Source organism: Chinchilla lanigera, unplaced genomic scaffold, assembly GCF_000276665.1.
Source record: "Chinchilla lanigera isolate Chin_1 unplaced genomic scaffold, ChiLan1.0 scaffold00009, whole genome shotgun sequence".
NCBI classification, from domain to species: domain Eukaryota; kingdom Metazoa; phylum Chordata; class Mammalia; order Rodentia; family Chinchillidae; genus Chinchilla; species Chinchilla lanigera.
The window spans coordinates 8,293,250-8,363,673 of NW_004955410.1; the positions used below are offsets into that span (position 1 = coordinate 8,293,250).

The window sequence follows — 70,424 nt, forward strand, 5'->3', positions numbered from 1 at the left end:
GACAGCAGCGACATGCCCTGAAGTGGACTTTTTTCCTGCTTCTCTGCCTTTCTTTGCTTTTTAAATTTTTAATTTTTTTATTAGTTTTAACTTTTTCTTCTCTTTTTCTTGATTGTTTCTTCTTGTTTTTATGAGTATGAACATTGTTTCTAGTTTTGTTGTTGTTTTGTTTGGTTCTTGTTTCTGTTTCTTCTTTTCTTCATTCCCTCCTGTCTTCTTCACCAGTTTGCAAAGCTTGTGTAATCTTGCTTTGTCCTCCAGCCTTGCTTCCAATCCCTTTCTTTTCTTCTATTTCTCTGTTTTCTCCCCTAACTTTTCTCCCTTGGGGGCAAAATCACCATATTGAGAGAATATTTACTGTACACAATTTTCTGGTTTGTTTTAGATTTTGTTATATTACTGCAAATCTTGTTCATATGGTTAAATGTGGCAAATTAATAGTTACCACAGTTTGTCGTTTTCCAGGATATGTTTGACGCTACTGTTATTGCTGATTGTACTACTTTAGTCAAAGTGACATAACTGTTCTAATCAGTTGTTCTTTCTCGTATGCCAGGACTGAGATTGCCTGTGGGTCATAACAGACCAGTGCTGAAGAAACAGGACTAGACCAAATGGGCAGTGATTCCTCTTCTGCAATACATTGAAGTTGTAGGATATTTCAATGGACTCAAAACCCAAAAGCCAGCTACATATGGAAGACTTCTCTGAGAAGTAGTCATTTCTTAACAGTTCTTGATACTAGTAATACAGATACCAACCATAAAAAATTTACAAGCATTAATACAGGAATTAAGCTTAAAAAAATAGAAAATGAGGAGACACAGAGGCAGGTGCAACTCCAGACTTCCAACTTACCAAAGGTAAACCCAAGGGGCAATGAGGTGGAACAATCTGAAAGCCACCCATCTGGACTCTGTGAAGGGATAACAGCATAAGTAATAAAACAAATGAATGATGCTCTAGAAAAAAAATCACTTCAAATTCTCCTTGACCTAAAGGTTTGTGTTGAGAAGTCTAGTGTAATTCTGATATGCTTTCCTTTATAGGTGATTTGTTTCTTTTCTCTATCAGGTTTTAATATTCTGTTCTTGGGTTGAATTTTGAAATCTTGAATATTATATACTTTGGTGTAGATCTTTTTATCATGGTTATTTGGAGTTCTATATGCCTGACTTTTCTATATGCCTGACTTACCTATATGCCAAATTCTTTTTCCATGCTTGGGAAGTTTTCTGCCTTTACTTCTATAAACAGATTTTTCTTACTTTTGCTATCTCATACATTTTCATGGACTCCAGTCAATCTTATGTTATTCTTCCTTGCATCATCTAGCACCTGGTGGATTGATTTTTTTTGTGGTCCTTTGCTATTTTTAAGATATCTTTCTTTTCAAGTTTGCTAATTACAATTCTGTCTTCTAGATCTGATAGTCTGTCCTCACATTGGTTCATTCTGTTGCATTGAGAAATAATTTCTCAGATAACCTCAGAGATGATGACCATAATGAAGGACATTATTAGTGAGTCTAGAGAAGATACAGATAACAAAATAGAGGAGCTTGGGAAAATGATAGGAATCATCAATGCCCAATATAGGAAAGAAATGGAATCTATGAATCAGTCTGAAATCCAGGAGATTAAAAGTTCTACCGAAAGTATATGCAATAGAATGAAACAAATTAAATAATACATTCTTGAACAACCAATGGGTCACGGATGAAATTAAAGAAGAAATTAGACAGTTTTTATGACTAAACAATAGTGACAGTACAACATACCAGAGCTTATGGGACACAACGACAGCAGTCCTAACAGTGGAAATTCATAGTGGTAAGTTCCCACATCAGAAAAACAGAATGAGTTCAAAAATTAACCTAATGTTGAATCTCAAGCTTCTAGAACAAGAAAAGCAAGTCAAGTCCAAAGCTCACATGAGGGAGGAAATTATAAAGACTAAAGGAGAAATTAATGCAATTGACTCTAAGAAAACAATACAAAGAATCCATGAATTGAAGAGTTGTTTCTTTAAAAGACTAAATAAAATTGTCAAGCCTTTATCCAAACCTCTCAAAAAAAGGAAACAAAAGATTCACATCCATGCAATTAGGAATGAAAAGGGTAAAATCCTAACAGATCCTGCAGAAATCCAGAAGATCATTAATTCCCTCTTCAAGAAACTGTATTCTAATAAGATGGAAAACACAGAAGAAATAGATAGATTCCTAAGCATATGAATTACTAAAGTGGAATCAGAAAGATATAAAGACTTAAAATAAGGCAATATCAGTCAGTAAAATTAAAGATGTAATTAATAACCTATGAACAGAGAAAATCCCAGGTCCTGATACTGATGAATTCCACAAGAAATTTAAAGAAGACCTAACACCACTATTTCTCAAACACTTTAATGAAATTAAAAGGGAAGTAATACTCCCAAACTCATTCCTGGAGCAAGCATTACCCTGGTACCAAAACCAGAGAAGGATCCAAGCAAAAAAGAGAGACACAGACCTGTCTCCGTAAAGAACATAGATACAAAAATCCTCAATAAGATACTGGCAAACAAAGAACAAAAGATACTGACAAACAGAATGCAGCATATCATCAAGAAAGCAAGGCATGGTGGCGCACGCCTGTAATTCCAGAACCTGGGAGGCTGAGGCAGGAGGATCATTGCAAGTTCAACACCAGCCTGGGCTACAAAGTGAGCTCAAGGTCAGCCTGAACTGCATAGTGAGACCCTGTCTCAAAAGGACAAAAACAAAATGAAGCATATCATCAAGAAGATTATATACCACAGTCAAGTAGGATTCAGGCCAGGGACACAAGGATGGTTCAACATATGCAAATCAATAAGTATAATACACCATATTAAAAGAACCAAGGACAAAAACCATATGCTCATATCAATATATGCAGAAAAACCATTTGACAAAGGTCAACACTCATTCATGATAAAAACAACCCTACAGAAAATTGGAATAGATGGTCTTTACCTCAATCTGATAAAAGCCATCTATGACAAACAAATAGCCAACAGCTTACTAAATGGTCAAAACTGAAAGCTTTCACTCTAAAATCAGGAACAAGCAAGGATGTCCACTATCACCACTCCTATTAAACATAGTTTTGAAGCCGGGCATGGTGGTGCACGCCTGTAATCCCAGCACTTGGGAGGCTGAGGCAGGAGGATCATTGCAAGTTCGAGACCAGCTGGGGCTACAAAGTGAGCTAGGGCCAGCCTGAACTGCATAGTGAGACCCTGTCTCAATAAGACAAAACAAAACAAAACAAAACAAAACAACAACAACAACAAAAAACAAAAAACAAAAAAAAAACACCATAGTTTTGGAAATAATAGCCAGAGTAATTAGATAAGAGAAAGAAACAAAAGGAATAAGGGTAGGAAAGGAAGAAGTTAAAGTATCATTATTTGCAGATGACATGATACTGTACACAGAAGACCCCAAAAACTCTATCAAAAGACTTCTAGATTTAATAACCGAATTCAGTAGCATAGCTGGATATAAAGTCAACTCTCAACAATCAATATAATTGCTGTACACAGGTAACAAACTCACTGAGAGAGAAATTAGGGAAACAACACCTTTTACAATAGCATACAAAAATGAAATACTTAGGAATCAACCTAATGATAGAAATAAAAGATCTACACAGTGAAAATTACAGTACTCTGAAAAAGGAAATTGACAGGATATCAGAAAATGGAAAGGTATTCGGTGTTCTCGGGTCAAAAGAACCAATACAGTGAAAATGGCCATTCTCCCAAAATTGTTACGCAGATGTAATTCAATCCTGATCAGAATACCAATAGCATATGTCACAGAATTAGAGAAAACAATCCTAAAATTCATTTGGAACCAGAAGAAACTTAGAATAGAAAAAGCAATTCTGGGCAACAAAGGCAGGCAGGGAGCATCACAATCTCAGACTTGAAATTATACTACAAAGTTACTGTGATAAAAACAGCATGGTACTGGTAAAAAAAAAAAACAGACCTGAGGATCAAAGGAACAGACTAGAAGTTGGAGAAACAATTCTAGACATACTCAGTCATCTTACATCCCACAAAGGGGCCAAACACTTTTACTGGAAGCCTCTTTAATAAATAGTGCTGGAAAAACTGGCTTTCCACATGCCAAAGACTAAAACTAGACATATATCTCTCCATGCACTGAACTAAAATTGAAATAGATCAAAGATCTAAATATTAAAACAGAAACACTAAATCTGCTGGAAAATAAAAAAGGTAGAACTCTTGAAGACATTGGTGTAGGCAAAGACTTTATGAATAAAATCCCTATCACACAGGAAATATCAAAAAGAATTAACAACTGGGATCTCATCTAAGCTTTTGCACAGCAAAATAAACCACCAACAGAGTGAAGAGACAACCCACAGAGTGGGGAAAATTTTTTTCCAGTTGTTCCTCACACAAAGGACTAATATCTAGAATATATAAAGAATTTAAAAAAATCAGACCCCCTCTTCAGTTTAAAGACTCAATCCAAAAACGGGCATCTGAAATGAATAGACACTTCTCAGATGAAGAAGTAGAAATGGCAAGTAAATATATGAAAAAATATTCAACATCAATGGTCATTCAAGAGATGCAAAGTGAAATAACACCGAGATTTCATCTCACTCCAGTAAGAATGGCTGTCAGCAAGAAACCAACAATACTAAAGGCTGGCGGAACTGTGGGGAGGAAGGAACACTTCCCCACTTTTGGTGGAAATGTAGACTGATGCAACCACTGTGGAAATCACTGTGGAGATTCCCCTCGAAAAAAAACTCTAAAACTAGACATTCCACCTTACCCAGCTCTTCCTCTTCCTCTTCCTCTTCCTCTTCATTTCCTTCTCCTTCTCCTTCTCCTTCTCCTTCTCCTTCTCCTTCTTCTTCTTTTTCTCTTTTTGAGATAGGGTCTACAGTTCAGGCTGGCCTTGAGCTTACTCTGTAGCCTAGGCAGGTCTCAAACTCACAACAATCCTCTTGTCTCAGCCTCCCAAGTGCTGGGATTACAGATGAGCACCACCACGCCTGGCTTATTCCTCTACTTAGTATCTTCCTGAAAGAATTAAAAGCATCAAACCACCACTGTGGTTTTATATTATATTTATATATTTATATTTATAGTGGTAGTTTGTTATAGCTAAATCTTGGAAACAGCCCAAATGTCCATCAACCAATGTATGGATAAAGAAGATGTGAGGGTTTTTTTCATAGAATGGAATAAAAAAAGGATTAACTTGAGACATTTCTAAGTTATAGAATGTCTATATAGATGCAACTTGAGATAGTACTCAAGTGAAATACATCGGAGACACATATGGTTAAATATCACATTGTTTCTCTTGTGTGAGAAATTGAAATCATGAATAAGTACCAAAATGGATGACAGATACTGAGACACAGGAGAAAAATGCTCAAGTGGGAAGGGAAATAAGGGAGGGGGAGGCGGAAGGGAAGAAATGAAGAGGAAATAAAGAATAGAAGAAGAAATGGAAATAAAATTTTGTAAACAAGGAGAGGAGGAGGGGTTGAAGGGTGGAGAGGAGATTGGGAAAGAAGAAGAATCAAGATATATCATGTACAGGCACAAACTCTGTAGGATGACTGTTACCAATATATATCTCTAAAATGTACCATTAAAATTAATTTTTAGAAAGAATAAAGAAATTAGAGAGAATGACAGAAGATGTACTCAAAGAGAATTTCCTTAAATGAAGAATGCCATCTTTTAATCTAGGATTGAAAAAATATATTGTGTTTAAGGAACCATTGATAAAAACCACTTGCCAGAAAAATTGCTCAGCACTAATATATACCCTAGTTAAGTAGTTGAACTTCAAGAGTAAAATAAAGAAATACTTTTTCAGATATCCAGACAGAGAAAATAAGCTGTATTTAAAGACAGTAAAAATCTGGCTAGCCTCAAACTTCTCCAAAACAACATTTAATTAAAAAACTTAGGTGGCAATGTCTACAAAATTCTGAACAAATGAAAGTGTGACACAGCGATACTAGAATTAGACAATATGTCATTAAGTACAGAGCCAAAACAGATTTTTTTTTTGTCTTTTTTGAGACAGGATTTCGCTATGCAGTTCAGGCTGGCCTTGAGCTCACTTTGTAGCTCAGGCTGGTCTCAAACTCACCACAGTCCTCCTGCCTCAGCCTCCTGAGTGCTGGGATTACAGGCATGCACCACCATACCAGGCCAAAATGGACATTTTTAAGCAGGAAGAATTAAAAGAATATAACATCCATGATGAGATGTTCAAAACAACAAAAATAGCAACAAGTATTTAAAGAATTTAGGAATAAAAAAGCCACATAAAAAGATTGATGATAAACAATGATCCATTTAAATATTATTATCAATACCAAAAAAATTGTGAAAAGGATGGTTACAGAAGGACTATGAATGGGATAAATTTGAGTATGGCAAATAATAATAATATAATTAACAAAATGCCAAAGCTGGAGATTTGAATTCCAAGCAAGTCTAAGATCTCAAATGCCCTTATTTCTCAAAGGTGAGAATTTAGATCTACTGTTCAAACTGAAATACATATCTTAAAATCCCTAATTTAAGAGAGGGTTTCAAAAAATACATATTTCAGAGTCCTGCGTTCCCTCTAGTAATGGTGAGTCCTGCAATTTCTCCGCATCCTTGTCAATACTTAATACTTGTTGTTTGTCTCTTTTTCACCATAGTGGCGTGAGACACTATTACAGCTGCATTTCCTTGATGGCTACCACTGTTATACTGTATACCTTTTCTTGCTTCCCCCCTTTTTTTTTTGCTATTTGAGTATAGTTTGGAGAAATGTCTATTAAAATCCTATGTCAAATGGGGATTAATAATTTTATTGAGATGTGATTTACTTATAATATAATTCACTATTAAACAGCTCAATATATTCATAGTTATGGAACCATTCTCTCTAATTCCAGAATATTTTCATACTTCAAAAAAGAAACTCATATCCTTGAGTTGCCAACTCCCAATCCTCTCCTTTTTCCCAACCACGGGCCATTACCACTGTACTGTCTTTCTGGGAATTTCATATAAATGAAATCATAGAATATGCAGGCTTTTTTGACTGGGTTCCTTCATTTAACTTAATGTTTTCAAGGTTTATCCATGTTGTAGCCTGTATCAGTCTTTTGTGTGTGTGTGTGTCTTTTTGAGACAGGGTCTCGCTATGCAGTTCAGGCTGGCCTTGAGCTCACTTTGTAGCCCAGGCTGGTCTTGAACTCACAACGATCCTCCTGCCTCAGCCTCCTGAGTGTTGGGATTACGGGCATGCACCACTGCACCAGGCGCCTGTATCAGTCTTTTACCAATTTTATTGCTGAAAAATATTCCATTCTCTCAATGTGTCAAATTGACTTATCCATCAGCTGATGGACATATAGGTTGTTTTTTCCTTTTGGCTATTTTTAATTATGCTGCTATGAACATTAGTGTACAAGTGGACATATAGCCTGATTTCTTGTGGGTATATACCTAAGAGTGGAATCTGAGTCAAATAGCATCTCTACAATTAACTTTTTCTGGAAATACTAGACTGTTTCCAAAGTGGTCATACAGGGCTGGGGATATAGCTCAGTGGCATAAGTGCCTGCCTTGCAAGCACGAGGTTGTGAGTTTGATTCCCAGTACCAAAAAAAAATTAAAAATAAAAGGCAAATGACCAAAGTGGTCATACTATTTATAATTTCCACCAGCAGTGAATAATGGCTCCAATTTCTCTATTTCCTGACTAGTTATTATCTTTCTTTTGTTAATTAAAGCCATAGGTTTGAAGTGGTATTTACTCTGCGTGTGTGTGTGTGTGTGTGTGTGTGTGTGTGTGTGTGTGTATTACCCAGGGCCTTAATTTAATGGCATCTTTTGTATACTCCACTCCTCAAACTGACATGAGATTTAGGCTGTCCTATTGTGTTGGTTTGGGACTTATTTTTGCAAGGAAACACAATATAATACAGGACACATATTTTATAAGATTATTTATAATAGTCACCCAAAAATCATATACAAGAAAGTGCAGGAAATCTGCCCATACACCAAGACGAAGGAAACTAGCTGAGAGCCTGGATCCCATGATAATGTCCTATATGAGTCCAGCTGAAGACCTAGGGCTCATAACAATGCCTCCCACGAATCCAACTGGAGGTTCAGAGCCCATAACAATATCTCATGTAGGCCTGTTTCACGGATCTGCTGTGAAAGCCCAAAAGTCAGTGATGGAATCTAGGAAGTCTGTAGGCCTGTTTCACAGATCTGCTGTGAAGGCCCAAAAGTCAGTGGCGGAATCTAGGAAGTCTGTGCCAGCAGGAGGAAGGATCTGTGCTAGCAGGCTGAGGGATCTGCACTGGAGCCAGGAAGTGACACTCAGAAGAACCGGAGCTCCCCTGAAAGGTACCACAGCCATCCTCAGCAACAGTGAGGTCCCGAGCTCCTCTGATGATCAAGATGGCTGAGTTCCTATCAGGGAAGCCAACACAGCAAGCTTCTCCAGGAAACTGGCAGTGGACCATCCTCCCCGCTGGAGTCTGGAAGCGATGCTCAAAGTGAGGACCAGAGCTCCCCCAAAGTGAACTGAAGCTATTCTCAGTGCCAACAAGGTCCCGAGCTCCTTGGAGGATGAAAACAGCCAAGTTCATCAGGAAAACCAGCATGATGAGTTCCTCCAAAACAACTGACAGCTCCTTACAGCTTCTACCAGCTCCAACATCCATTCTCTGCTCCCAACAGCCTCTTTAATTTCAAAAGCCTTTTTGCTTCTTCTCCAGGTCTGCCTCTTATGCTGCTGGCGACAGTTCCCAGGTGGGCCTCCCACACCCAGCACCACCCTTACTCAGTTCAGCTGGGGGTCATAAAGTGACCACCAGTTGTCAATCTACCACACCTATCAAAACTCTGCTTATCTTGGGCCAGAAAAATTAAACATAGCATTCTCTGATTGGGTCCAGGTTCGGGTCCCTGGAAACTTTTTCTGGGCTGTGTCCTGGACCTCGGTGACTGACAGGTCTCACCCACTTGCCCAGCCCTTTTGTCACACTCTAATCTCCTGCCTCGCTATCTGTCCTGTTTTTGAGACAGGGTCTTGCTGTGCAGTTCAGGCTGGCCTTGAGCTCGCTTTACAGTCCAGGCTGGCTTCAAACTCTTAACTCAAGGTGATCCTCCTGCCTCAGCGTCTGGAGGGCTGGGATTACAGGCGTGCACCACCACGCCCAGCTTCACTACCATTCTTGATTTCCTAAAGTAACCTCTCAGTTTAATGTGTACATGTGTAATTTTGTGTTTAGTTAATTCTATCCACCGTGCTACCTATGAGGCGAGCAATAGTCTTAAGAAAGTCCTTTGAAGAAAAAATGGTTGTTACGGCAGATGTCCGTAGAAACGGTTGGACTCCCAGCACTTTCTTGGCCCCGCTGCGGTACACGGTCACAGCGGACACTCTGCTGTTGCCTGTTTCCTGCGCTCCCAGCACCACCTCCAATTTTACTTTTTTGCTTTACAGGAAGAGAAAACCACATCAAAGTATTTTAAAAGTACATTAAGTACCAGACTTTATCCAAGTATGTGAGGGTCCAATAGTAGTGGGTATTATTGGGGCTTTAGGGACACTTCGGTAGCAGTCAAACACGTTCACTTCTTAACTCCACTCCGAACGCTCAATTTCTGCTGATTTTATGTCCTCATATACTGAGTGTAAACAGCCACTAACAAATTAATAAAATTGATTATACTAAAAGTTAAAGACAAATCCTTGTTAACATCTCACAGGGGCTCCCGGTGATGGTATGTAAATATTTTTGTACATATGTATGTTTTTATTTCCTTGTTTTTAATACACACTTGCCTGAGAAACACGAGGAAATAACCTTGCGCGTCCCTTAGTACATAACAGATCTCGGGGGCTGAAGCTGAATCACAGCGGCGAGGGCAGATAAAGAGGTTGATCCCGAAAGACCCGCCAAGGGCTTTGCCTGGTGTGAGGGGCGCCTTCTCTGTCCTTCTAGAGGGCAGTTACTGGGGGGCTCACAGCGGGCCTGTGACGCTCGGAGCTGCGTCCTAACAAGATTGGGGTGGCGGTGCGGAAGTCAGTGACAGCAGCTGCAGCAGAGGACAGGACGACGGGGTGCAGCAACCGGGCGGCGGAGGGGGAAAGGGAGGAGCTGAGGGTAACCCAGCCTCGGGTTTGCGCGGCTGGGTGCAGGGCGTTATGACACCGGGGAAGGGTTGGGGGCAGGACAGACATTCCCTTTTGGACAAGCCGATGCGGAGGTGCCAAGGGATGCTGGGGCGCGGCCGTCGGCGGTCGGTGGCCGGCGGGCGTGGATCGGGGTCCTCGGGCGCGGGAGCCGGGGGAGAGCGCGCGGTGCAGGGCCCCAGAACTCCGGACACCCGTTTTCTGGGGAAAATGAGGTCGCGTTCCCCGAGCATCCGAGATGCTACTGATAACAAAGCTCGTCCTTGGGGCAAGAGAGCTTCTGGTTAGCGTCAGAACCTCAGGCACCTCATTTTACCTCGATTTCCACACCTGTAAACTAAGCAAATAAGCATAATAGTAGCATCTGCCTCATAGAAAAGTGCTTGCTGTCTTTAGTTTCTTTAAGGGACCTGTGACTAAAGAGGAACCCAAGCAGGCGAGGCCGATCTGCGGACGTAACTGACGATCGAGCTAATTCGCCTGGCTTCCGGGTTCCGAGTCCCTGCACGACCGTGTAATTCCCAGGACGGCCACCAGGTGGGCCCGCCTCCTGTTCCGGGGCGAAGGTCACGACCCCGGAAGCACTTCCGTCGGCTTCTCCTCAGCGGCGATGGCGGCGGCGGCGGCTCGAGCGGTGCTGCTGCCCGCGGCGAGGCGGCCCCTGTGGGGTTTCGCCGAGAGGCTCGTGGGCCCCGGCGCGGCCAGGCGGGTGAGCTCCCCCGCGGCCTCACGGCCTCGGCGCGACGGGGACCGGGCGGGTGGCCGGGCGGGGGGCGGGGTGCGGGGACCCTGGTCGCTGGCCGGCTCTCCAGGGCTGGGACCCCGAAACCCTGCTTGCAAGTTAGGGGGCCTTTTGTTTTTCTGTACTGGGGTTGAACCCGAGATCTCCGCTCTGAGCTACGTCCCAGCTCTTGTTTCACTTTTTGAGGCAGGAGTCTCGCGAAGTCACTAAATCACCCAGGTTGGGTTCCAGTTTGCGATCCTCCTGCCTCAGCCTCCCAGGAGTGCTGGGATTGCTGGAGTGTGTTTTGGGGGAAACTAGAGAAACTGTTGTCTCTGTTTCTGCCTAAAACAGCTTCTTCCTCAGCTGGGCTTCTCACGAATCTCAGACAGCTCAAGTACAACTTGGTATTTTCATTTTTCTCACTAGAGCTTCTAGCTTTCTGTAACGACATAGAATATATATACGTATATATTACATATATACATATATGTATTGTACATGTATAATATATACATATGTGTTATGCGTATATAATATATATGCATACACTATATATTATATACATATGTGTATTATACATATATAGTATATATTATACACACACACACACATATATAACATATATAATCTATATAACCCAAAGCTCATTTCTGTCTTGGCCTTTCCCCTGCTTGTTCTGAGCGTCACGAATGTGAACCATATCTGGATAAGCATTGAAATCAAGCCCGCTTCTCTGTGGGCAGTGGTTACCGTCCACGCTGTTGGCTTCCTTAGCCCGGGAAGGGCGTGCTCGCCATCGTTGCTGGGATGGGAAAGTGGTTGGCCAAGGGCGGTATCTGGGCGGGTCAGAGGTGGAACCAGAGTGAAGGGAAAAGATTTTATTTATTTGTTGCGGTGCGCAAGGTTGTGCCCTACCACCGAGCTGTGCAAGAAAGAGTAGAGTCCAGGTAGCTTTGGTTTTGCGATTGCTGTTCCGTACCGGAAGAGTAACGTGGCCTTACATCCCCTCCTCCGCCTCCCGCAAGCAGCCGCTGTGTTTGGGAGGGAGCAGACTGAGAAGCGCCCAGGCCGCTGCGCAGGTTGTTCTGAACGTGCCTGAAACCCGGGTGACGTGTTTGGAAAACGGACTCAGAGTGGCCTCTGAGGACTCGGGGCTGTCCACGTGCACAGTAAGTGACCCAGACTGCCCCCCAGTGCTGCCTCCTTGGGCAGGGGGCAAACTGTGGGTTCTTGTGCAGTGCTGGGGGTGGTTCCCAGGGCCTGTGCCTGCTAGGCAAGCGCTCTCCCACAGAGCCACCCCGCCAAACGCTGGGTGTGAACCTTTACCTCTGTAGTTGGTCGGTGGGTGTTTTGCCTTGACAAGTTTGTCTGAGTTGTGAACCTCTCTTCCAGTTCCGCCTCCATCCTGGACCCTGGGTGCATTGTTTCGCTGTGCACATCTGTTTCTTAGAGAACATCGTATTGTTTATTGTTAGTAGTATCGATGGAGAGGTGTTTTTTTTTTTTTTTTTTGTACTTGAAATCGAACTCAGGACCCTGCGCTTGCCAGGCAGGTGCTGTGCCTCTGAGCTGTATCCCAGGCCCAAGGTGTGTTTCTTGAGCTACTCTGTGACTTGTGTTTTACATACATTTTCTTGCTTATTTGATTTTTAAAGTCCTTGTGGTAGGCATCGTCCACATTTCATAGTTGGGAAGCAGCCTCAGGGAAGTTGACTGGTTTTGTCCAAGGTCGCAGCTGATACATGACTTGAACCGGAGCTTTCTGATGGTCCCTGTGTTCTTTCCACCAGTTATTAACTGGCTGTAGAAATGAGTTAGGCTAAGATTCCGGGTCCTTAGTGAAGCCCCTAGATAGTATTAGTAGCATCTAGCAGTAGCTTGATGGTCAGAAATTTAAACCCTGGTTCAGAAGCATGAATCATCAGTTCACTCAGGTTAAGAAGACTTTAGTGTTTTGTTTCTTTTTTTTTTTTTTTTTTTTTTGGTACTGGGACTTGAACTCATAACTTCACGCCTGCCAGGCAGGCACTGTGCTGCTGAGCTACATCCCCAGCCCGAGAGTGTTCCACTGTAAAATTCGTGTCGGAAAAGGAAGGAATTGTTTAACTGAACTGCTCTTTGACTGCATCCAGGTTGGGCTCTGGATTGACGCTGGAAGTCGGTATGAGAATGAGAAGAATAACGGCACAGCTCACTTTCTGGAGCATATGGCGTTCAAGGCAAGTTGTGAGACTGACTGCACAGGAGTGAGTTCTCTTGATTACGTAGCTTTTCCCCTGTGCTTATGTGGCACCCAGGGCCTCGAGCCAAGCAAGCAGTCAACCACAGGGCTCCATCCCCAGCACTGCACTGTGTGTAAAAGCCAGTGAGTGCAGAACCTCAGTACTTTAAAGCTGAGAACTGCAACAGTATGGTGTGTTTTTAGTTTTACTTCTCCGGGGCAGTGTCTAAGATGATTACTGATACTTGATTTGTAAAATTGAAACAAGGACTTGCTCCTGGAATGCAAGGGTTATGTGAACGTGTATCATTTTGAAGCTGAATGTATTTTATTTTATTTTTTTGGTACTGGGAATTGCCAGGCAGGCGCTTGTGCCACTGAACTATATCCCTGGCCTGCCGAATGTATTTTAGAAACCAAATTTGTCCTTGTATAAAACTGGCCTTGGCTTTTGTCCTCTATTTCATTATCTGAAGTGTTTCGGGAGATGAAGGATAAAGAAAGGAATCACAGTTTGTTTTCCTCCCCCGCCAGGGCACCAAAAAGAGATCCCAGTTAGACCTGGAACTGGAGATTGAAAACATGGGCGCCCATCTCAACGCCTACACCTCCAGAGAGCAGACTGTGTATTATGCCAAAGCGTTCTCTGAGGATTTGCCAAGAGGTATCGCTGTTATTTGTACTGGAAGATAATGTAATTTTCACAAGAGTACAGAAATAATTTGGTCTGTCTTTATATCTGTTATGAAAGTGACCCGCAGAAATGTGAAAAAAAATGAACCAAACTCTGGGTGAAGGGCAGCTGTTCTTACTTTTTTCTCCAAATCTGACAAATGATATCAAGTGTTTACCAGTTGAAGACGTGTGCAAACAGGCCCTTAGCACTTGCTTTGAACCCACTCCTTTCAGAGTCGTATATGAGTGGTATTCTCACTCACTTTCATTCCTTGTTTGATACAAAAACTATTGGTTTTGCACAAAGTAAGCAAATGCTCACTCAGAAGATTATTGTTTATAAGGCAGTAGAATAGAGGTAACTTTGACTTTGTAGAAGTAGAATAATTTTGACAGCATAGCACAGCTGTTTGTGTAGAGTGTTTTGAAAATCTTCAAGCAGTGTTATTACACAAAATATTTTTGCAGTGGAAGAATTAACAACAGAACTTTGCATTTTAGAACTAATTTGTGGTTATCAAAGGTCCCTACATAACGTGATTTTATTACTTTAAAGTTTGGGGTTTCTAAGGGAGTCTTTTTAATAAGTGTGAGCGGCACTTTGCCCAGGTGCTTGTGTGTAAAATGTCCACTTGATGCACGTAGTACCTGGACGGTGTCACTGCTTTGTTCCTGTGGACACTGAGGCCGAGACTGGCTTGAGAGACAGTGGGGCAGGCTCCAGTTGTTTCTTTTGACTCAGATTCATTTGCTGTGTCAAGACAACAACAAAGCAAAACAGAAAGCTCATCACCAGTACATACACAAAAAAATCAGCGCAGTGCCAAGGCCACAAGCATAACGGCAGCAGGGGAGGGTGTGTTGGTTTGAGTGGCAGAGGCCATCCTGATTCAGGAGGCCTTGGTGCAGGCTGACGGGGGACTGAATGAACGGCCGGCCGTGTTCTTTGGAGAGTTGTTCTTTGTAAACCACCCCTCCTTTTTTTTTCCAGTCAGGAATTTCTAAGGTCATTTTATTTATTGATTACTGAGGCTTTGCTTGTGATTTTTATCCCCTCAGCTGGGTGAAGCTGATGAGGTAATAATTAAATGTTTAGATTAGAGATCAACAAATGTTTATGATCACTTGTTATTTTTTTCTTTTTGTGGTACTAGGGATTGAATCCAGGGCCTTCACACTGAGCCATATCCTCAACCTTTTCTTTTTAAAATTGTATTTTGGAACAGGGTCTCACTAAGTCACCAGCTTGGTCAGACTTGGCTCGATTTTGCAATCCTCCTGCCTCAGCCTCCCAGGTTCTTTTTGTTGGGATTATAAGGGTGCACACCATTCCTGGCTGGGTCACCCATTCTTATCAGTAAGGAACTTGATCCCACAGTGGCAGGATGTTAAGTACTTGGACTACTCACCAAACAGCCGGTTCTGATTAAAACAGTACCAGGAAATAGGGCCTATCCCCTTGGACTGCTGGCCCGCGGACTCCATGCTGCCCTCTCCCTCCACCTCTTCACCGTCCTCTCTCTAAGATGGCAGTTTCCTCATCTGAATAGACGGCTTTTGTTTGGTGTTATCAACAGTTTTTAAAAAGAAAATAATTTTACTGATAAATTCCTGCTTTTGGTCATGCTCTGAATCTCGGTTTGCTCTTAGCAGTCTGTTTTGTCTTGTTCTTGGTGTTTGAACATAGTTCACGTTCAGAGCCAAGGTGCCTTGGAGCGAATGTAAAGCAGCAAACACGAGTTTACAGTACTTCAAAACCATGATTTAAGACTATTAAATTGTGCTGGGCTTGGTGGTACACGCCTGTAATCCCAGCACTTGGGAGGCTGAGGCAGGAGGATCCTCACGAGCTCGAGACCAGCCTGAGCTACAAAGTGAGCCCAAGGCCAGCCTGAACTGCATAGCGAGACCCTGCCTCAAAAAGACAAAAAAAAAACCAACTATTAAGTTTATTTTATATTTAAGAACATTTAGATTTTGATTTCAAGAAGGAATTGGAGCATTCTGTTTTTAGTGGGGTATATAATTTTTCTCATAAAATTCGCTTCACTTTTAGATTTTTGTTCAGTCAAGTCTGAGAGGGGCACAGCTCCATCAGGTGCGGTGGGGGCGCGTTGTGGGTTGCAATGCTTCTCCGCCTCTGTGGATAGCAGCCTCGCTGCTGGGACAACTTGGGTAGAAATGTAGATAATTTTCTGCTTCTTAATTTTCATACAAAACAATCTATATTAATTAATTTATTTATTTTTGTGTTTTAAGACAGGGTCTTGCTATGCAGTTCAGGCTGGCCTTGAGCTCCATTTTGTAGCCCAGGCTGGTCTTGAACTTGCAATGATCCTCCTACCTCAGCCTCCCAAGTGCTGGGATTACAGGCTTGCACTACCACACCCGGCAAAACAATCTATGTTAATTAGGAGATTTCTGTGGCATTTTTGAAGTAGGTAGGGTCATTAAAAGGATAGCAGATTTATGATTTTTCCCCCAAATGCCTCTGTACTCACAGGAGTTTGTATTTTGCATTTTTTATTTTTAACATTGTCCTTTTAGATATATTGAATATATGGAAGAATTTTCTCAGGTTAATCACTTCAGTCATTATTGGTGAGTGTCATGGTTTCTGATGTTGGTTTAAGAGATTTTAATATCAAAAATTAAGATTCTTGGTGTTTGTGTTTTAACTTCAACTAGCTGTAGAAATTCTTGCTGACATAATACAGAACAGCACGTTGGGAGAAGCAGAGATTGAGCGTGAGCGTGGCGTGATCCTTCGAGAGATGCAGGAAGTTGAGACCAACTTGCAGGAAGTAGTTTTCGATTATCTTCATGCCACAGCTTATCAAAACACAGCACTTGGACGGACAATTTTGGGACCAACTGAAAATATTAAGTAGGTATAAAAATTTATGATATTTACAAACTTCCAAGAAGTGTGTTTCAAAAGGTCATTTCCCCTTTGTAATCTGAGTAGGACTGTAGTTAGCTACCCTTTAAGTTCACAGAATTCCCAGGTGTTCGGGTTCATAGTAAGCAACTGATGGTGTCAGATTGCCTTCCTTGACATAGAAAAGTTGAAGGTCTGTGATAATTTTTGTCTGTGTCCCATTTCTTTTTTTTTTTTTTTTTTTGGTACTGTGAATCGAACTCAGGACCTTGCACTTGCTAGGCAGGCACTTATGCCACTGAGCTATATCCCCAGCCCCTGTGTCCCATTTCTGACTCTTTGTAACTCTTATAGTACTGTTAAGGTTCCATTTGATTTCAGGTATGTTACCTGGAGATCTGTCCCTTTTATTTCCTTTTAAAATTGTTTTACTCCATTGACAGGTCTATAAATCGTAAGGACTTAGTGGATTACATAACCACACATTATAAGGGGCCAAGAATAGTGCTTGCTGCTGCTGGAGGTGAGTCCATTGCAATTTCTGTAAATATTTTATGCAGTTGTTAGAGTGGTGTTTTCATCAGCTTCATCCTGTTGGGAGCTATCCTAAGAGTTTTTACTCACAAAACAAATTGTTGGAAGTGTGTTACGTCAGAGGAACGGGGAGGGGAGATACCTCAGTGGCACAGCGCCTGCCTCGTAAGCGCAAGATTCTGAGTTCAATTCCTGGTTCCAAAGGGGAAAAGAGTATAATGAACAGTTTAGAGGAATGTGGAGTGCAGGGTCCAGTTTCCTTGGCTGCTTTTTAGGTGGTTTCATTTGTAGAAAAATGAGGTGAGCCAGTCAGACCCTCAGTGTGCACACGTGGGGTTCGCCTGCAGGACTAGGGCGGATGAGTGACCTGGGAGACGGTCACCCTTGGAAAGTAGTGTCCGACCGCTAGAGACTCTCTTGAGGCTTGAAGTTATTTCTGGAGAGATAACTTCACCCTTGGTCAGGCAAGGAAGGAGCCGCTCCTCCCCATCTGCAGTCATTCGCTCAGAGGGTCTGCTGGTCACAGGTGGGGAGCTCAGGGGAGCCCTGAGGCAATATCACACTTCCTCGGGGCCATCTGGAGTCAGTGAGAAAGTTTCCTTCATTCCTGGCAGACTGAGTTTAGGCAAACAGTGCATTTTAATTGGTTTCCAGTTTTTCCCTATCTTTTATTTATTTATTTATTTATTTATTCATTCATTCATTCATTCATTCATTTATTCATTTATTTGTTTATGTATGTATCTTTTTGAGACAGGGTCTCACTATGCAGTTCAGGCTGGCCTCAAGCTCACTTTGTAGCCCAGGCTGGTCTCGAACCCGCAATGATCCTCCCGTCTCAGCCTCCCAAGTGCTGAGACTGCAGGCGGGTGCCACCACGCCCAGCTTCCTTGCCTTTTGATGAAGGAGTGAGTGAAGCACAGTGAAGATAGTGTGCAGGTGTGCTTCTCTACTAGAAATTACAGTGAGTTGCTGGTGCTGGGCCGATCTCTGCACTAACGACGTGGAGGTGGAGGAGAAGGTGAAGGTTGCATGTCTTGCACACGACACTCACCGTGGCTCCCAGCAGCCCGTGTTACCTTGTGTGCTCTGAAATTCTCTGACGCTGTCTCTGAGACGCATGGTGCTGAGTGCAGCTTCAGTGTTGGAAACTGCCTTGCTGAGATGGGCCCTCTCAGCCATCAGTGGTGGCACCCGGACACAGTGGATGCGATCCTGGCCGACGTTACTATAGCTCAGAGTCCCCAGCACACGTAGGTTAGCACTTTCCCTTAATGTGCATAAATGGTGTGCCTCACAACTGTGAGCATCTTAACCTCGGTGAAATAGACCAGTGTCAGCCTCAGCTGACACCTTCTGACACCATTTAGCTCATAATCTTCAGTACATGTAGCTTTGAACTGCTAAGTAAATTTTTCTATCTGGCTTCTTTAAAAAAAAATTAGTTTGCCTTGTAGATTGTGGTTAGTAGAGGTGGTGTTGGAGCGGAGCGGAGTATCAGGCCTGCCCAGCTAGGAGTGTGAGTGGGCGAGGTAGTGACAGGCGGATGTGGAGGTCACGGCCTGCTGACGGAGCCTGAGCATCTCACTCCCTGCCCTTGTACCCTGTACCGCGCATGATCTTCTGTTTGTGTGGGCAGCTCCGGATCGATACCCAAGGTGGCCCTTCTGCAGATTCCCAAAACAACACATTGTCGGTTACTATCTTGATTTACACTAATTACTTTGCAGTATGGGTGTAAGTGGTTTTATATTGGACTACTTTAAAGAAATGTTACAGCGGTGTTTTTTGAAGCACACGTGTTCAGGTTTACAAATATATATTTAAGAATGCTTCACTGAGCTGGGCATGGCGGTACATGCCTGTAATCCCAGCACTCGGGAATGAACATTGTTGGAAACCTACCTAGGTTAGTGAGTTCAAGGCCAACCCAAACTACATAGCAAGACACCCCCTCCCCAAAGGAACCTTCATTGATTGAATCTTTTTGGGCCCCAAGTTTATATAGTAAGGGATGTAGAATCTGAGTCATTTTGGATGTTGAAGTAGTGAGCATGTGGATAGCAGTGGATATATTGAGAAATTCAGAGGAAGCTATTTTGTTCCTGAGTTTTGATGGCAGAATTCCAAGAATAAATTTATCTGTGTATCTAGTTTTTTTAAGTGAGATGGGGCTCCTTTGTATTCTTTGCTACTTTAAAATATGTAACACTGGAAATTGATCTCTGGCTAGGTTGCCTCCTAGAACTTAATGTAACAATTTTGTATAGAAAGTGGTATTTTCAAGCTAGTGTTTTTTTTTTTTTTTTTTTTTTTTTTAGACAGGGTCTTGCTGTGCAGTTCGGGCTGGTCTTGAACTCACTTTGTAGCCTAGGCTGGTCTCAAACTCACAACGATCCTCCTGCCTCAGCCGCCCACATGCTGGGATTATAGGTGTGCGCCATCCTGCCCAGCTCAAACTGTCTTATCTTTGATTGCGAGTACACTGTTATGTTCATGAAAAGCTGTACAACCTCAAGCCTTATTAACACCAAGGAAATGGCTCTCAACAATGAACCATTTCCTCTGAAATGGCAGTTCTTGTGCAACACACATCATGTGGTACCACCCAGAGTCCGCTGTTAGCCAGGGTCTTAGCAGTTAGTGGTACTGGGCTGTGCTACTGTTGGACATGGAATTTTCCTTTATTTAGGTGTTTCCCATGATGAACTGCTTGAGTTAGCAAAGTTTCATTTCGGCGACTCTCTGTGTACCCACAAAGGAGAAATACCAGCTCTGCCTCCCTGCCGGTTCACAGGAAGTGAGGTAGGGCCAGCCCTCTCTAGAGAATTTTGCCTTTCGGGTGTCTTGTGTTACATTTGCAAGCAAATACATAGAGTGTGCAGATTTCCAAAAGGAGTAAGAGGGAGAAAGTCTAAGCTGAAACAGAAAAGGGACAGGGATGGGCTGCTTTGTTTCTTTCCTTCCTACTCCATGTGATTTAACTACTTGTTTCCCTTTCCTAAGAGAGGAAGGTTTTAAGTGCAGTGTTATATTTTGTTCCTTTTCTGCTCTGTCTTTGGCAGTGTGCCTATTACTTGTTAAGATGTAATAATAACTTTACTATCAGAAAGACCTAAAATCTTTCTCATTGAGTTTTCTCTTGGCTAAGTTCTGCCTCCAATACATTTGTCATTTGCTAGGTAGTGGTTAAAAGCCAGAAGTTGAGTCTCACTTGGTTTGCCACATTGCAGATTTTGCTCAAAATAGTATCTGGAAAGACGTCTGGTAGTGGTGGTTGCCTAGAACTGTAGCACTGGCAGTACAGACACAAACATGAATGCATTAGTTTAAATTTTTATAAAAAAATACAGATTGACAAATACAAGATGGATTTCTACCAGGTAAACCTACCCTTTTGGGGAAAGCAGTTATTATAGGCCAGGCATGACGGTGCATGCCTGTAACCCCAGCAGTCTGGGAGGCTGAGACAGGATTGTAAATTCAAGTCCAGCCTGGCTGACTTGGTGACTTAGTTAAGACTTTATGTCTCAAAACAAGGGCTGGGAGTCCAACACAGTTGACAGCCCTAGGTTCACTCTGAGTACTGCCCCTCCCCACCTTAATTTGGGAGTCTTCTAAATTACAGTGTAATGAGTCCTTATAGTTAAAAAAAGGAAAAGAGTCATAATGGTGAACATCCTAGCTTTGCATTTAGTGGGACTAGTGAGGCCTTTTCTCACTGTGTGTGCTGTGTAGCAGTAAATGTTAGTAACTACTTCCATTTTCCTCTAGGTTCGCGTGCGGGATGACAAGATGCCCCTGGCACACCTTGCAATAGCTGTCGAAGCTGTGGGGTGGGTGCATCCAGACACTATCTGCCTCATGGTTGCCAACACGCTCATTGGCAACTGGGATCGCTCTTTCGGAGGAGGGATGGTGAGTGACTTTAACATCTCATGATGAGTGGAAAATTTCTAAATACGTTGTTTGTTAAGAACGCTTTCCTTCCTTGAAATGGCAAAATATTGCTTTGTACTGTGACTTTTAAAATAAAACTGATCTGGGTTGCATTTGGGTTAGAAAAAAGGTTTTTTTTTTCCTGCCACAGAAATTAGTAGTAGCAGGCCAGCAATGTAGCTCAATGGCACAGCACCTGCCTGGCAAAAAGCAAGGTTAAGTTGGATTCCCGGTACCAAAAAAAAATTAGTAGTGAGACAGTTGGAAAGTAAGAATGGGAGAATTACAGTTAGTGCTATAAAATACAATAGTTTGTAATAACGGTAGTAGTTAATACTATTATCATTAATATTCTACTTTTAACCATATGAAGGTGATGTAAGAAAACAGACTTGCTTTTCATTGGTGCACACTAAAGCATTTAGGGGCAAAAAATCCTGTAGCTTACTCTGAAACTGTTGATAAAACATGTATAAAGAAAACCAAAAAAGGGGGCTGGGGATTTAGCTCAGCAGCACAGCACCTGCCTGGCAAGCGCAACGTCGTGAGTTTGATTCCTGGTACCAAAAAAAAAAAAAAAAAAAAAAAAAAAAGAAAAGAAAACCAAAAAAGCACACATGATAAAATGTAAACAGTTAAAGAAATTTGGATAAAGAGATTTTTTGCATTATTTTTACAATTCTGTAAGTCTGAAATTATTTCAAAATAGTGAGATTTGTCTGAAAAATTTCTTTAAACTATATTTCATATAAATACTTTAAAGTTCACATGTAGTATAATTTCAAATCCTTAGACATACGTGACCAAGAGGCCTGTAAAAGGTTGATAATGGCAATGTATTGCTTTATAAGTAGGCGTAGTTACTATATTATGAGGACTGAGTGCTTTTACACCATGCATTGGGTCAGATGAGCGTAATTCTTGGCCTCACGGAATTTCATTATTATGTTGCTGGTTAAAACCAAGAAATTTGGCCAGGTGTGGTGGCGCACGCCTGTAATCCCAGCACTCAGGAGGTTGAGGCAGGAGGACTGTCCCAAGTTCATGGCCAGCCTGGGCTACATAGTGAGTTCAAAGCCTGCCTGAACCACATGGCAAGACCCTGTCTCAAAAAACAGCCAACAAAAAACCCTGAGAAACTTAGCCATTTGTTTGCTACATACATCATTTTCTGATACCTTGGACCTGGCTATCTAAATTCCTCTCGGACTGTTTTTTCTTACAGAATTTGTCTAGCAGGCTGGCCCAGCTCACTTGTCACGGCAATCTCTGCCACAGCTTCCAGTCTTTCAACACCTCCTACACAGACACAGGGCTGTGGGGACTCTATATGGTTTGTGAACCAGCCACAGTTGCAGATATGATTCAAGTTGTTCAAAAAGAATGGTGAGAAAATATCTTCAAATAGTTCAAATCTTGACTAGGGTTTGTATTCTAAGCCAGTTTTCTTTTCACACTCTGTGATGGTAATTTTATCTTTCAAAGCAGTAGCACTGATTGCTGTTTTTAAACATAGATATTTCTTAGAAGAAAAGTGTGAGGCTGGTTTTATAAATTCTTAATCCCTCAAAAATAAATTACTCCATAGATCGTAGAACCTTAAAACCCAAGTACAAGTTATTTGGAAAGTATCTCAAAGTAATCTCGCTTGGAAAGGTGGGGTATAGAAGTGAATCTAAAGGTACCATTGGTAACAGAAAATATTTTCATTAAAAAACAGGTTAGTGTGAGTCAGTAGGCAGAGGCAGACTCATAGCTTCTGAGAACTTTTAGTCGGTTGTTTTCTACAGTATTCTACAGTGGCTTCCATCTAATTCTAGTCAGCCAGGACGTACATGATCATTAATTACTAGGTTTAAGTTAAACTCTATTGAATTTCTTGAAAAACTGGCAAATGACCCAGTGTAGCATGTTAGACCCTAATGGATGTGGATTTGTGAAGTCTCAAGATGATTTTAGTTAGTATTTCTCAAAATGTGGTCAGCCTGTTCTTATAGTGTATTAAACATCTGTCTGCAGTTGAGCAACAAGAAATTTACATACAACATTTTTAAGAAAACGGTAACTGGGGAAATAAAATTATTTTAGCTTTTGCTTACAAGGATTATTAGTAATTTCAACTTTTTATTAAGTTGAAATAACTATAATACTTATAAGTTGAAGAATATTGTACAGAATATATAATGCCTTTCTTTTAAATCATTAACTTCTAAAATTGCACAACATTTTCCAATTATTTTATAATACTAGTTTCCGTATATATTTTAGGATGCGACTCTGTACAAGTGTAACTGATAGTGAAGTTGCACGAGCTAAAAACCTTCTGAAAACAAACATGTTACTACAGCTTGATGGTGAGAATGACTTGGGGGCGGAGGATGTGGCTCAATGGTGGGGTCTACTCCCTAGCATGGCAAAAAAAAAAACCAAAACCAACCCAAACTTAAGTCTTCAGCTGACCTATATTTTAGTATAGTTTTTCCTTTTTAAGCAGGTTCTACACCAATTTGTGAAGATATTGGGAGGCAGATGTTGTGCTATAATAGAAGAATCCCTATCCCTGAGCTTGAAGCAAGAATTGATGTAAGTAGTCTTAGAATACAGTTGAGTCTTGTATAAAAAGGTCATTATTACAAAGGCTGAAAACATGTACCCTAAATCTTGATTGAGTTTTTAAAAGTCCTAGGTATAGAGTCTGTCTTTATTATAAAAAGCTCAGGATGATGGTACCTTTCCTGCTTTAGGCTGTGAATGCTGAGACACTTCGAGAAGTCTGCACCAAATATATCTATGACAAAAGTCCTGCTGTTGCTGCTGTTGGTAAGCCTGGCTCCTTTCGTCCTGTGCAGAAAGGTGGCCATGTCCTTTTCATTCAGTTTTAAATACCTTCTTTTTAATCCACAGGTCCTATTGAGCAGCTACCAGATTTTAACCAGATTCGCAGTAACATGTGCTGGACTCGTGGTTAAAATGCTTGTAATCAAAATCCCTAAAGAAAAAGACAAATGTGAATGTGTTTGGAAATCTCTGACCAAAATGTCAGGGTAAGATTACCACCTTGGTGATTGTTTTGTGTAAGATCAGTCTTAGTGCTCTGAGAAACTGCACTAGAAGCAGCACACATTTAAATTATTACATAAATATAATTTTGGAAATAAAAATTTTATACAGTGTTTTCAGTTTTATTATAAAAATGCACGCACAACGAGGATTGTCGTTACGTCACTTCCTGGCTCTACTTGCATTCAGCACTTGCTCTTGAGCAGCTTTCTTTGCTTTTACCATCTCAACAAGTTCCTAGGAGAGAGAATGGTATTAACTTAAGAGCTGTCACTTTAAAAGGACACATCCAATATAGTTTCTAAGGCTGGTCATTTTGTAATGTCTTTGGTCCTGGGACCACTGTGGCAATAAAATAATCATCCCGATACCTGTTACTATCCAAATAACAGACATAATCAAAATGCAAACTATATCACGAGTTACAGTGCGAACAGTAATGAAATTTATAAACTAAAAATGTACCACCTTATATCGTTTCATGCAGTCCTTCTTTGTCCTGCCAGGAACTGCTTCTGCAATTTTTTCCCATCTCTCAGGTGTGTTTACAGGGTATGTTTTCAAAGCTTGTTCCAAAAGCTTCTGTTCCTCTGTTGTCCATGGGGTGAAATCTGTGCATGGACCTATTGAAACACAGAGAAAGTATCTGCCTCATTATTGGTCTCTTAAAACCTACTATAAAAAAAACAAAAAACAAAAAAAACCCTACTATATACTCACCATGGCAAGACCCTGTCTCAAAAAACAGCCAACAAAAAACCCTGAGAAACTTAGCCATTTTTTTCCTACACACATCATTTTCTGATACCTTGGACCCAGCTATCTAAACCCGGCTATCTAACCTTTTTTTGTTAATTAATTTGCTGGATAGGCTCCTGGAAAGCATTATTTTACACTGGAGGAAACAAACCTATCAAAATCAAACCAAGCACACAAGGATTCAGTGCTATACAAGTGAGCTTAAGGTTACCATTTCATAGTCTTGTGGAGACAATGTTGAACATCTCTACTGTCAGTGTAGTTCCTTCACTATTACAGCTTGTGTCTAGATGTCCCCCCAAAACATTATGCAGTCATAGGGGTGCTTTTCTAGGGTGATGATTAAAACAGTCCACTGACTGGTTTAGCACAGTTCTGGCTGAGGATGTGAGTGCTAGGGCAGGTAGCCTGCATAAAATACAAGGAATACGAAGAGCTAGTGTGCTCTTTCCTGTTTGCCATGGACTGCTTCTCCTCTGCGATCCCTCTGCCACACCACCCGGCCTTGGAGCCAGCTGACTTCGCACTGAAACCTCTACAAACTGTGAGCTGAAATAAACCTTTCCTCCTTTAACTTGTGTGTGTTGGGTATTTTGTCTCAGGTCTGAGAAAAGTAAGACACTCAACCTTTCATAGTTTACAAAACATGTAATGTGTCACAAATACACATTACTGAAGGATATTAGATATGTAGCCCACTTCTCCAGTGAAATGAGAATGTTAAAAGGCAGTAGCATCTATACAAATACTGGAAATCTGTCTGCTGCTTGAAATTATATTCTGTGGGATTGAGCACAGAAGAAATACAAGTTATTTCCCAATTTAAAAAAGGAAAACATGTACTCAAAATACAACTCATATTTGTATTTCATGGCAGATGAGAAGCTTTTCTGAGGGTAGCTTTCCAGTTCTAAGAAGTTCTTAGTTGAATTTCCTTTTATTGGTCTCGTTCTCCTTGATGCTATAGGTTTAGGGACGTGGAATTATTCTCTGCTTTCCACTAGTTACTTCAGAAAAAGAAATGAAGCATACTGTTCCAAAGTTCCTGTGAGAAATCACTGCTGAGAGATGCCAGGGCCAGGAGGCGCAGCTCAGTAGTAGACCACATGCCCGGCTGCACAGGCTCTGGGTTTGAGCGCAGCACCACCGAAAGGAAAAAAGTGGGGACAGCGTGCTGGGAAGAGAGACTTCCCAGTCTACCCACCGAAGAGGTAAAAAGTCAGACACAGGCAGCCTCACTGCCAGTCACTCCTGTAAAGAAGGGCACAGAGTAGTACGCCAGTTTATGTACGGTATCTTCTGGAAGACGTAAAGGAGCGGGAAAATAAACCCCTGTCGAAGTCCTCTCCAGGTGTTCTGAAACCTGGACTGTTTCTTCATTAAAAGCCCAAACCCTGCCCACCTCAAGCAAGGCATCCCAAAATTTTACAAGCACAGCATGATTTCCTTCCCCTCTATAAAACAGGGTAAGTCTTACATTTTCAAACGGAATAATCATCGAGACTACAGGTAATACTGGGACTATTAGCTGCAGTTTATCATGTAATCAAGTCTCAATTCAAAAATGTGTCTGGAATTATGATGTGGAAAGATTAAGAAAGGATGGGTATCTCAAAAATGCATTAAGTGAAACTTCAGAAAGCAAACTTCAAACATTTGTCACAGTTTAAAAAACTTAGTACATCCCATGTATGAACACAATTTGACAGGTAAAAGACTTGTTACAGGCATAATGCTGGCTAGTATTTTCTTTTCACAGATTACTAAATTGACTTTACGACTCAACGATGGTTATGATTTATAGTCAGAAAAACACCAGGTCCAGAGTAATCCTTTTAGCTAGAACACCCAAGATAATGACAGCACTTGGCAGTTTCTGTCTTTACTCTGAAATACTTTTGAAGAGTAAAAGGAATCCTCGTATACTCGGCCTGGATTCCCCAAATGTAAACATTGTGTCACATTTGCTTATTTCTATACACAGACACACTGTTCTCAGAGACTAAGTTGTAGACGTGATGCCTTTACTCCTAGATCAGTATGTTTTCCTTAGAAATCAGAAAATTTCCTGACACAAGAGTACATTTTTTTAGATGAGGAAATTAACTGATGAAATGCTATTACTTCTTCACTGTCTGAACAGTGTCCTCAACACTGATTTGCAGTGCGTGGTGAACGGGTGCACCCTGGAAGAACACAGTGGCTGGCGGAAGTAAATCTCACTGTCCTGGACGTGCTTGCTCTGTACATCTTCTAGTCCGCTAAGTAGTTTATATTCCAGTCATTCTGAACATACAGCCTAGCAGGTCTGCTATGTCTTCAAGTAGCCTGGAGTCATGGTGAGCATTTTCTACTCTTACAAAAAAACAAAACCTACCTTCAAATCGTTCTGACGGTGTTGCATTATCTGCTTGAGGTACCACTCCATGTTCTTTTCTAAATTTATCAAAAGCTTTTCTGTTTATGTCATCTTTTTGATGAGGGTCTAAGAAACAAGTGTTAATACATTAACATATCGTCTCATTCAGTCCTTCATCAAATGCATAAATTTATGTGAGAAATAGGTATCCAAAGTAATGAAATGATTTTTTAGAACTCACCAAGCTTCTGGAGACTCTTTGCTTTGCCAATGACATCTTTGGCTGTCCTTTTGACACCCGAAGAAGAATGTATGTTCATGTAGTTAGCAATAACTTCCCATCTAGAGCAACAGTGTGAGTTTTAATAGTAAGGGAACAAAAACAGGACATTTGTACTGCAGAAGGCTTAGTTATAAAATCTATAGAATGAGCTCTAAGTTTGTTTACTTACGCCTTTAGACTACATTACTACTGCCTGGATAAATAGTTCATGTTTATATAACTACAATCTTTTAATTTGTATAAAACCTTACCAACTCTGTAGGAGTCAACAGAAATCAAACTGAACACCTGTGTATACTGCTTAAGAGGAGAGATCAAGGAGAAAACCACCTGTCTCACTTACAGAACGAGGGAGGCTGAGTCTCTTACGGCTTCTTTGAGTTTTGACCCTAGACTCTGAGGGAAACAGTGGTCTGAAGTGGGAAGCAAACGCGTAAGATTGTGGAAGGGAACTGTAAGACACAACCCTAGTCCCGAGCCCAAGTCATGACGGTATAAGGCGACTAACTGGTGATTTCTCTCCTGTTCTTCAGTTTCCCGAGGGGGCTGGTGACACAGCTTGCTGCATGTGTGCGTGTTGGTGTGGGTGAGACGAGACGTGCAGAATGCCTTGTGCTTTGCAGCCCTTTCCACTAAATTTAGTGGCAGGCAGCTTTTCTAGATTCAAGTTTACCTATGCGTCTCCAATACCCAGTACTGCTATTTGCATTTCTGCCTCCAGGCTTGTGTGTGGAAAAGTTTCCATGAAAACCAGTACCTTGAATTTGTTCCAGCAGGGAAGAGATTCACAGCTTTAATTAGTAGCTGCAGATCATCTTCTGACCAGTTTTTACTGCTACTTCCACCGCCGCCCGTTGACTTCTCTGCATTCTTAGACGCTTGTCTCATGCGAGCTTCGGCTTCCTCTTTCTCTTTTCTAATCTGCTCGTTTATTTCTTCTATCTACACAGATATCACAAGCACGTCAGGACTCGCAGTCTCCTGCTACTATGTACTCTATGCCGAGGCTCTGTGGCCCCAAGTCTTGGTATCGCCCCACTTTGACCCTGTGCTCCTCCCAGGCCACCCCAAGGATCAGCTGGAGGAGATGGGAACCCCGCCCCACCCCGTCTGCTCCAGCCTCGGGTTCTTATAGCTGGCAGGGACAAGGTTACTGGGTTTTAAGGCCCTTTCAAACCTCGCTTTAAACTCACATTCACTCTTGGCAGGTAATCTAAATCTAATTTGTTCTACCCAAGAAGGTAAAGGTGCAGGAGGCGGCCTGTTCTATCTTGAAGTTTATCTTGTTCCTTTTGTTCTACCTTCAAATATGCACAAAAGAAACCTTTCCTTGAACCTTGATACTTCTGTGAGCTGGTGTCTGAGTCACTTTTGACTAGTTTCTCCTCTTTAATATCTCAGAGCCAGCCGTTAAGTCCCTGGATTCTAACTTGGAGAGTTCTAGCTAGGTGTGGTGGTACACACCTGTAATCCCAGCACTTGGGAGGCTGAGGCAGGAGGACTGTCATGGGCTTAAGGCCAGCCTGAACTACAGTGAGACCTGTCTCCAGAAAGTTTTTCCTGATTCTAAACTTCCATAGTCCAGATCCTTAGAGTGGGATTACTTAACTCATTACTTTAGCCCAATGTGTTGCACGCCATGCAGCTCACCAACGCCTGATAACTCGCACAGTGTTGAACCTTCTGCTATGCAAAGTAATGAGAACTAGTCATGATGGTACTAAAAACCTGCTTAGTTAGGGTCTACTCTTCCTAACCAATTTCATTTTCCACTCCTTCTCTCTGTAACTCTTCTCACCTACCACTGTCTTACAGTTCATGCAGTTTCTTGACCTGCATCTTAACACTGTCTTCCCTAGAAGGCCGGTTCAGCCTTGTCACTGCTTTCCTTGACCATCGGATACGGCCTGGCCTCCCACAGCATTTTCTGTGGGTGCTCCATCTTTTGGTCCTCAGCCTTTCTTTCTAGCGTAAGTTTTCCTGGACTCCTTTGTGGCAGCAATAGCATTAGGCACCTCTCCGAAGTCCCCCAGGCAGAGTGCTGTTTGTATTAGTTACTAATACTTTTCGAACTGAATTCAACTTCTGGGCCTGATTCCCTCACTGTGAAGTAAAAGGATTAGACTAGACAAAGATCTCTTTGGTTCTGATTACTACCCTATAAAAACACTCAAATAATCAAAACTACTACTTTGGAAAACTTATGATTATTGTGCCAGATACCACAAATCAAACAGCATACATGGTAAAACAAAACACCACCACACTAAATCCATTTTTTAAAAAACATTTAATACAAACACAACATATACAAAAAGAAATGACACTCCTGGCCCTGAGTAAACTATGTGTAAGGTGCAGAAACAGTTTGGATCTCAAACGGCCACATAAACCTCATGTGCTTTTGGATGGTGGGCAGGTGCTACTCACTGGACACGTCCACTGCTGAGTGCGGTAGCTGAGAGTGCTCTTAGGAGACGCAGCCTGCCCGGGAGCTGGCCCTGGGGGCGTGACCTGGAAGGCTGTTACTGTCCCCAGCTGCCCGCTTCTCTCTGCTCCCTGGTCAAGAACCTTCTCTGACACGCCCCTTTGCCACCTGGAACCAACCGCGTGCGCGCTGCGACCTGTAACCGCGAGCCCCACAAGCCCCTCCTCCTCTAAGCTTTACGTGTCAGTGTTTTGTCCCAGCGCAGAGGACAGCGACTGAGACAAACAGTGAGGTAAAACAGTAGCAGCGTTCCCTCTGTTACCTGCTTCTCCAGCGCAGCCTTTCCTCCCTCCTTTGTGGCAGATGTGAGCGTTTCATTCAAGCACTGTAAACTAAAGAGATGGGGATGAGGTCTGGGCCGCCGCCCGGGCCCAGCACATCAGGCTCAGAGCCCGGGGAATAGCTGGAACTGTACCGAGCCCGGGAGGGTTTGCACAGCAACTCCACGACACACACCTTGCTAGTTCAAGCCGGTCGCAGAGTTTCTCCACTTCTTCCATCATTTTCACCCGTTCCGCCTCATTGTCTGAGAAGTGATTCCAGGTCTGGAAGCACAAAGGCACACACTTCCACCTCCACCCGCTGACGTGAGCCATACCTGCCATCCCAGCACCAACACTGCCTCGGAGGCTCCGACCAGAGGCACGCGCTGTCTGCAGCGTCTCCAAGCTCACCCAGCAGCCGCAGTGGAAGTGTGTGGAGAAGGTCTCACCCTGCTACTCATCTCAAGTGCCTGAAGTGCTTACTTTATTGTCACTTCCATCACTAGTCACTGGACTTTTGTTTTTTCAAGACAGGATCTCACTATGTAGTTCAGGCTGGCCTCAAACTCACAACGATCCTCCTGCCTCAGCCTCAGCCTCATGAATACTGAGATTACAGGCAGGTGCCACCGTGCCCAGCTTACCCACTGGATTTTTTGAGGGCAAAGATTGTGTCATTCCTATTATATCCATGGTAACTACAAATGCTTGGTCCACAGTATCACGTATTTTATGAGTGAATTAATTCATGCTGCACAGGAGCAAAAAAAATACCGGTTACCAAATGCCAGAACTTTTACCTTCATTTATACACACCCCTAAGAACTGGTCAAGCTTTGTAGCTCCTAACTCACTTTTAAAGGCTTTTATCAGGTTCTCAGTAGATGCTGAGGGTGCCTTGTCCCACCTGTGATTTCACCTCAGTGTTTCTGCCTAGGGATCAGCTCTGCCATAAAAATTGTGAGAAGAGCGGCAGCCAGGTGCTGAGGTCACCTCGAAGGGGCCCACGGGCCAGCGAGTGGCAGAAGGAGGACTTCAAAGCTAGGCAGCTGTTCTGAGCCCATGCTCTTTGCCACTTTGACATGTTGCATCCTTCGGAAAATGGTCTACCCAGGTGAAATCTAAGACAGCACTTCTTTTTCACTTAGATATTTCTTCTTGCTTACACCAAAATGTCTGAAGAGACAGTATTTTTTCCTTCGCTACTGGGGATTAATAAACCCAGGGCTTCACACTGAGTTTTTTTTTTTTTCAAGACATGGTCTTGCTAAGCTGTCTAGACTGGCCTTAAAGTTGCGATCCTCCTGCCCCTCAGCTGGGATTACAAGTGTGTGCCAGCACACCTGGCTTAAGCACTTCTTTGTATTTATTTATTTTTTATTAACCCTCTTTGAAAGCATAATATGGGGCTAGTTTATTTCACGTGTGTTTCTAACTGAAATTTTAGGGCAGCATATATTAGACATGCTTATGTCTAAAGTCTTCTGCACAGTCATGTGAAAAGTAACAAGTTTTAAAGTACATATTAAGCATTTACACACTTTCTGAATTTACCTATATTGGTATAGGGCCCAATATTTTTTTGTAGCAATCTCTACTATAGGTTGGAATTATGTGAATTTATTCATTCATTCTGTTAATAAGGTCCACTTTTGCCCTTTGACCTTACCAGTTTAAAACACAGGAATTCTTGGACAAAATTACATTCTTTGATCAGATTAGAGTGAAAGTTTAACTTCTAAAGTAACTTCTCCTAAGATAAAGATGTGTTCATACCATTGGAAGCAACCAACTTAACATGATCAGAAACATGATCTAGTTTTTCCAGAAACATGATCTAGTTTTTCCAACAGACGCCAAACGAGGATGGGAAAGTAGTGATGGGAGAAGGCTTGTCACAAAATCAGAGGATCTTAAAAAACAAAGCCATACCGTAAGCCTTTGTAGTAACCTTACTTGGATGTTAAATTTTTTTCTTCTTTTGGTCTTTTTAAGACAGGGTCTCACTATACAGTTCAGGCTGGTCTTGAACTCACTGTGTAGCATAGGCTGGCCTCAAACTTGCAACGATCCTCCTGCCTCAGCTTCCCAAGTGCTAGGATTACAGGCGTGTGCCACGACACCCGGCTCCTAACTTGTTTAACTCAACTATTGAAAGACTTGGGGATGGGGATTTAGCTCAGCGGCACAGCGCCTGCCTGGCAAGGGCCTGGGGTGGGGGTGGGTGGGGGAGAAAGAAAGACATTGTTGATATAAATCTGAGAGGCCTAAATGTGGAAAAGGTATCAGAATGTTAACTTTTTGCTTTGATAGTTACACAATGATCTTTTAAAAAGTTATTAGGGTGGCACATTATAATGTACACACAGAAAATATAAAAAAATTCAAAAACAAATTTACATTTCAAGATAAAACACATCACCCATTTAATTGTATTTGCAAAGAATAAAAACACATTTTTCAGTTTAATCAGTAACCTAGTTTACGTTGTACTTACTGTTTGCTTAGTGGGCCCCACATACCTTGCATGAGTTTCGAAGCTTTTGCCTTTCCTTCTTAATGGCTTTTTTCTGGATATCTTTTTCCTTCTTTGCCAATAATGCTTGCTGTCTAACTTCTTCTTCTTCCTTCTCCTTAGCCAGTCGAGCAGCTTCTAATTCAGCTTGCCTTTGCTTTAAAAATGGATTAAATACGAAAATCATTTAAGAAAACTAGAATTTCTAAATGTTCTATAATCTTATTTTAAAAAATAAATGTTTTAATCAGAAAAAAGGTGACAGATCAACCTATTGAAGATTGAAGGCTGAACTGGAAAAGGCAGCTGGTAAAGTTCTGCAGACATTTAAAATATCAAAAATAGAAAACAATCATGGAAATAAACACAGAATTAAAGGAATTTATGTCTTCATGTGTTTGCTTAATCATTTGCTGGTAAGGAACATCTAACAACTGCATGAACATGTCAAGACTCATTCATAGCAGCAATGAATTCTCTGCTTCCAGATTACAGATTTAAAAAGAAAAACCTGAAGATTAATGAGTATGTAAAATCCAACTTCATCAAACATTGTACATTACTTTTTCTTTAGCTTCTTGCTCCTTCCGTTTTGCTTCTGCTTTTGCTTTCTTTTCTGCTTCTTTCTTGGCTTTTTCTTCTTCCTTGAATTTTTTTATCCTTGGATCACAGCTGTATGCATTGTCTAATAAAAAAATACATTAATCTTTTGAATTTTTAACATTTAAAAAACTTTAAAAATTATTGCCAAAGATTCATTATAAAAGTATTAGTTATACTTACCAACTAATGTTCTTATTCTGTTCATTTCTTCCTTTTTCCTTTGTGCCCTTGTTGCTCTGTTCTGCTTTTCAATCCATTTTCTCTCATCACGACTATTATAGTGGAAACAGATCGGTACTTATAAATTACGATATGATTGGAAAAAGTCATTATTTCATAAGTTACATGCAGATAATGTCAGAGAAGTGAAAATGCTATGTCACAACATAAAGGGCGTTTCTATTTATAATTTTGGTTAGGTTTTTTTGGATATTCCTGTTGTAAGAATTTCCATATACACTCAGGGAAAACTAAAATACAACCAAGGTTATACATCTAAGAGAAAAATTTGTTGAACTGAGCTCTTATGACAATTATATTCCTTGAAAATGCTTATGCATAGTGAGCCTATTATTGATTTGGTCTCAGCTAGCTTAAGTTGTGAGAAGGGATTTCAAAATATTGTACCAAAATACTTACCTAAAAAGAGGAAATATGAATAGAAAATATATATGTGGCATGTTTTTATATTATCACAAATGCCAAAGAAGCAAATAAATATATGCCCTTATTAATGATATGCATACATACCATTCTGCTTTTTCTTTTTCTTCTTCATCTAAATAAGAAAATTCTCTCCAAGAATCAAAATTATACCTGATAGACAAATAAAAGCAAGACAGAACAAATGAAAAACAATTAATTCCTTTAAAATTAAATTAGAGCCAGGCATGGTGGTGCATGCCTGTAATCCCAGCACTTGGGTCTGTCAGGTTGCAAGGAAATTCTAATAATTGTTCTGCTTTGCATTCTCTCAAAGTAAAAGCAACTTCAACTTACAGAACTTGACTTTTTTCCTATAGTAATTGTATGCTTCCATACAGACTACATATTCAATGAGAAAATATAGTACATATAAAATATGCTTAGCCGGGCATGGTGGCGCACGCATGTAATCCCAGCACTCGGGAGGCTAAGGCGGGAGGATCATTGCGAGTTCAAGACCAGCCTGGGCTACAAAGTGAGCTCAAAGCCAGCCTGAGCTGCATAGTGAGACCCTGTCTCAAAAACACAATAAAATAAAATAAAATAAAATAAAATAAAATAAAATAAAATAAAATAAAATATGCTAAGTATTTTGATTGAAAATTTGCTACAACAGGCACTATCTTAGTCAAGTTACTTTTGGTAGGAAGACATCTAAATTAAAATACAGGGCCAGGGAAATAGCTCAGTAGCACAGCGACTGCCTGGCAAGCACAGAGTCCTGAGTTCAATTTCCAGTACCAAAAAAAGAAAAAATATTAATTTTCATTAAATTTAAACTATTGCCCGATTTTCTTTTAAATAAAACAGCTATAATGTGCTTGGTATCCAATCTCATTAATAGAAAACAGGCTGAAAAAAACAGCCATAAAAGCCTGAATAACACATCAAAGATAGACAGCATTATGTGAAAACCTTTATTCGTTTCCAGAGTACTTTTATTCACTAAAGGTTCTGCGATGTCCCCATTCTTCAACTGATTTATAAATAAGCAAATATTTGTTGTTTACCTTTTTAAAAAATAACACCCTCATAAAATATACACTTACCAAAAAGAATAAAATGCATCTACATCTTCAAATGATGAATTCATATCACCAAGTTTAGGGACATTTTTTTTATTTGACCATCTGAAATATTAAAAAGGAAAATCTGAGTAAAAATTTTGCACAAAAGTTTTTACTAATTGCCTCCAACCTCCGCCCCTGGGAAGGGGCTGTGACCCAAGTGAGGGCCAGGGGCTGTGCGTAACGACACGATGCCAAGTCTCGCCAGGTTTTCAGTTCCATGCTGCAAGGCAGGGTAGGAAGATGGCAGCTCGCCTCGTCTCCCAGTGCCGTACTCCTGCTCTCAACTGGCATCCCAGAAGCAGGCTGTAGGCCTCGATGTTCAAGAGGGCCCTATTCACAGAGAGCGGATTTCACCCCTCCTCGCCACCTCCTCGTGGGCAGCCAGACCTGGGGCTCCGCATCTCACCTGTGAGCCTGCAGAGGATCCTAGAGCTGCTACTGACCCATGCTTTCTGCCCTATGAAACCACTACAAGCACACACAACAAACTGCGTCTTTATAACATCTTCCGCAGAGCTGCAAATGAACGCGAGGAGCAAAGGCTGAGGAAGCACTGGGCCGCACCAAAATGCTAATCGAAGTGGTCTGCAAACACGGCTGTACAGGAGACACCTGGAAGCATGGGAAACCCACAGGTATTCAGACTATCAAGTGCGGATCCCCAGGGAGACACAGGCTTGCGTGTTTCCAGCTCTCCGAGGGATCCCGATGTGCCCCCAGACACTCAGTGAGGGAAACGGCTGACAGATGGAACCAGAAAGCAGAATAGAACAGCCATAATGCACTATTTTAAAACACACTTTAAAAACAAAACAAGTTATATGTGCTTTAATCTTAAATATGAATCACCCTTTGTCAGAGAAGCCTTATAACAATTACATGTTCAAAACAAAATCGAAAGCTTTTCTCAGTTATAATGTGCCAAGCTGAACCTACTGAGAAAAAAGCAAACGAAAGGGAATGTCCTATCACCCGAGTATCTGTACCACACTATACAGAGCTACACACTGTTTTTCCCTGAAAGGAAATTTAGAAGAAAAACTTTTCATAAATTGTAAAGAAATTCCACTAAGGCAGAACTTCTGTGTAAGGAACAAAACTGGAATACTGAGTTCACTAGAAGGGCTCAAAATCACAAAGAGGAGGCAGACTCTGCGGAAACATTTTACAATCAAACTATTGCCAGAGGAAAACAGCAGAAATCTAGATGACTGCACAAAGCAAACCAACTGGACGGTATGACCAACAGGGATTTTAACTCACCTGGAATTCCTTTCAAACACTGGAGAAAACACTTCGAAGAAATTGTCCTTCGCTTCACTTTTAGATGGAACTGAGTTATCAAAAGTAGGATCTACACTGTTAAAGGCTCGTCTTTTCACTGGATCAGATAACATCTCATAAGCTGAGAACAAAAAGAATACACATCATAAGGTTCCTTCTTTTAGTCTATGAAAAGTTAACTCTGTGGGTCTTTGGTGTGGGAAATATTTAATTTAGGTAGCAACAGCTCTAGCACTACTGGATAACCTGACTTAACACCGTCCGGTAGCAAGTGACAAAATAATTTTTAAATAATCATGACTCAAGAAAGCAGAGGATGCTGCGGAAAAAAACTGCTAGAAAAATGGAAATCCCAAGACTCTAAAAGGTAGAAGAATTATAGGCTCCTTGAGCACTGTGTAGCAGTGGGCCAGGCCGAAGTCTGAAAAATGCGAATATAGGTAATTGCCTAAAAAGTAGCATCAAAGTGCTGGGAATGTGGCTCAGTGCTAGGCTGACTGCCTAGCAAATGTTAAGGCCCCAATTCCATTGCTTCCACACCACCCCCCCCAAAGAAAAAGAAAAAGAAAGAAAGAAAAAAGCATTAAAATGTAAAATCATACCTAAGAAAAATTTATATACAGTAGTTTCTCCTAGTTTGTTTAATGAGGATATGACTATATGCCTGTATAACTAATTCATAGTTGTGGGGTGCACCCGACAACAGTCTGATTTTTTAAGGCAAGGCTAGAGACTGCACTCCAGGGCTGACATGCCAGGCAAACGCTCCTTTACAGGGCTGCACTTGCAGCCCCAATTAACTTAATTTAAATTAGCAAAACATCTCAGGAACAGGTTAGTCCTGAAATACTGACTAACCTAAGAAAATGAACCTAAAATGAAAAATTTTCCATAAACTTAATATATCTAAAAGGGCAATGCTAGAATTTTTTAAATGGTAAAAGAGCACTAAATATAATACTTCCATGAATTAACTGCAAAATGACCTTCTGGTAAGAATCATGTAAGGGCAGTGGTGGCGAACCTATGGCACACATGCGGTGGCGGGCTGTTTGTGTCACTGAAAGCTCTCAAATGTTCGCAATCACTGTACTAGGGCTTCTGTTAAAACACAGATGCTAATCAGTAGGTCTGGAGCAAGACTTGAGCTTCTGTTTCTAACGGCCAGGGGTTGCCATTTCAGTGCTGGCTCGGGGAACTTCCCTGTGTACTGTGAGACCGCGAGAAATTAGCACAAATAACCTATACAACCGTTCAGCAATGTCACCGGATACGTCTTCTCTTACGGGAGAAACCTAAAGTATAAATAAATGAATAAAAATGAGGGAGAGATGACAGGAGACTAGAAGGTAGACTTGGAGACAGGAAAGGGAATGAAGGGGAGAAAGGAGAAGAGGGAGAGGAGGCTAAAGGATGGAAAATGATCAAGTTAAGCTGCGTGTATGTACCAGCTTCCCTAGATGAGCCTCGCTACCCTGTGTTACTCACAGGCTAATAACAATACATGTCATGGGACAGTTAAGTGAACTACTCATACACAGGAAACCCAATCCCAGTAATCAATCAATAAAAATCACTATCAGAAATTCCTGACTGGACCGCATGTCTTACCTTTAGTAATGCAAGTGAAGTAGTCATTATCTCCTTCTTTTATCGGTTCACCAGCTGCTTTCCGTTTGTCTGGGTGATGTTTCAAAACCATGGCTTTATCTACAAAATGAGTCTCACTGGTCACTTTAGGCGTCAAAATCAACACTGAGCAGGAGCTAAACACAGACTAGCTCTAAAATCATCATGGAAATTAAAATTTTTTTCTCCCAAAATGTGAAAATTATAGAGCAACTGAAGTAATTATTTTATTAGCTAAAGTGCCAGCACTCAAAGACAATTACCCATATACTTTAAAAACTGAGGCAGGGCGTGGTGGCGCACACCTGTAATCCCAGCACTTGGGAGGCTGAGGCAGGAGGATCGTTGTGAGTTCAAGACCAGCCTGGGTTACAAAGTGAACTCAAGGCCAGCCTGAATTGCATTGAGAGACCCTGTCTCAAAGAGACAAAAAAAAAAACCCCACACGAACAACAAACAAAAAAAAAACCCACTGAGGTGTGCTGGGGATAGAGACCACTGTTAGAATACTTGCCTGGCGGGCTTGAGCTTGAGGCTTCTAGCGCTGTACACCGCATACACACTCACACCCACACACACGTACGCGCTCGAGCACAGACTTAAGAGGTCTATAAACAAGACGTACAGAACTGTACAAAAAAAATGGGTTGTAAATCCAAACAGATACTAAACAGGCAGGTCGTTAAATGAGGAACAGCTATATTTGTGCACCTTTCTTTTACCGGGACTTTGCAAACAGTTTTCCTAGGAAAATGAAGTTTTTCTGACACTTACGTATATTGCAATGACAGTGCATAATCATTAACATATGCTTAGTTTAAAATCATGCCCGCCTTTAAAAAAGCCAGTACAGGTCTAAAATAATCTGACAGATTTCCTCACTTTGTTAAAAAATATTTCTGGTGATTTTCCTAACAGAAGCAGTAATGGGGAAGGCTCGGAGTTCAGCGAGTAGCCTAAGCCCTCACTAGCATCCCTCGATGCTGGTTCTTGTCTAACAGTGCTCGCCAAGCCCACGCTTTCTCCTCCCGACTGCCCCGACCTGCTCACCCTTTCCAAAGGGCCTCGTACCTCCTCTGATCCCAGCACCCACTCTACACAGCAGAGGGCGGATGCTCTCCTAAGATCAAACACACCACACTAATCACCTTCACCTCTTCCTTGAAACCTCACTCATCAGGTGAATGAATGTTGAACAGGTTCCCGCCAGCTTAAACCACCAATGGTACATGCATGCCTGTCCCATGGGGCTTTGTACCACTGTTGTGCAAATGGTCTAACCACTTTTATCAGTCTTTTTACTAAAATTAATTACAAGACTACAAATAGGCCAAATCTAGTTGGTTGCTTGTATGTGAATAATTACTGCTCAAATATAAATATGTTGTATACAACAGGAATTTACAACGGCTATACTGCAAATTAGCTGCTGCAGTTTTTTAAAGACCACTTTAATGTTTTCCTCGCTGTAATGTGATGACATCTGGTCTGCTAAGTCACCGCCTTCCTTTACATTACTGTGATGAAAGACAGGATCAGGGTTTATGTTTCCTATGGCTCATGCCTCCAGTGGCACAGTCATGCATGTACCACGGGTGGTTCAAGTGGGCAGGACGATGGAATTCAAATCAGAGCCATCTGGTACTTAGACACGAGTTAGACATGAGTCCTGTTGTGAACGTTAAGGAAGTCTGTCCAAAAGAATGCAAAGGCCAGTGCACTTAGGAACATTAAGGGGTAGTATTTTATAAAGCATACGAACACTCGGTTCCCAACAGTTTCTTCCCCCAATTTTTAACTCTCTCATTCAAAATAACATTGAAGAATCCAATACCTTTCTTGGGCAGCAGAAAGAATGGTAACAGCAAAGGCATAACCTGAAACCCCAGAATACCAAAAACCAAAGTAACGAAGTGGGATTCCACTAAATATGCCTACCCTTATTTGTAAAGAGAGGAGAATTTTTTTTTTTTTAACAGCTTGCCACTGTATTTGTTTTGTTTTGTTTTTGCTTGGGGTACAGGTGACTGAGCCCAAGGCCATGGCTCTGAGCTACATCCTCCGCCATTTTTATTTTTATTTTGAGACGGGGTCTCACTAAGTTGCTCAGCCTGGACTTAAACTTGTGATCCTCCCTGCCTTAGGGAGGCAGCCTCCCAGAGTGCTGGCTTGACAGAATGCTCTTTATCTTGCCTCTCTCTTTCACACACACACACACACAGACACAAACACAGATTTCTTGTCCCTAACGAGAAAGTCCATACAGGGAACTATTTTTTTTCTGGTTCAGAAGTAAAGGAGACTGGTTTTACATTGTTATGACAATATAACATATGCTGTGAAATGTAAAGTTATGTCTACATACTATAATCCTGTGTACCTTTTCAAAAGAATGCCACTTCCAATGCCAAATATTTGATTATTTCCAAATAAGCAAGTACTTACGAGCTGCTTTTATTTGTCTCTGTGTAGCTTTGTATCTCACATGGCCAAGTCCAAGAACTGCGTAATGATCTTGGTTCTGATAAAGACACAAAAGAGAGTCTGGTTGGAACTGGAGTACTACATCCTGCCCATTATGTTGTTTTTTCCAAAGTGACACTTCCAGGTTAGAAGCCAGGGACAGTTGCTATAGAGCAAGGGCTCTGTGATCATGGAAGTGTGAGAAAGGTAAAGAGCCGCACAGCCTCTTCTTGTCTTGTTTTTGAGACAGGGTCTTACTATGTAGTCCAGGTTGGCCCTGAATGCATCACAAGCACTGACGCTCTGTACCTTTAATGCTCAGCATGCACATACCCTAACAAAGGCTCTGAGAAATCCTGCAATTACCCCACGTTAATAGAAACCTGTAAAATCCAAGATTTTTAAAGCCTACTTAACTAAAAGAACCCCCTTTAATATCCTGTACCTATCCTTAAATCATGGTGTTCTGTACATTTCTGAACAGAGAAGACCATTACATTAGCTCCAGGAGGCTGGGCCAGTGGACAGTGAGGAGCCGTGCAGAACAGAGAGGGCAGGCTGGGTGGAAGCTGAGAAACTGAGGGAGGAGGCATCCCGGGGTACGAAGGACCTGCTCCAACCAACACCCTAGCAGCTGAGAAGCTGAGGGGCATGTGGAACAAGGCCTCCTTAGAGAACGCAGAATGAGGCCACTACCACGTGCAGAGGGAGAGGAGTTTTGAGGCCCTGTGACATGTGAGGAAAAAGCCCCACAGGACTGACTGGTTTCCCTTTAATGCAGGGTTGGATAGCATATGGGGGGGCTCCTTTACTGTGCCGGGCAGTCACACTGCGCTCCAGTCCCTCCACCCTCCGCTCCAAGCTACTTCCCCCCTCACATCCCTTTTCCACCCGCTGGCGGCCCTGCCCGTGCGTAGCTCAAATCCAAAGGTACCCACACCCATCAAATTCCACGCATCAAACTTGTGCGGCATCTTGCATCAATTATACCTGAAAACACTGTTGAACTGTCCCACCGGAAAGCCAGACTCTTTCCCCCAGCCCATGTGCACCTGTACACCTTCCCTGCACAACTGAGAAAGGCTCTCCTACTGAAACAAATCGCTCCATCTTTCCTCTCCATCCTGAAATCTGCCCCACGCTGTCTCGGAGATTAGCATCTGCCAGCTTCTCAATTTCAGCTGGGTTATTTTCATCAGGTAAGAGATGCTGCCGGCTCTCAGCTGGGACCGCCCCTCCAGTAAGCGCCCACAGCTCTGCCGTCACAGCTCAGCTTCCTGAGAAAGGCGCCCACGCCGTTTCCTCATCGCCTCCCGCGTTCATTTCTCAGCCCACTCCAATCTGGTTCTGCTCGTCCACCCCACCCCACCCCATGTGCAACCAGGCTGCCTGCTTCACGTCAACTTCCACCCTCACGGGACGCCAGTCTCCAGCGGCCAGCCCGCAGCCTGTGTCCCTGGAGCATCGCCTTCCTTAAGTTTCTGTGAGCTCACTCTCCCATCGGCTTCCATCTCCTGGAAGTCCCTCAGGGTCAGCCTTGGGGCTTCTTCTCACGCTACACTGAGGTCCTTGCTCAGCCGAGACTGTGTTGCTGCCTTACCCCTCGCAGACCTCTCCTCTGAACACCCTCCACCTCGGTCACCCACCCCAAGTAAGACGGTGTCCTGGGTCACTCCCTGCTTGGCACATTCTCCCCCACTCTCGATGTGCCACCATCCGCACCATCTCATTCATCCTCCCTATAACCCTGCGAGCTTTTAACAATCTCACTGTACCAACAAGGGAAATAGATGCTTAGATGCCCAGTAACTTTCCCAAGGTCCCAGTGCCCTGAACATCAAGTCAGATTTGAACCCACGCACTCTAGTGCTGTGGCGCACACGGGTGATACCTGTTGGTCTATATTGTTTTCCATGCCCGGTGTTATTCAATGTCTCACAGCCTCAACTATCACCCATGTGCCAACAATGTCACGCCTCTGGCTCGAATCTCTTTATGAAGCCCCAGATCAATTTCTAACCATTTTCTAGACAACTCTGATACAGCCAAACTTGGACACATCACTCCTCGCCAGGTTCTTTATCCTCAGTCCCAGTGTGGGTCACTGACACTTTAGCAGGTCACCCAAGCGAGCCTCCTGAATTCCTCCCCTTCTCGTGGGCCAAGGTCACTAAGGCCTGTCAATTCTACCGAAACAAACTAGACAACCTCTTCCTCAAAACCCAGCCACAAATTTAGTTCAAATCTTCATCCACAGGCTTGGCTATGTGGCATTCCATCACACTTATCTCACTGAACTACACATGGCTTATTAGTGGAAAACCCAATGGATTGTTGCCTGAACAAAAGATTCAGACATCACGTACCTTCCAGTCTTTAGGGTCAAGTGTTTTCAGCATGGGAAATTCTTCTAACTGCAATTCTTCATCTTCTGATTCCTCTGATAACTCTTTCTTATCCTCCAGCTCCTGGAAAGAGGCGGAAGCATTTCTGTTTCTCCTCTTAACAAAAGCTTCGAACCATCTTCCCACAGGTTCAACTGGACAGAGTGCAGAAGCTGCGATTGAAAGCGACAAGAGAGGTTTCAGTGCACTGCATGCGGCAGATCTGTTTCAAGACAGTAATCTTTCTTAGGATGTCAGCTCAAAATCACGATACCTTCAGAATGTAATTTTCAAAGCAACCACAAAAAACGGTCATCCAGCTTCAACGAGTGTTAGCAATAAAAAAAAAAAATCAGCATTTCTTAGTATTTACAGTGTATTCCATCAACCTCTTCCGTTAGCTGATAAAACATTCAGCAATGTCAACAATAAATCAATTCTTTTTGGGGATAAGAGAGGAATGTGAGGAATGGGAAAAACATTGCAAACTGCTCTACTTTGACACCAATGATGGTAACAAAGCCATAAATGATATGTCACCGAGAGCCAGCCTAAAAAACCCAAAAATCTTCTAAAAATAATTTAAAGTATCTATACTATTAAAATCTTGCAACAGTTTCCTAATAATTTTAAGATTCACTAGCAATGATTTTTCTTTTTCTGAAAGACAGTTTTTTCCAAGCAGCTAACAAGGATCTACTAGTTGCAGCTGTGCTGTACTGGAATAAGCTCCGGGTCTAGGTTTTAGCCTAGGTCTGACTGTTTATTGTGTATCCCCTCTTGAAGTGATTCAGAGATGGCCTCCACTGTAAAACACGAACAATACTTATATCTCACACAGCTCCTAGGAAGACTGCATGAGAAAGCATAAAGCATTTTGAAAATGACACACTGAAAGGTATTATGTGTTACCAGGAAGTTGTAGTAAATCACTGTATAGCTGCATGTTAGCAATTCAAAACTGGTTATTTGAGTCAGAAAAAGACCCAAATGAATTTAAAATTCATAGTCTATAAAAAAAGGCAAAGTATTTTTTCCTCCAGTAATGAATAACTCAGATTCAAGTTTTTCCTTGTACCTGATGGCCACCGTTCTCTAAAAACCGAATTTAACTGGTTTGCGAGATTGAGTTGTCCACTTTGGACGCGATTCAAACACCGTGTTTGAAAATCACCACCTGTGTGGCTTTAGAAACGCCGCCTCCCAGCCTTTCCCTGTAACCGTAAGGGCAAGCACAGACACCCAAACGCAACGCCTGCCTCGCGATAAACTCAAAATGCGCTCGGAAAAGCGCCTAAGGAGAGGGCTGCGGCCACGGACGAACATCTCTGCAACTGGAAACGCACGTTCAGGACACGCACGGCTGAGAGCCCCCGGCCGGAGGACAAGTTTCACCTGCAGCGACTGCCCGTGGGAGTGCGCGCCGAGCTCCCCGGCAGCACGGGCGTCCGCGGAGGGCAGGGTCTGAGTCCCGACAGGCGAACGCAAAGCCACAGCCGCGGGGGCAGCGGACGGGCGCGGGGCTCTGCACAGCCCCCGGCACGTGGGTGCCGGCGCGGGCAGGGTCTCCGCCGCGGGGAAGGTGTCCGTGGGAATCTCCCGGCTAAGGAAGGGCTCGGGTCTCAGCCCGACCCGTGAGTCCGCAGCCCCGAGGAAGGACCCGAGTGTGGGGGCAGCGCTAGGACGACCCCCGCCCTCCGCCCTTGCAAGCCGGGGCGGGGATCCTCTATCGCAGGGGGCAGAAGGGCACTCGCCCGGGTCCCCCGGGTCCCGAGCAGATCGCGGGTCACGGCCGGCCCGGGGGCGAGGGCGCGGGCCGAGGGGTCGCGGGGGCCGGGCGCGTACCTGAGGTCAGCGCGCGGGCGACGGTGGTGCCCTGGCCGTCCGCCGCGCTCGGCAGTAGCAGCATCTTGGCGCACGGACTCGGCCGGAGGGGCGCAGCGGCTCACGTTCCCGGCGGAGGGCCCTCGGCGTCCGCGCCAGCTCTACCTGCCCGTCTGAGCCTCGCGCCCAGGATCTCCGGCGCCCAGGAACCGGCGCATGGAGACGACTAGTAAGCACTTCCGGGATGGGTCTCTCGCGGTGCGTCTGCCAATCCCACCCCACCAGCCGCGCCAACGTGTGCGGCAGCGGGGTTCCGTTGCACACTCCGATCCGGCTGGAGACAAGTGCGCACAAAGGAATGGTTCCTAGCGTCGTTAGTTTCCTTAGGAAGAGAATTACTGTACAGTATCTCTCTCTTCCAAAAGCAATTACGTAGGAGAGAACTTTTAAAAGCAGCTCGAAAAGAAAACAAAATAAGCTCATGTGGTCGAAGTTCTGGGTTAATCCCCAACATAAACTGAAATCAGCTTTAAATGCCTACTACTTTATGTATTAGTCTCAACCTCTTATTTTTCCAGCAGATGTATTTGTATACATAAAAAATGAAGAATCGTGTAGGAGCTAGTATTGATGATAGATCCCTTTGTATATATACATCCCTAATTATGGACGTATTCCTGTGATGCATGTGGGTTTACCTTCACCATAAAGGGAGCAGCTAACATTTGTCGTGTTATTGCAATTTATCTGCAGTATCTCTTGTAATGCTTATTTGGAGAAGAGAATACACTTTAGTGTTAGGTCCTGTTTCAATGCCACCAATATGTTTAACCTACTCTAAGAGAAATTTTTTCCCAAGATATTTTCAAGTACAGGACTGCGGGGTTCGGTTATTGTAAAGTTAATTGTATTCCTACCGTTAACTTCTTTCTCCATAGGACTGAGAGTAAAAGAAAAAAACCAGCAAAAGAAAACGGGTGCATGAAAGCTCACCCCTAGTAGCAGCATGTTGAACATGGTAGGTAAAATGGACTTGAGGTGCCACTATGCAGCAAGGACCACCCACAGTTAGCAAATAATTTTGTAGAAATTTTATTTTCACTGTTACCTACCTTGAATTCCACTGTATAGCTGCACGACCAACCTCTCACTTCAAAATTGATATCCAAAAAATTTATTATCGCCTCCCTTGGGGAACCTTCCCCTGACCCCTGTCTTAATGTAGCCACTGTTAAAATATGCCCTAAATTTCAAACCTGACCTCACTGTTTTGGTTTGGTTTGGTTTGGTTTTTTGAGAGAAGATCTTGCTGGATTCCATCTTGCTCTGTAGTCTAGGCTGGCTTCAAACTCCTCATCCTCCTACCTCAGCTTCCTTAGTGCTGAGATCACAGGTGTGCACCACCACACCTGGCTTTCAATGTCTTAATATTTTTTCCTCATGCCTCCTCCCACACGGTTTTATCACCTTTAAGATAAGTTTTTAAAAAAAAAAACTGTAAAATACACATAATAGGAAATTTATCATTTTCGCTGGGTGTGATGGCACACACCTGCAATCCCAGCACTCGGAAGTCTGAGGCAGGAGGATCATTGCGAGTTTGAGACCAGCCTGGGCCACAAAGTGAGCTCCAGGCCAGCCTGAACTGCATAGTGAGACCCTGTCTCAAAAAGACAACAACAAAAAAGAAATATACCATTTTCATAAGTTTAAGTGTACAGCTCAGTAGTGCAAAGTGTATTCCTAACTACTCTCTAGTACTCTTTTCATCTTGCAAAACATCCCTGTTCCAGCCACTGGCAACCACTCTCTTGCTTACATCTGTATGAATTTAACTCTCCCAGGTATCTCATCAGAGTGCAGTCACACCTTATTTCTTTCAGTGACTGCCTTATTCACAAGCACAATGTTCTCAGTGTTCATCCGGATTGTAGTAAGTATCATTTATTTTTTTGAAGGCCGAATAATAGTTTGTTCTATCCATATGCCACATGTTTTATTTATCCACTCATCTGTAAATGGCCATTTGGGTTACTTCCATCTTTGGTCTACTATGAATAATGCACCTATGAGCCTGGGTATACAAATTATCTCTGAGACTGCTTTCAATGTCATAGGATGAATATGTATATATATAGAATTGCTAGATCATATAGTACTTCTATTTTTACTTTTGAGGAACCACAGTTTTCCACAACCATTACATCATTCTACATTCCTACTAATGGTGCACACATTTTACTTTTCCATATTCACACCAGGTATTTTATCTCTTTTTCTTTCGTTCGTTTTTTTCTTTAGATAGTATAAGGTAGTTTTGATTTGCATATTCCTAACAACGTTGAACATCTTTTATGTGTTAGCCATTTGTGCATCTTCTTCCCCACTCCCCAGTGTTTACTGACTGATACTGAAACGTGTTAGTACACGTCTGTAGCACATAATGACTATTCATCGTGGGGAATTGGTACCTGAAGGTAACACTTCTTAATTCTTTTTTTACCTCCCCTTCCCTCCCTTCCATTTGTATATCTCTGGAGAAGTGTCTATTCAAGTTCTTTGCCTATCTTCTTTATTTCTTTGGTTTTTTTCCTTGCTCATTTTAAAAGTCATAGTGTTTTGTTGTTGAGTGTAGTTTTGTGTGTATTCAGGATATCACCTCCTTAGGAGAGATGTGTTACCTTTGCTCTATTTGTAGCTCTAGTCTCTGGGGCTTGTGCTAACACAGCTGGCATTTGACAAACGTTATTCAGTGCCTTCCCATTCCTGTGCGGTGAAGGAGAAATTAAAATTTAGAGATTATCCAAATTACCCACGATTGCACAGTAAATAAATGACTAAACAAGGACTTAAACTCATCGACTAAGCCAGGGCTGCTCTGGGAATTTCCTGATCAGGGTTCAGGGTTCTCCAAAGACCTGAGACGGTGAGGTCGAGGGGGAGCGGCCTTTCCTGCTGACAGGTGGAACCTTTCGACGCGGGACCTGCGAGTCAGCGAGTTCCTCGGAGCTCTTCCGCCTCTCGGGCGCAGTGGGAAGTGGCCGAGCCGGGTTCTACTTCCGGTAGGGAAAGGAAAAGAAAGAGCACTGTCGGAAGTAAGGAAGGTGCTGTGTAATCACCAAGGAGCCGAGGCGCTTGCATCTCCTAAAATGCCGGATTACCTCGGCGCCGACCAGCGGAAAACCAAAGAGGATGAGAAGGACGACAAGCCCATCCGAGGTCAGTTGGCCCGGCCGAGCGCGCAGCCGGGGTGGGGCGGGCTGGGGCGCAGGGTTCTCACCTGGCTCGGGCTCCGTGCCGTTCTGACCCCGGAGATTTCGTCCGGGCCGGCGGTCCCGGGCCGCCCGCCCGCGTCCCTCCTCCCACGCCAGTCCTGTGTTCCTCTGCGGCCCGTCGGAGGTTTTCCTCATTCGCAGCTGTCGGAAGTCAGGCACCGTCGGCCTCACAGCCCCCCGAAGCTCCTCTGCCTGGCGCTGCGGGCTACCTGAGCCTCGTCCCCGTCGTCCCCATCCGCGCTCAGCCTGACAGCTTGGTGCCGTCGCGGTAGAGCCAGAGATCACGCAGAGCTTTCTTTAAAATTACGTCTGTTTGACTAGACTGGATGTTCACAAGGTTCAGAACTCAAGATTAGGAAAGGTAGCACTTGAGGTCTCCCGATCGTGGTCCCAGCCTCCAGCTTCTTCGCACTGGCGGCTTCTCTTGACACTTTACGTCCCCCTAGACCTTTTCTGTACGTACGTGTGCATACGTGCAGGTCTGCATGTGTGCATTTTTATAACATGTAGCGTGCTATACATACCTCAGCATCTTTTTACATCTTAATTTATTTTGGAGATAATTTTATATCATGTAATCTGTCTCTTTTTTTTTGTTTTTCTCCGGTACTGGGAACCGAACTCACGACCTTGCGCTTGCCAGGCAGGCGCTTTGCCGCTGAGCTAAATCCCCAACCCCATGTAATCTGTCTCTACGTCTGCATCGTGTACGGTTTTATGGGTGTACAACACTATAATATAATATTTAATCAATCGCTGATGGACATTTAGATTTCTCCAATATGTCACCTTTATAAAGCGCCTTGTTCTTATGATTTTTACCACATGGAGCGTGGGGTAAACTCTAGAAGTGGAATTGTAGTTTTGACAGTGTCAAATTACTGTTCCGTAGACAGTGTACCCGTTAACGTTTTTTCACTCAGTGTGCATGAGGTATACCTACCACTTTGGGACATGACTTCTTCCTAGTAACACCTTTTGTAGTCTCATCTTTATGCTGTGTTCTCCTTTTGTTCCTTGTAACCTATTTTTAAATGTAGTTAGAGTGTTTTTAAAAATATCTTTCACTTTCCCTTATTTTTTTTTAAGTGACTTCAACCTCTCTGCGCACCTTTTCTTCACCACTAGCACCCTCCCCTCAAGGAGGATTTTCTTTCTATCTTCAACCCAAGTTATTTCCCAGAAATGTATTTTAAAACACTGAAAGCTTCAGGGGTACTCAATACCGATTGCAAAGCTTTAGTCTCAGAAATTTAGTAGTGGATCTGTGCATAGTGATCTTGTCTAGGTGTGCTATTGTGTAAAAATATTAACAAAATATTAATAAATGCATTTCTTGGGTGCAGTTGTAGTTACACAGAAATTTTTTATTTCATCTGCATCTTACTTGATCTTTACAGAAACACTGAAGGCAAAGCTAGTAATATCTCAATTTTTCAGATGATGAAAAACTAGCAGAGAGGTTAATTAGTTTCCCCAAGGTTACCTGTAAGGGAAAATACATGACCTTTTCAGGTTTAACCCCCACGTTGTTTCATGCCCCTGTTATTTTGGCCCCCTACTTTCATTTTATGGTGTCATTTTGAATGTCTTCACTTACTGACGATCTTTGATCACCTTGGTTGTTCGATTTCCATCATTCCTGCACCATAGCCACCTGAGGAGGGGATCACTCTTTTCCATGTTAAAGGAAGCTGCTTCACTTCTGAAACAGCAAACTTCCATTTCTCCTCTCATCACAGCTGTTTTGGTTTGATTTTTTTTTTTTTTTAATTTGGTATTTGAGATGGTCTCACTGTGTAGTCCAGGCTGGCTTTGAGCTCAAGGTGATCCTCCTGTTTCAGCCTCTCGAGCCCTGGGATTACAGGCGTGTGCTGCCATGCCTGGCTTCCGTCATAGCTTTTTGCTCTGCAGTCTTCCATTATCACCACACCTTCACCTGACCTGTCTCTAGATCTGTCCTTCAGTCTAGTTGTCCTTTGTTTCCTGGTTCAGCCTGTTGCATTTCTCCACAACACACTTAGCATCCCCATCTCTGCTCGCTGCCCTTTTGGCTCTGCCCCCTTTAATTCTGAAAATGCCATAGTTTCTTGTCTGTTTCTAGCCATAGGCTGCCAGTGTCAGTCAAATAAGTCACAAAAAACTGGTTAAGTTACTTCCAATTCATTTTACCCTAAAAACACAGTCAGGCCTGGCGTGGTGGCGCACGTCTGTAATCCCAGCACTTGGGAGGCTGAGGCAGGAGGATCGTTGCGAGTTCGAGACCAGCCTGGGCTACAAAGTGAGCTCAAGGCCAGCCTGAACTGCATAGCAAGACCCTGTCTCAAAAAAGACCAAAGAAAAAAAACCAAAAACACAGTCAGTTTGGAAAATCTTTCCTTTGCTTCCTAAAAGTGGCTAAAAGGATAGTTGGGAGTTAAGACCAAGGTTGAATCTTGGCTTTGCTTCTTACTAGCTGGGTGATAGTGGTCAAATCACTTAGAGTTTTTTCTCATGTGTAATGTGAAAATAATTATATTCACCCTACAGATAGATATAGGATTAAGTAATCTTTCTGTGGAATATCTTTGTCTTTAATTACAGTGTCTCCTACAGTGAATATTTCAGTAAAAGGCAGCTATTATTACTATTGTGTCTACTGTATCTGTTTCTTCACTGCTTACTGCATATTTAAAATCCCTTGCAGTTTGCTTTCTGTGCCTAGAAATCTGCTGAAACTGATTAGTGGTTTCTTAACACCCATTGAGTATTTCCTCAATCATGATCTTTGTGTTTTTGACATTAATATTGCTCTCCCGTGGTTCTCTTATTTGAAACTTCCTGTTTGTTCTTCTCTAACTGCTTCTGCTCTTCGTTATGTCCTCACATGGTTTCTGTAAAGTTTTGTTTCTTGTAATTTCATCATTCTCTTTTGAGACTGTCTGTTCTCAAATATGATCCCTAATCAATCTTTTGTACCTCAGGGTGGCACCGAAACTCTAGAGCCTTTTAGATTGCTGCATCGAGATAGGCTGTTTTGTTACGGGGTCTCCATGACTGCCCTCAGGTCAGTAATTTGCTAGGAGTCTCGGGATTTAGCGCGCAGTTGTCCTTGTGACTGACTTACTATATATAGCAAAAGGCTCCAAAGCACAACCATCAAGGACCAAAAACACAAGGGACATGAGCTGAAGTCTAGGGAAGTCAGGATGAGCTTCCAAAGTTTGTCTTCTGGTAGAGTTACACTGGATGCTCCTGATTTTCCCAGCACAGGTTTGACAACATGTGTAAAGGTTAGCACCCAGCAAAATTTGTTAGAGACTCAGTTTTTGTCAGGGACTTGTCATGTGAGCAGCCTCTGTCTAACACATACCCAGATTTCAGCCTCAGAAGGAAAGCAGGTGTTCTGCATAAAGCATGTTTGTCCCGTTTAGGCACAGTGAACTACTCTTCAGCAGTTTTGGGAATGGCAGGAGCTCTCTCAGAATCCACTTTCAAGGGCTAGCCGTGTAAGCAGGCCTTTCTGAGGGTGGCAACCATGTCTACTCCATTAGATTTTCTGCAGTTTAGGTTTCAAACCTTCTGCCAAAGGCTTCTCTGCAACTTTTCTGATTCCATAAAAAGGTGCCACCTTCCTCTGAGGTACCCAGGACAAAGCCTGGAGATCATGTTTCATTCTTGTCTTGCTCAGCGTTTAGTCATGTGCCGTGTGCTATGCATTCCTCCTCTGAGGACTTTCTCCCCAACCTTTGCTTTCTCTTTTCATTGTCACCATCTTACATGAGGTTCTTGTGACTTCTATCTGGCGTCACTTCAGTCTTTTCTCAACATCTTAGCTAATTCTTCCTCACATTGAGTTCTGCTATATGATAGACCTGGCATGACCCTTATTAACTTGTGGCCTTCATGGGCTTCCTCGCCAGACCTCCAGCTATGTACCTAATTTCCTTTGCTCCCTAGCAAGTATGCCAGTGGCAGCTAGACTGGTCTAGTTGCTGTTACTTAAGCATGCTTAACTTGCTTCTACTCATATGTGAATAATACTGTATAAACGTACACATATGTGTGTTTATGGCCATATTCCACAGAGAAACAGAGTTCAGAAGTGTCAGTGACAAGCCAGGTTTCCCTTCTAACACATTCCCTGTCCAGCTGGTGGCTGAGGGTCTTGGATGACACCACATTGCCATCACTTCTGGATGAGTGCTGAGAGAAGAGTGTGTTCACAGGAGGCTACAAAAGTGCATGAATGTTGTTGTGGGAGTCACAAGTGACTAGGCAGGTTGACAAATGCAGAATCCATTAAAGAGAACTGAGTGTAAGTCACTTGCAATCCCAGATACCCACTGTTAACATTTAGAAAACAATTGATGCTACTCTACATTTGTTTTAAAGAATTTCTGTATGAAGCACATTATGTGCATGTTCTGTATGTTTTTGTAAATTTGTTTTTAACCTGCCTCTTTCAAAATAGTACTTCTGGAATGGCTTTTTATGTACGCATTGTTGTATGTTATTATTTTCAATGACTGCATTGCATTTCAAAAGAAAAAATGAAAAAACATTGGAGATGTAGTTCAGTGTGAAGAGTCTGGGTTTAATCCCAGTACCAAGAAAACAGAAACAAAAGCCAATCTGAAATGAGCAGAACAGCTGGTCAGCCTTCACCAACTCTCATTTATTTTCTCTTCCTTTAGCTCTGGATGAGGGGGATATTGCCTTGCTGAAAACTTACGTAAGTTCTTTAAATGTCTATAAAATGTAGGTGTTTTATGTTAGAAACTATTTGGCTTTGTCCTTCCAAACTAACTAGAAGATAATTTCTAGCAGTTCACAGTAATCCTCATTTACTATGAAGAGATGTTTATTTCAGCATGTCTAATCTTATCCATTATTTTTACACCATTTGTCAATAAAGTATGGCTGTGTTGAAATATATTTGAAATAATTTGCACAAATGTTTATAATATTTAATATGTAACTGCATTAGCTCTGAAATAGAAAGTTTGAACACCAAAATATTTTCCTTTGTTGTCTTCCATGATAGGTTATCTGTTATCTGTTTGGCTTAGAAATACTTCTAAAAATGAAACTCTTATTTTTACTTCACAAGCTTTAGGACATAAAAGCTTTTTTTTTTTTTTTTTTGGACCGGGAATCAAACTCAGCACCTTGGGCTTGCCAGGCAGGCGCTTATACCACTGAGCTATATTCCCAGCATGAAAACTGTTAAGTCTCAGTTGTTTGATTTGTTGTTTAACAAATGATTGACATCCCAACTTCTTACCAAACTGATTGTCCTCACCTAGGGTCAAAGCACATACTCCAGGCAGATCAAGCAGGTGGAAGATGATATTCAACAACTTCTCAAGAAAATTAATGAGCTCACTGGTATGTACTTTTTTTATTCCAATTTCCTCCCTGTAAATGTAATGTGTTAATTATACTAAAATAGTTTAAATGCAGATTTGACTCCTTCATGAATTACAGATCTAAAATATTACTAACCTTCCTCTCTGTTAAGAAGTTGTATCTCAGCCAGATGTGTTGGCATGTACCTTCATCTCAGCAGTTCGGAAACGCTGAGGCAGGAAGATCACAAGTTCAAGCCCGGCTTTGGCAATTTAGTGACTTAATGAGACCCTGTCTCAAAATAAAAAATAAAAAGAGCTGAGGATATAGCTCAGTGTGAAGGCTTGGGTTTAGTCCCCAGTTTCACACACACATACACACACACACACAAATATGGGGTCTCATTTAACAGTCTTTTTCACTCCTTTTTATTTATTTATTTTTTCCACTGCTTTTTAAAACTGGGCTTAATGTTTATTCAACTAAGAACCAACATCCTCTAAACAAGGAATGTTTCTTTTGATCAAAGCCTAGTTTAGTAAACCCTAATAAACAAGTCAAAAGTTTTTATTGAATAAAAATATGATTTCACATAGGATTGCTGAAATGAGGCTGTTGCCTAGTTGTTAGAAACTTACCCCCTTGGGAACCTGAGAGATGAAGTGTTACAGTGCTTGACCTACACCAGAAATGTCAAAATGGCACTGAATTTTGGTTGATGGTTCTTTCAGGGCAGTGGTTTTCCATGGCATGTGTCCCCTGCCCCAGCTTGGGGGAGTGTGGAGCCAGTCTTGATTCACCTGACTTGAGGGAAGGTGACATCTAGTGGCCAGAGGCTGGGGACACTGCTGGAACCCCAGGAGCACAGGACAGGCCCCACAAAGGTTACTTAACCCTCGATGCCCCCTTGCTGAGGTTGAGGAAGCTTGCTTTGGGGCACTGTGCTGCACGTCAGTGACGCTTCGGTGCTTCTCTCCACAGGTATTAAAGAGTCTGACACTGGCCTGGCGCCTCCAGCGCTCTGGGATTTGGCTGCAGATAAGCAGACTCTGCAGAGCGAGCAGCCTTTGCAGGTGGCGAGGTAGGCACAGTTCTCCGCGGGTATTTTTGTCTGTATTTGCTTTAGACTTTCAGGATAATACAGTAGTTTATAAATAATATTTATTCCACATTCCACCTGAGGAAAGCTTTCTACCTGAGTATCTAAGCACTTTCTCCCCCCAAAACAAGACCCTGGCCTACAAAGCAAAGATTATTTTGGAAAAGTTCCCATTAGGTTTTTAGTCGTTAACCTTTTGCTCAAAACTCTTGATAAAAATGTGTATATTTTTTAATGTGTGATATTTTAGTGTCAGACTTATTGATAGAAAATTCATATCCCATAAAGTTCACTCCTTTTAAGTATATAATTCCGTGGCCTTTAGTGTGCATGAGGTTGTGCACTGATGACCATGACCTAATTGGAGAATAAAAACATTTCTTCCATCACACCAAAAAGAAACCCCGTACTCATTGCCCTCTGCCTGGGCCCTACGTGTGCTGATCGCTTTGTTTCAGAGTTTGCCTGTCCTGGACATTTTGTATAAATGGAAACACAGCATACGGCCTTTTGTTTCTGGCTTCTTTCGCTTGGCATATTTCAGAATTCGTGTATGTTGTAGCATGTATCTAAGCTTTGTTTCTTTTTATGGCCAGATGATACTCCAGTCCATTTTCTCTGTTTATTGAGGCTCTCTGTTTGGGGAAGCCTGTTCACGTACTTGTCAGTTCCTGTAGTTCTTTGAAGATACTTGTGATACTAATTTAAAGTTTTTGTTTAGTAAAACCAACATCTGAGCTTCCTGAGGGACAATTTTTGGTTTGTTTCATGAGTTTTTCTGCTTTGTTCGTGGTGCCAGGGAAGGGTCTGTCAGATGAAGCAGTGATGTAGACAATTCTTTTTCCTTAGTGCGTCTGGCCTGATTTGGAAAACAGTTCAGTCACACAGTTATGCTCTGAGGACAGAGCATTTGAATTTGTAGCTCTCTCTGTGTGTACACCCCAGAGGCCATCCTGTGTGTCTCTGTATTTGTTGCTATGGCTTAAGTGGCAACTTTCTAACATGCCTTCTGCTTTGTGTTTCTGACTTTCTTCAGTAGACAGATACTGTAGATCCTATGATGCACATGGTATATAAATTCACTCAGGAAGTGAATACATTTAAGTAAAAAGTAGCCATAATTAAAAAAAAAAAAGAATGTAACACATTCTCATCACCTTGAACCATGGGATACATGCATGACTGTCCCATTGGGCCACTTTGTAGCACTGGTGGTATGAATAGATCCCATTGCTTTTATCAGCCGTTTTACTAATAAAATTACTAAAGAAATCTGTACGTGGACTGAATCTAGTTGTTTGAAGTTGGATAATTACTTCCCAGATGTAAAATTAATTCATACTGAACATACCAATTAAAAATTATGGTAATCAACAAATTTAATAAATTAAAAGAAATTTATATTTTTGAATTTCTTTAAAACATTTTATACATAAAGGTGGCTGATTTGTGCAGGATACACAAAACGTCACGTGTTGGCTTTTTTTGGTAGTTACAGTGGTATTCATTTTTTCAGATGATTTTTGATAACATTTTCAGTATCACTTGTGCGTGTTTCTTGCTGACCCTAATTAAGCTTTTATAAAGTGAATGTTTTCTTGAGTAATTTGCACCCATGACATTTCTTCATGGGTTAATAATTTATTAGTAATTCTCTAAATTTTAACATAGAAGTTTTATAAGCACCTCGTTGCTGGTGTATATAATACGCATTTACACCTGCTATACCACAAATTAGCTGTATTACAATCTTTTACGCCATTTTAATGTTTTTCTTAAGGAACATATGATGACACCTGGTCTACTAAGTCACCTTTTTTTGCATTATTATAATCAAAGACCACCTGAGAAGTGGTAGAAGTCGGCTGACGGGCCAGTCAGTTCAAATCAGACCTGCCTGGTTTATGGCCCCATCATAAATATGTTAAAGTATAAACCTAGGAAAAAATGTAAGAGCATTTATTACTGAATTTGATATAACACAATATGGCTCTCCTCTTACAGGAAAGATAGGAAAAGAAAGCAAGATATAAAGGAATATCACTAATAAAGGAATATAATTAGGAAAGTTCAAGAACTCTCTAATGAAATATTTGGGTTCTGTTTTCCCAGGGGAGGCATCGTTTGAAAATGTTACGGCTTGATACAGTCCCATGGGCCCTTGGGCTGAGCATAGCAAGGGATCTGAGCTTTTGCAGTTCTCACTTACACTTGCTGTTTAGTATGCTGCTTGCCGGGAGAGTCAGATTACTTGAATACATTATTCGCGGTTTAGCGTCCTTATTTTAATCAAGCTTTTTGCTGTGTTAGGTGTACAAAGATAATCAATGCCGATTCAGAGGACCCAAAATATATTATCAATGTAAAGCAGTTTGCCAAGTTTGTGGTAGACCTCAGCGATCAGGTGGCACCTACTGACATTGAAGAAGGCATGAGAGTTGGGTAAGATTTCTCTGTACAGTAAATAAACTTCTTTCACCAAAGACAGCATATCACATTCACGCCCATGGCTTTGTTGTGAATGAGGGAGCAGAATGCCTTAAATACGAGGAGACAATCTGATAACAGCTAGAGTGGAGTATCCTTTCTTCTCCCTTGGCCCTCTGACTACACACCAGCTCCCCGCTTCCCACCCTTATATTGCTGTTTATGAGTAGTTTCAGATGTCATAATAAAAGTCAAGTGCAGAATCCCAGCGTTGAGCTTCCAGTCTGTTTAAGGTAACGTCACATGAGTGGAAGAAGCACTTGCTTGAGAATAGTTCTGAGGATTCAGTGAGTTAATGTCTGTAGAATACAAAATAATCCATCCAGTAAATTCTTTCAATCTCACCTTCTCCTTGGGTCTAGAGTAGGTTGTTGCCACTTTAGATTGGGGGTTTAGTGTCCTGAGTCTTAATGCTTTGTTTCTCTTGGTGTAACTTTAGGAGGTCTAGGTTTATTTTGCTTGAAGTATAGTTTTAGTGATGAAAGACTAAACTTAAGAACCCTTTGACAGCTTAAAGAGAATCTTAGTGACTTGTTTTTGTTTTTACCTTCTTGAGTGTGGACAGAAATAAGTATCAAATTCACATTCCCCTGCCTCCTAAGATTGACCCGACGGTGACCATGATGCAGGTAAGAAACCAAGGGAGGGAAAAGGACTGGCCTGACTTTGAATACAATTGTGTCCATCCCAAAAAAGTTTGAAAATTTTAACTAGTAAACTGTTAATACCTGGGTGTGTATCAGAATGGCCAAAATAGTAAAAGTAATTTTTCACTTGAGAAAGTCTTCATGGTAACTATTTTACTAGTCTCACTTATTAATGTCATAACAAATAATATAGCAACAGTTGTAGGACACTAGGAAATATATTCTATTTTGTTGAAACTCTTGTTATAATCTGATTCTTTCTGCATGTTATTGAGTCTGCTGTACTAGATATACACCAGTATTCAGAGGCCTTTGCCTAGATGTCATCATAGAATGTATCCCCCTTTCTAAGGTGGAGGAAAAACCTGATGTCACATACAGTGATGTTGGTGGGTGTAAGGAGCAGATTGAGAAGTTGCGAGAAGTGGTTGAAACTCCACTACTTCATGTAAGTAACTGAATGTTGGATGTATAGTTCATCCAAATGTATAGTTCATACAAAGATGTAATAGTCTTTTGTGTATTGAGCTCTAAAATTGCGTATGTATTAGATAGCTTTTAGGTTTAGTATTTTCCATAATGAAAATTTTTGACAGGGTAGAGGTGTAGAGAGATGATAAATTTCAGAAGAGGGGCAAGGAAAAAGGATTAAAGGGTCTGAAAAGAAAGATATGCTATTTAGGGGCTGGAGATATAGCTCAGTGGCACAAGTGCTTGCCTCGCAAGCTCAAAGTCCTGAGTTTGATTCCCAGTACCAAAAAAAAAAAAAGATATACTACTTAGATTGACAAAAGAAACTGAGCTGTAACCTCTAGCAATGTGTTAAATATACTACAGGTTATTATAGAAGAAAGTGTTCTAATGGCGTCAGGAAGGAAAGTGTTAAACTTTGGATGATAATGGAAAACTAGGATATTGAATACCAGATAATACTTAAAGACTGTTATTTTTTAAAGCAAGCAAAGTTTTTTGTTAAGCCTAAATAGCAAGAGTACCTTTAAAAGCCATTCTGCCTTCTGCCTTCTGTGTTGACAGAGTCTACTTTAGATCTTTGTCTTAGAATAAGTAAAATCCCTTTTTAGATCAGGTATGTAATCTGTGGGCTTAATGACCTTTAGAAGTAGAAGTACTCTTACCTTCATTATGCCGAAGTGGTAAGTAGAAACTGTGTCTGTGTCACACAGCCGGAGCGGTTCGTTAACCTGGGCATTGAGCCTCCGAAGGGCGTGCTGCTGTTCGGGCCCCCGGGCACAGGCAAGACGCTCTGTGCCAGGGCGGTTGCCAACAGGACTGATGCGTGCTTCATCCGGGTTATTGGATCCGAGCTTGTGCAGAAATACGTCGGTGAGGTAAAGTAAATTTGTCACAGACAAAAAATACTAGCTCCGTAAAAGATTTGCACAATAGGATTGAAATTAAATAAGAATGAATTCCACATCAAGGAACTGAGGCATGAAACTTCTCGAATGATTTAATTAGTAGTTTAGAAGCCCAGAATCCAGCAGCCTTCCCTGTGATCATTTGGAATTAGGCAACCACTTAAAATTTTAACTCGGGTGCTCCCCTCTCAGAAAGATGGCATTATGTACAATCTGGTCTGTGAGGTAAGCTCCTCAGAAATGCCTGGTGAATGAAACTTCATTTCACAGATAGTGTTTTGTGGCCTCACTACAGATAGCATAAATTGTCTATACGTACATATAGGGTTACATATATTTAGGGAATAAGTCTGGGGCTGTATATGTTATGGCTGAAAGCTTTTAATGATTAGCGTACTTCAGTGAAGAATTAGAAAACGAGCTACATGAGTTGGTATATATTTCCATTTTCTGATCAAAATTTACAAATGAAATTCAGTGATCAGCATTCTGAGTGGTCTGTCAGATGCTTTTATCTCCTCTCAAGTTTTGATAATTAGAATGGTGCTTTTATTCAGTAATGTTAATTTGGCCTCTTCAGTTCTTAAACTGCTATTTAGTAGATACAAAATTATTAAAATTGTTTATAGCAGTGTTTTGAGGCTAGAAAGATGGATTTGATGATACAGGTGGCAAACTTCAAGCTTTTTTAAAAAGCTTGTTAGTAACAGTTGAAAATACTATTAGAAATATGTATTGAAAAGTTTGTAGTACTGTATATCTTTTTATATAGTTTTAAAGATTTTTAAAACTGACTGAGTTAATAAATGAATTTTCTCATTAGGGCGCTCGAATGGTTCGTGAGCTCTTTGAAATGGCCAGAACAAAAAAAGCCTGCCTTATCTTCTTTGATGAAATCGATGCCATTGGAGGTACGAGCTTTATGATTGGATTTCTGAGATCTCTGTGTTAATATAGAGAGCCTGATGTGCTAATCTTATAAAAAAAATTTTATAAGCTCTGACACATGGGAGCCACATAGCTAATAAACAGTAGGGCTAAAGCATAAGTAATTAAGAAATATTACAAGACATTGACATTTTAAAAATTTGTACTATTTTGTACTACTTTATTTTTATACTAATTTCATTCATGTAAAACACATGTCCACACAAAAAATTCCCATATTGAGACGCATTTTACCTGAATGTGATAAGAAAGTACTGGTGTGTAGTTTAAGTGGCAGTGGTTTATTTTCTTTTACATAAAATAATGTTGTTTGGCTTCATAGATGCTACCTTCTGAGCCTCCATTTGGTCATCCCATAAAGGAAATTATAATTCCTGCCTTTATTTTATGAGGTTCAAATGAAGTAATAGATGCAATAAGACTTTGAAAACTCTGAGGTGTCCCATGCATTGGCTGTTGGTATAGTTTATAATTTTTATAGTTAGAGAAGTGTCATATGTCCACACAATTATTATTTAATAACTCACTGAGAAAATTACTTGAAAGTAATGGTGGTGCCTGTGACAAAGTTTGGGTAATGTGATTAGATACTTAAGAGTCTTGGTTTTAGACAGCTTGGCCAGTGCTGGTTTTGAATTTTGTGCCTTTAAAATGTTTTCAAAGGCCATAATTTGGCCACAGTATAATAATGCAAGGTCTGGCTCTAGAGTCGTTTCTGAAGTGTACTTGGTATAAGCCTCTGATGTCAGTGTACCCTGCAGCCACGGTTTCCAAAGTGGACTGTGTGTAAGATAGTCTATGAAGGTGTAGGAAGAAAATACTGGAATTGCCTTTTGTATTTTTAATCTCTTTTTTAAAATGTGCATTTGTGTGTCTTAGTGTACATAGCACATTAATACAAAGCCACCCATTTATATAACTTAAAAATGAAAAAAAATATTTGGAAGCTGTTAAACTTTTATTTTCTGCTTTTTGCTGATTGGGTTGAAGTGAGAGACCTACATGAACATAGAGTCCTTCAGTATATCCAAGTCAGCTTAGTAGGAATCTGTTCCCATTCTACTGTAATATGGATTTAGCCATATTTTAAGGAACAGTTTTGAGAATTAAAACAGTATGACTGTTTCCTACATAAAATTAAGCGCCGTGGTAGTGTTGAAGTTTGCATGTCACTGTCGCCTCACCCCCACGTGCATTGTGTTAAACAACAAGGGGTTTGGTGTTCTTGAGCGATTTGATACATTAAGATCTTCAAAAGTACTTTGAAGAAGACTGTGGTAAGCAAATCTGTAGTGAATTCCTGCAGCAAAGATTCACCTTGCGGTGAGTTTCGGGTGGAGCAGCCGCTGGCTCAGAGTGGAGCCTGCGCTTGGGCGGGAGCACTCTCCGCGGCTGGGCCTCCCCATGCTGGCGCAGCTCTGAGGAGCTTCTCTTTGTCTTCTCAGGGGCCCGGTTTGACGATGGTGCTGGCGGTGACAATGAAGTGCAGAGAACCATGCTGGAACTGATCAATCAGCTGGATGGCTTTGACCCTCGTGGGAACATTAAGGTGCTGATGGCCACTAACAGACCCGATACTCTGGACCCAGCGCTGATGAGGCCGGGGAGACTGGACAGAAAGATTGAGTTCAGCTTGCCTGATTTAGAGGTAAGAAAATCATATTGGTTTAGAAGAGATTGTTGAAGTTTTTCCTTCCTGTGATATTTTTACATTGTAATGTTTGTCAATTCCTTCATCTTTAGGGTCGGACTCACATCTTTAAGATTCATGCTCGTTCAATGAGTGTTGAAAGAGACATCCGATTTGAACTGTTAGCACGACTGTGTCCAAATAGCACTGGTGAGTGGGAAGGTCTTGCTCATTTTGCTGTCGGTCTGTCTCGGCCAGTTTACTTCATCGTATTTACTTTCTTTTTGTTTGACAGGTGCTGAAATTAGAAGTGTCTGCACAGAAGCTGGTATGTTTGCCATCCGGGCGCGGCGAAAAATCGCGACTGAGAAGGATTTCCTGGAAGCTGTAAATAAGGTCATTAAGTCTTACGCCAAGTTCAGTGCTACTCCTCGCTACATGACATACAACTGAGCCGCAGAGGCTTTCAAATGAAAGCAGCTGTAGTCGGGATCCTGAGCGTACATAGACTTGTTAACAACCACCTCACAAAAAATAAATGTTTCAAAATTGTGTGCTTCTTCCAGGTCTCTTTTTTCTGTAGTATGAGGTGATATCTAATATCATTAGACAGGAAAGCTTGTCACACTGTGTCATGACTGATTTTTTTTTTTGGTACTGGGAATCAAACTCATGACCTTGCTTGCCAGGCAGGCGCTGCACTGCTGAGCTATATCCCCAGCCCTGATGACTGTTTTTTTTTTTTTTTTTTTCGGTTTTTGATCCACTACCGTTTAAAGGTTTCATGTCATAGAAAACACTTCGTCAGGTCATGTGTATTCTAGGGCTGTGCTGGTTGGGGCCATACACATGTTGTCATTATATCTTTCCATCTCCCCGGTGAAGATGGTCAAAATAGTAGATGCAAACCTTTTCCTCCTTAATTTTCTTGTAGTGTCAGGGCTGGGATTAAAGTGTAATGTGCTAGCTCCATTAGCTGTTCTGCTGTTAGGCTCTTCTGCCCCCGTGAGAACAGCTTACCTGAGTGTTAGACCACCTGTGCTGCTGTAGTTTCCCCTCCTGTGTTGAATGATCAAGATTTGGCCAAACCTTTAAAGTTAAAGTATTTGATACATTTTGCTTTGCCCTATGACTGACTAAATTAATCAGCTAGAGAAGGTAAAGTATTTAGTAGGTAAAGCAAACAGAAAAATGTGGTAACTTAGAAAATCTAGAGTTGGCTTAATACAGAGAAGTAATTATATTCATTTTATAAATTAGTTTCTTGGATTTTCTTTTTAAGCTGAGGAGTTTCAAATTTTTGTAGAGCTCCTATTCCACTTCTTAGCCAGTGAGGTATTTTGAAAATTATATTCATTTTATAAATTAGTTTCTTGGATTTTCTTTTTAAGCTGAGGAGTTTCAAATTTTTGTAGAGCTCCTATTCCACTTCTTAGCCAGTGAGGTATTTTGAAAATAAAGGTTGTGTTAGAATCCTCAACAGATTTATTTAAAATTATTTCATGTACCACCAAATCCCCTTTTCTACCACAGTTAGTCCCAGCCACTCTAAATACTGAGACCAAAGCACAATAACCAATATTTTTATTGAAGAAAAATATTCATAAATAAATGCCAAAACAGTGAAAACTGAATTAATTTTTTAAGTCACAGAAGGAAAAGTTGATAGTGTAGAAAAAACTGTTACATTGAAATATTTAAGATTATAAAAGTTTTCAAGTAGAAAAATTGAAGCCCTTCATTCATAAAATCCAATTAATATTCCTTCTTTAATTTTTGATCAGGAAAATTCTCCTTTTCTAACTGCCCTGGTCTTTCTTGAGTATGAAATAGAGCAAACCACCTCCAGCTTACGCTTACAGTACACTGTACTCAGGGGGGTGACTGGAGAGGTGAGTTTAGAATGTGCTGTTTAAGTAAACGAGCACTAGAACACACTGAAGTCCTCCCCTTTCATGCAGCCACACCCTCGGGTACAGCACGGCAACTCACACTGGACCCGCTGTGCTCGCTCAGGATGAACATGACAAAATCTGAGTAATTTTGACCTTTCAGTTAGACATGAAAATCCAAATGGCTTCATATTAACTACACTGTGAGTTAGTTGAAACATGTATATATTTCTGCCTAAGTATAATTGTACAGATAGAATCAACACTATCTGGATTAGCATGTTTGTATTCTATTTAAAAAGATAAAATAATACATTTACTGTTAGCTCCCCCCACCTAAAACACACCCGTGTGTATGCACATACAGGTGGTCCTTGTGGTTTCAAAGTGATTTGCACTTAGCAGAAACTACATTGAATTGTGATGTCCTGGACTGGCAGTAGGTATGTAGCCAGGTACCCCTGAGGGCAACAGTGTTTTATTCAGTAGGTTAGGTGTATTAAATGCTTATTAATGTATCATATTTTCGTTTTATCATGGGTTTATGAGGATGTGACTGCATCCTAAGCTGAGGATCATCGTTGTATGTGTTGATGTAATATATCTATATGTAATCTCCACATACACACATAAATCAGGGTACAAAGGGGTTATGACTAGCAAGATTATCCTGTAGAGTTTCTTTAAAAATATTTTTTAAAAAGCTGATTAGATTTATAAAAAATTTAATTTCCATGATGCTACTCAAATTCATCTATTATGTAAAGTATGATGAAAGCCATGGTAAGCCTTTCTTTAAGCAAGGATAGGTGTTTAAGGTGCTCAAACTTGATTCAGTCCAAGTCAGTAAGCAGGCATGTAACTTGGTGCAGTAGTAACATCTGAGCATTTCATTGCTGGGATTTAAGGGGTTTCAAAAGTATTGTATGCATTTTGGTTGGCTGTATACTTAGAGAATTCGATAACACTTTTTATCATTTCTCAAGCTTTCATAAGCACTCAAAACATCATGAATAAACTTACTGAATCCTAAAAGCATTCCCAAAAGGTGCACTTTGACCATTTTACATTCATAAAAGCACACAGGCTCACACCAGGAAAGTTTTTTCGTTTTAGAATTTAAATTGAGTTAGTATTTTTAAAGGGCAGATGTTAGACCAAGGCCTTCCCCACCACATACCCTTCCCTCCCTCATCCCCACACAAGGGCACACCCCCCACCCCCCAGCACACGAAAGCACACTACCCACTCTAGGGCAGACTTGCTTAGCTACCCTTTCTTCATACACACACAGGTCAGGCTTATTTTCTCAAAATACACAGGTGGAGGTTAGTACCTCCTTTCTCTGCTAGACAGGTAAGAATACAGGATCAAACAACACAATAGATATTTTAGACATTATCTGAAAACTAAAAAATGAGCTACTACCAGAGCTTGAAGTAGATCCAACTCTTCAGTTCTAGGTTCCACTGTAGACGCAATTGGGAGCCCACTATCAGCCACTGGATGCTTACGTGACTCAGCGTCTGTACAGTGGAGTTTCATTGGCTCTGGCCTACAGCTGTTTTCAAATATATGCCATTTATCCAAGAGGCAGAGAGCCTCTGTCATACCATGCAGGATTTGAGGGAAGACAAAGGACTTCTCTTTATGAGGCCCTTCCTGAAAATAAGGCTTTCTCATAAAATGACTAGTCTAGGCTCCATGTCTGTGTGGATTATTCCCATTTTGATGACAGAGCAAGATGGGTCTGAATTTGAATCAGTGAAAAGCATAGTAATGCATAAGTCAGCAGCTATTAAGCACCAGAAAGAACAAGCTGTGTTAACACATAATTCCTTGAAAGATAAAGACTAATACAAAAAGTCAGGAAAATTTCTACTATGAGATCATTTAAAACATTCAGACATATTTACATAAAGTGTTTTTTGAAACATACTCTTACATTCTCAGATGCATCATAAAACAAAAATACATTTTCCCACCTTCAGAGAGATTTAAGTGCTTTTTATGTACACAATAGTTTCTCCTCAAAACAGGATAAAAATTAAAGAACAGAAAAGTAAAATATAAAATGTAAGCTATAGACAAATATATTTTTTGAACCTTATTCGTTACTAGGACTTGAGTGTCTACTGTGCAAAAGGCATTTGTTGAAAACTGATGCTAAAGAATATTCAATGGAGTATTTTATATTCTAGTTCAATGGCTGAAATGATGTGGGCCCTTTTATATAAGTTTCTAGTACAAGCTAAAGCTCTGGAACTACATGCTCTTTCAGAAGGCAGTCCGTGTCAGAATGCAGATGTATCTGACCTTGTGCGTGTGATCATAAAAAGAATAACCAGGTGCTACTCTAACTTCACTCTACCTTGAGATAAATAATTAGACAGGAAGGGTTTACTTTGAATCAAATTAGTAAAGTCCCTGGAAAATCTAATGTACTATGCCAACATTTCTGTTAGGATCTGACCACTTCCTTCCAGGAGAGCTTTCTTTATGAAAACTGAAAGGAGTCAAGAAAACAGTTAAAGACAAAGAGGACGGAAGACAAAGCAGGAGCTCTTAGCAGAAGGAACTTCAAACAGGTTGGCTGATGCTTGTGTTTTGATTTACTGTGAGGTGATAGTTACTAGAAAAACTGTAAGAACTGCACTACTAATGACAAATTGGCTGCAAAGCCCTCCCCACAGCCTCTGAACACTCCACATTTCTGTGTCAACTATAAATAACTGAGAAGTCATTTATACAGAGATTAAAAACTGTGCTTGATGACTCACTAACTGATAATTATGGACTTTGAAGGATGGTATGAAACTATACTTGGGCATTAGCTTTCTTAAAATCCATGGTCTTTAATGCTACTCCAGTATTAGCAACAACAAAACTTAGAGGGATTCCTACTGGCTAAATTTGCGATAATTTGAGTGTCAAAAAGATTATGATGGCGTGAAAATATTAAAACTAAAATTTCATGAGGCTAAAATTATAAATCACAAATAAGAAATCTATAAAAAAAAAACAACCCTAATTTGTCACTATCCATTAAACTAATTCCTTACTTTGAATTTGATAATTAAATGGAAATAAATCATTCAACCTGCCATTCTGGTAAGATCTCTTATTTTTACATTTTCTAGTTTAATGGCTAATGGTGAATGTAAACATTCATTTAATGCCAGAGAAAGTTATATGGATAACTATTGCCACAAAGGGGAAAACCAATTGGAAGATTAGACAGTTTTACTAATCCAGTGATCCATCTGAACACTGTTAATGGTAGGTGCACTAGATTTTATATATTTTTGATGTGATATAATAGGAAGCATGATATGATATCTCCTAACACAAAACGTTTAACTCAAATCCATGAGCCTTCCAGATTACAGGTAGTGTAGGGAATAGAGGAAGAAGCTAAACAACACCATGAGAAAGCAAATAGACAAAATCATAGGATGGGATTCTATAAAGCAACAATCCCGGTCTTTAATAAGTGTCAGCAGTGTGTGGTGGTCCACGCCTATAATCCCAGCACTCTGGGAGGTTGATCAGGAGGATCACAAGTTCAAGCCCAGCCTGGGCAACTTAGTGACTCAGTAAGAAAAGAGGGCTGGGGAGGTCCCTCAGAGCAAAGACCCGAGCTTCAATCCCCAGTACTAGGGGGGAAATAAAATCAGGAACTATGTTAGATAAAATAGACTTATTCACCTAAAGGGAGATGACCAGTAGGTATAATGTGAGTTCACAGAATAAATACTGGTTTGGACAAACCAACTGCAAATTTAGATACAACTGAATAAACGTGAATATGGTCTGAGAGAAAAACATCCTGGACAAGATAGTAGAGACTGGTGATTTAAAAAATTGGTTCCAAATACTATATAGATACATTCATTTAAAATGCAAAGTGTATACCATGCATAGAAAAGACATCTGAAAGGATATGCATGAAGATGTTAATATCTGAATGGGTTAAGTGGTGGAGTGTTTGACCAAATGTTATCATTTTTTGACTTCCTGTTTTTCCAATGTGTTCACAACTTGTGTCTCTTCTATACTAAAAAAAAGGTTATTGTAAAACAAGAACACCTAGAAAATTGTGGATTTGTTTCCTCTGTTAGGTGACTGACTATAGACACGTGTACCCAAACAAGTGCAATACCAAGGAAACATCTGGTGATGGCGTATCCTATTTGTATGTAAAGTACTTTAAGGATGTAAGATTTTAAGAGCTTGGTTTGCAGAGACAATACTAAAAAGTAGTAAGTACAGGGAAGAGGCCAATTTGTCTTTGAAATACTCAATTTTAGAAAACACAAGTAAGATACATCGTGCTATGCATCATTCACCCTCCAAATCAAGCCTCGACTACTAGTATTTACCCAGAGGGAAAACCTAGGGTCTACTACTTAAAATGTGTAAAGTAGGAATTCCCCCAGTAATAATCCCGCCCCACCCACGCTGAGGTCCCCCTTATGCCTCCGGAGTGGTGGGTGTGGCATTGGGCTCCAAATCCTCCTGCGGAGGGGCAGCTGCGGCTTCCTGTTCGGCCAGCGCCTCTCGGAGTTGGCTGCCTAAAACCGCATCGTGGATGCTGTAGAACAGCAGCTCCTTTAAGGCAGGATTTTCAAAAAATCGATTTCGGGTGAGGTCATTCACAACTTGTGCTATAAAAAATAAGAAAAGAAAATTATTTTGCACTCAGAGTTTTGGTCTTGAACATTTTTTTTAAAGTAACACTTTCATACAGTTTATTAAAATGCCGTGGTAAAGCCTCACCCCAATACCTGTCTGAGTCACCCTACAGCCCAGTCCTAGGAAGCCACTTTCATTACTTTCTTAGGAACCCTCCCAGGATTTCTCTATGTAAATGTAAGTAAATATAAACATTTCTCCATGTTCTCACTTACTCCAAAGATGGCACATATATATTGCTTTAGGCTACTTAATTGGATATATATCTATATCTATATCTATATTTATAGACTACTACATGATGTTCTGTTGTATGGACATACCCTAATTTATTTAACTGGTTCCTTTTCCTTGACACGTTCTCCAGTGTTTTGTTTTTATAGACAATGTTATGGTGACCAACTATACCTGGTGTTGTTTGGAATGTGTACGGCACACTGAGGTTTTGCTGTGTTAAAAGGTCAATGCATTGGGCATTTTGCAAGCTAATGTGGGTCTGCCAGCTATGGGTGTACCATCTGAATCCCCATCGTTTTCATCTGAGAACACTACTCTTCCACCAGATGCCTGTGGACCAGGCTGTCAAAGTGACAGGTGAAAAGTGATGTCTTCACATTGATTTTATTTTCAAGTACTGTTTTACATAGATTTTATTTTCAAGCATTGTTTTTTAGTATATGTGCTGCCAAAGCGAGCACTCAAGCACTGTTTGAACTCAAATATAATATAAAGCAAACATAGCAGGCAAGGTATTCGAAAACCGTTGGATGGAAAAGCAATCGATGAGAATGACTTTATAGAGTTCTGCGGTGTTATAGTGGCCATTGCGTAATCAACAAGGACTTATCAGCTCCTTCGCCTTCCTCCACCTCAGGGTCAGAAAGCCAGAACTAGAGCAACCCAGTGACAGGACTGCCTGTAATTGGATCATTCAAAGCTAGCTTTACAGTGATTTCCAAAAGAGTAATTGTCATTTTGATAAAAACATCAAATTTATACAAACATTTCCAAATGCAATTATTAAGAACAAAACTAAGGGGCTGGGGATTTAGCTCAGCGGCAAAAGCGCCTGCCTGGCAAGCACAAGGTCGTGAGTTCAGTTCCTGGTACCGGAGAAAAACCAAAAAAAAAAAAAAAAAAAGAACAAAACTAACTTGATAAAACTTTTCCCCATCCTAAAGGTGTACTCACCACTGCATCCTGCTAAATATACATAAATACCGACATCTCCGTATTCCTTTACAATCTGTAATAATGTTGAAATATAGTTAGTTTTTCCTGGCTCTGCCAGATACAAGTCATTTTCTACCAATACATATATAAGGGACATGAGATCCTCTAACTCATTCACTGAGCTAGTTTCAACAATTAAACATTTTTCAGGTAATCAGTAGAAAGTAACTTCATATTTCTTTTACTTTTGGGTTTAAAAGTAATAGTGATAACATGGGGTGTAAAATATTAATTTTACTTAGGTATAACAAAGGTATAATAGTATTGATTTTTAAAAAAGGAATCTTCTTAAACAGATTCTGAACTATTTATAGAAGATGTGACAACAGGGAGAAGAAAGAGAAAATAAGTGGATGTTGTTATAAGTGAAATCAGATTGGCCATAAGTTGGTCTTTGTTAAAGCTGGGTTGTAGTTACGTGGGGATTCATTATGCTAGGCTGTTTACTCTTTAAACTATATTTAAAATGTTTCCATAGGCAAATTGAAAAAATAACAAAAAAGAACTTGTAAGAGTTGAAAAGGGACTCCAGCCCAGGTCCCTCATGTGGGGATGGGACACCGGGCACAGACTGATGTAGCTGAGTCATCAATGATGGGAAAATCACCTAAATGTGTCAGTGAACCCGACTGTACTACCTTACCCCCGACACCTGTGATAAAACGCACCACCCGAGCACTTCCAAGAATCCAGTCCAGTGGAACATCACGGACATTCACATTTTTCTGCAACCATTACCACTACTCATTCTCTTATATATATTTACCTATTCAAGTAAAATTAAAACAAAGTGAAAAAGGACCTTAGATTTTTTTCACTTTGGGAATCATGTTGGTCCCCTTGGTGATGATCAAAAGTCAATCTCAGATTTCCCATCAGCCCACAAAATC

General features: G+C 41.4%; 4 protein-coding genes across 5 annotated transcripts in view; 2 read left to right on the plus strand and 2 right to left on the minus strand.

The window, feature by feature from the left end:
• The first annotated feature begins 10,838 nt into the window (after positions 1 to 10,838).
• Pmpcb (peptidase (mitochondrial processing) beta) lies at positions 10,839 to 24,390 on the plus strand. Of its 2 annotated transcripts, none has more exons than XM_005377228.2 (13): positions 10,839 to 10,964; positions 12,005 to 12,148; positions 13,112 to 13,198; positions 13,735 to 13,864; positions 16,564 to 16,762; positions 17,200 to 17,279; positions 19,983 to 20,095; positions 21,065 to 21,208; positions 22,455 to 22,615; positions 23,498 to 23,583; positions 23,724 to 23,812; positions 23,974 to 24,049; positions 24,134 to 24,390. In XM_005377228.2, exons 1-13 carry the CDS (start codon positions 10,866 to 10,868, stop codon positions 24,196 to 24,198), a joined length of 1,473 nt encoding a protein of 490 aa, XP_005377285.1. In that variant the 5' UTR covers positions 10,839 to 10,865; the 3' UTR covers positions 24,199 to 24,390. The 2 variants fall into 2 exon arrangements, with proteins under 2 accessions (XP_005377285.1, XP_005377286.1); XM_005377229.2 differs by having other exon boundaries at positions 10,840 to 10,964; positions 12,008 to 12,148.
• Dnajc2 (DnaJ (Hsp40) homolog, subfamily C, member 2) lies at positions 24,391 to 45,158 on the minus strand. Its single transcript, XM_005377226.2, has 17 exons — positions 44,940 to 45,158; positions 43,077 to 43,267; positions 40,693 to 40,768; positions 38,230 to 38,328; positions 36,598 to 36,739; positions 35,314 to 35,394; positions 34,310 to 34,375; positions 33,740 to 33,831; positions 33,520 to 33,641; positions 32,964 to 33,113; positions 30,635 to 30,723; positions 30,441 to 30,510; positions 28,448 to 28,632; positions 27,649 to 27,749; positions 27,426 to 27,533; positions 24,758 to 24,912; positions 24,391 to 24,526 (listed from the first exon to the last, which is right to left on the minus strand). The coding sequence occupies exons 1-17, from the start codon at positions 45,001 to 45,003 to the stop codon at positions 24,452 to 24,454; spliced, it is 1,866 nt and encodes a 621-aa protein (XP_005377283.1). The 5' UTR covers positions 45,004 to 45,158; the 3' UTR covers positions 24,391 to 24,451.
• Positions 45,159 to 47,968: 2,810 nt separating this feature from the next.
• Psmc2 (proteasome 26S subunit, ATPase 2) lies at positions 47,969 to 62,266 on the plus strand. Its single transcript, XM_005377230.2, has 12 exons — positions 47,969 to 48,137; positions 52,870 to 52,907; positions 53,482 to 53,563; positions 54,506 to 54,605; positions 56,934 to 57,065; positions 57,667 to 57,739; positions 58,110 to 58,205; positions 58,942 to 59,106; positions 59,960 to 60,047; positions 61,530 to 61,732; positions 61,828 to 61,924; positions 62,010 to 62,266. The coding sequence occupies exons 1-12, from the start codon at positions 48,068 to 48,070 to the stop codon at positions 62,165 to 62,167; spliced, it is 1,302 nt and encodes a 433-aa protein (XP_005377287.1). The 5' UTR covers positions 47,969 to 48,067; the 3' UTR covers positions 62,168 to 62,266.
• Positions 62,267 to 65,530: 3,264 nt separating this feature from the next.
• Slc26a5 (solute carrier family 26 (anion exchanger), member 5) overlaps positions 65,531 to 70,424 on the minus strand; it is a 55,366-nt gene continuing 50,472 nt past the window's right edge. The window contains exons 18-19 of the mRNA XM_005377231.2: positions 69,493 to 69,547; positions 65,531 to 68,273 (exon numbers count right to left, since the gene is read on the minus strand). Coding sequence (XP_005377288.1) covers positions 68,080 to 68,273; positions 69,493 to 69,547 — 249 coding nt within the window. The 3' untranslated portion in view covers positions 65,531 to 68,079. The remainder of the gene's footprint in view (positions 68,274 to 69,492; positions 69,548 to 70,424) is intronic.

Bases quoted from the DNA above. Each gene is read 5' to 3' on its own strand.
- Pmpcb (XM_005377228.2), top strand. From the start codon at position 10,866: ATGGCGGCGGCGGCGGCTCGAGCGGTGCTGCTGCCCGCGGCGAGGCGG. The intron at 13,199-13,734 runs GCAAGTTGTGAG...CTCCCCCGCCAG, and splicing joins TGGAGCATATGGCGTTCAAG to GGCACCAAAAAGAGATCCCA. The intron at 23,813-23,973 runs GTAAGTAGTCTT...TTCCTGCTTTAG, and splicing joins AGCTTGAAGCAAGAATTGAT to GCTGTGAATGCTGAGACACT.
- Dnajc2 (XM_005377226.2), bottom strand. From the start codon at position 45,003: ATGCTGCTACTGCCGAGCGCGGCGGACGGCCAGGGCACCACCGTCGCC. The intron at 36,740-38,229 runs GTAAGACATGCG...TTTTGTTCTCAG, and splicing joins CTTCACTTGCATTACTAAAG to CTTATGAGATGTTATCTGAT. The intron at 27,534-27,648 runs GTGAGTTCTAAA...CTTGTTTCTTAG, and splicing joins AAAGAGTCTCCAGAAGCTTG to ACCCTCATCAAAAAGATGAC.
- Psmc2 (XM_005377230.2), top strand. From the start codon at position 48,068: ATGCCGGATTACCTCGGCGCCGACCAGCGGAAAACCAAAGAGGATGAG. The intron at 54,606-56,933 runs GTAGGCACAGTT...TTGCTGTGTTAG, and splicing joins CAGCCTTTGCAGGTGGCGAG to GTGTACAAAGATAATCAATG. The intron at 59,107-59,959 runs GTAAAGTAAATT...TTTTCTCATTAG, and splicing joins TGCAGAAATACGTCGGTGAG to GGCGCTCGAATGGTTCGTGA.